General features: G+C 46.9%; 10 protein-coding genes across 10 annotated transcripts; 7 read left to right on the top strand and 3 right to left on the bottom strand.

The window, feature by feature from the left end:
• Window positions 1-349: 349 nt before the first annotated feature.
• Window positions 350-1,666, bottom strand: EDB91DRAFT_1088257 (kinase-like domain-containing protein; the record flags this gene model as incomplete). The annotated part of the gene is made up of 8 exons (XM_041316391.1): window positions 350-574; window positions 622-834; window positions 892-929; window positions 981-1,011; window positions 1,062-1,241; window positions 1,302-1,364; window positions 1,463-1,535; window positions 1,632-1,666. The coding sequence occupies 8 exons, from the start codon at window positions 1,664-1,666 to the stop codon at window positions 350-352; spliced, it is 858 nt and encodes a 285-aa protein (XP_041169527.1).
• Window positions 1,667-2,693: 1,027 nt separating this feature from the next.
• EDB91DRAFT_1340456 (uncharacterized protein) lies at window positions 2,694-3,933 on the bottom strand (the record flags this gene model as incomplete). The annotated part of the gene is made up of 7 exons (XM_041325712.1): window positions 2,694-2,946; window positions 3,035-3,110; window positions 3,255-3,265; window positions 3,430-3,603; window positions 3,660-3,722; window positions 3,763-3,782; window positions 3,930-3,933. The coding sequence occupies 7 exons, from the start codon at window positions 3,931-3,933 to the stop codon at window positions 2,764-2,766; spliced, it is 531 nt and encodes a 176-aa protein (XP_041169526.1). The 3' UTR covers window positions 2,694-2,763.
• A 4,797-nt stretch (window positions 3,934-8,730) lies between these two features.
• EDB91DRAFT_1256240 (uncharacterized protein) lies at window positions 8,731-11,218 on the top strand (the record flags this gene model as incomplete). Its single annotated transcript, XM_041324127.1, has 5 exons — window positions 8,731-8,841; window positions 8,903-9,065; window positions 9,116-9,312; window positions 9,365-9,509; window positions 9,558-11,218. The coding sequence occupies 5 exons, from the start codon at window positions 8,731-8,733 to the stop codon at window positions 11,216-11,218; spliced, it is 2,277 nt and encodes a 758-aa protein (XP_041169525.1).
• Window positions 11,219-38,027: 26,809 nt separating this feature from the next.
• On the top strand, window positions 38,028-39,129 carry EDB91DRAFT_1256234 (uncharacterized protein; the record flags this gene model as incomplete). The annotated part of the gene is made up of 8 exons (XM_041324126.1): window positions 38,028-38,156; window positions 38,215-38,383; window positions 38,453-38,469; window positions 38,531-38,606; window positions 38,665-38,688; window positions 38,741-38,815; window positions 38,873-39,051; window positions 39,106-39,129. The coding sequence occupies 8 exons, from the start codon at window positions 38,028-38,030 to the stop codon at window positions 39,127-39,129; spliced, it is 693 nt and encodes a 230-aa protein (XP_041169524.1).
• Window positions 39,130-42,068: 2,939 nt separating this feature from the next.
• Window positions 42,069-42,902, top strand: EDB91DRAFT_1064058 (uncharacterized protein; the record flags this gene model as incomplete). The annotated part of the gene is made up of 1 exon (XM_041314659.1): window positions 42,069-42,902. One exon carries the CDS (start codon window positions 42,069-42,071, stop codon window positions 42,900-42,902), a length of 834 nt encoding a protein of 277 aa, XP_041169523.1.
• Window positions 42,903-43,267: 365 nt separating this feature from the next.
• Window positions 43,268-44,020, top strand: EDB91DRAFT_1064059 (Endonuclease/exonuclease/phosphatase; the record flags this gene model as incomplete). Its single annotated transcript, XM_041314660.1, has 1 exon — window positions 43,268-44,020. One exon carries the CDS (start codon window positions 43,268-43,270, stop codon window positions 44,018-44,020), a length of 753 nt encoding a protein of 250 aa, XP_041169522.1.
• A 2,904-nt stretch (window positions 44,021-46,924) lies between these two features.
• Window positions 46,925-47,206, top strand: EDB91DRAFT_1008627 (uncharacterized protein; the record flags this gene model as incomplete). Its single annotated transcript, XM_041312368.1, has 1 exon — window positions 46,925-47,206. A coding segment is annotated over one exon (282 nt), but the record flags the coding sequence as incomplete, so codon positions are not given.
• Window positions 47,207-50,323: 3,117 nt separating this feature from the next.
• EDB91DRAFT_1256230 (uncharacterized protein) lies at window positions 50,324-52,321 on the top strand (the record flags this gene model as incomplete). The annotated part of the gene is made up of 5 exons (XM_041324125.1): window positions 50,324-50,655; window positions 50,708-50,802; window positions 51,608-51,700; window positions 51,751-51,918; window positions 51,969-52,321. 5 exons carry the CDS (start codon window positions 50,324-50,326, stop codon window positions 52,319-52,321), a joined length of 1,041 nt encoding a protein of 346 aa, XP_041169520.1.
• A 4,048-nt stretch (window positions 52,322-56,369) lies between these two features.
• Window positions 56,370-56,932, bottom strand: EDB91DRAFT_1088248 (uncharacterized protein; the record flags this gene model as incomplete). Its single annotated transcript, XM_041316390.1, has 2 exons — window positions 56,370-56,814; window positions 56,865-56,932. 2 exons carry the CDS (start codon window positions 56,930-56,932, stop codon window positions 56,370-56,372), a joined length of 513 nt encoding a protein of 170 aa, XP_041169519.1.
• Window positions 56,933-57,206: 274 nt separating this feature from the next.
• Window positions 57,207-57,926, top strand: EDB91DRAFT_1175167 (uncharacterized protein; the record flags this gene model as incomplete). The annotated part of the gene is made up of 2 exons (XM_041320354.1): window positions 57,207-57,665; window positions 57,715-57,926. Coding segments are annotated over 2 exons (498 nt in total), but the record flags the coding sequence as incomplete, so codon positions are not given.
• Window positions 57,927-58,295: the final 369 nt, after the last annotated feature.

Genomic DNA, 58,295 nt, shown 5'->3' with positions numbered 1-58,295 from the left:
GAGGTGCCCCCAGTGGGTGAGGTTGTGTTATTGTCTGTGATGCCGTCAACATTACAAAGAGTCTGGAATTCTTTCAGGTCCGTGAAGGTGATAAAAGAGAGGAAATATTTATCGTAACGGCGCTCGGCTGCGCCAGTCCCCGACACCCAAGGCTATGGGTAGTGATACATAATATCTGCAGAATTTCTGACCGAACAGCTAGGTTGTAGTTCTATCATGCATATCAGTCTAGCTCGAACACCAAGTTCATCAAGTACCATTTTGAACTTTTGAACAATCTATCACCGGCATACATACTAGTATCATAAGTGAGGCACAATAATGAAATATACATCCTACATTGATTGGGCTATTTCTCCGATAATTTGTCTAGCGTAATCTCATGTAAAAATCCCACAACCTGGTCGGCAGAGGGGCGACGTTCCACATCATTCCAGCATCTGTCGATGACCTCCCACAAACAATCTGCAATACGTGGACTCAAGGGTCTTGTTGGCTTCTTACCCTTGCCTATCAAGTCAGTGACTTGGTCATCGTTCCGTGCATCTGCATAAGGTTGTTGACCTGTCATGACCTGCAAGACTTCAGTCGCAACCCAACGCAATTAAGAATGTGAAAAACCTGAAGCATGAGGCATCCGAAAGAATAAATATCGCTCGCTGGCGTTGGAGAAGTCGACGACTCTTTGTTCTCGAGCGCTTCAAAGAGCTCTGGAGCAGCCCACCGCACGTTAATGCTTCCGACGTATGAAGTACCCGAGAGCTCGGAACGCATGATGAGGATCCCATAGTCTGCTACGCGGGCGTTGCCGTCGGAATCTATTAGAATGTTGTTCTGTCGTTCCAGATCTGATCATTAGAGCTTGACAGCAGGTATAAGTAAACTACGTACGGCGGTAAGGTCACCGTGAACAACGTCCTTCGAGTGGACTACAATGCCGCAACTCAGTGTTTTTGCAACTAATGAAGATTCCAACTTACGGTAGCTGATGGCTGCAGCGACTTGCTGCAACTAAGGGTCCAATGAATACCATGTGCGAGCAGCGTTGAGAAAGAACTCACGATTTCAAACTTATGTTCGATGGTCCACTTTTGTTCACTACATATGGTAATAAGCGAGCCGTCGTGCATCCAAGGGGAAACCATCGCTGGGAGTTGCCCAAAGTCGTCACTGAAACCGAGCAAAGGCAAAATATTCTCGTGTTGCAGTTGCATTCGTGCACGAAAATAGTCCAAGAGTTTCTGCGAAGCCATGAGGTTTGAGCAAGCGTATTAGATGCAAATGGGAAGCCGAGAGCGTACTTGGGTAATTCTGGCCTTGGAATCGTCGTCCGTGACGTCAATCATTATAGGCTTGACTGCTACCTGTCAAGGATTTAGATTGCCCAGCCATACATCATGTACAGCGGCATACTTGCCTCCAAGTCACCATGGTCGGACGTGGTGTAGGTGCATTTCCGCACCTCCCGAAAACTACCGTGTGGTATGAGATTGGACGACTCCTTGGATAAGAGTCCCGTGAGGTTCAGTAGTGGGCTGCATTAGAAGTCAGCATGAGGAAGTGCAGTCGCAGGTTACTGTCATGGAACTTTCCATTGATCAGTAGACGGGTTACTTCTCCACCAAAGTAACCCGACTTTCTCTAAGCAGTAGGACAAAAAAGACATTGAGGTGGAACACTTGTGATTCGTGCTCTTTTAACGAGCGCAGGCCTGCACTGACAGATCGGCGCCATGATGGGGAATTTCACAAATGGAGGGATGTGGCACTGTGGATATGCAGATAATTTCATTGATTCTGCTGATAGGTTAGTAACGGTGTGATGTGACGTCGCGGATGACTTTGATTCAGCACGTAGAACGTGCTACCTGTGTTTCAACCGATTCCGCTGAGAAAATTTCAGCTGAAATGAAATTCATTCTAATTAAGCATCTAGATCTGGGAATGACCTCATTCCGCACTCCTACCAACAGACTTCAATCCCGTCCTAGTATGTACTCGACACCATCATTTGCTGTATCTTGGCACAATACTAGAAAGAGCTACTATCTATCTTGGCAATTTGAATTGCGCAGTTGGGAAGATGTAGTTATATTGACTGCTCATCTTAGTATATAGCTGTCCTAAGTCCTAGTAGGACGGGACCCCGACCCTCAAAGTGTCTACTGTTTAGGAGCGTGGCCTCATCCCGCCAAGGCCCAATATTAATTGGCCCACGGGCCGCATCTCCATAGCCAAATACGAATGTCGGTCTACTTAGTACTATGTTGAGTCTAGCGGTACACTGGATGACTTCCTGCAGCGTCTAGAATGTCATTCTAAATACAAACCTATGTTCTAAAGTTCTGCTGCTGACATGCCGCCGTCAAACGTCAGTGTTTTCCAAGTCCCCTGCCATTTTGACAGCTCACAATTGGACATTGGAATTTAGACACAATTGGTCTGCGGATTAGTAAGTGTTTCTAAATCGTGACGAGCGCTAGATGTGGCAGTGTTTTGCAGTGTCCGCGTCTCTGTTCACTCCATGGCGGAAGGTGGCTATTTTGAGGGGTCGTAGGGCGCTCAAGTAATTTGTGGACTCTTTTTCCCTGCCTTTAGACATACACGTTGACGGAACAGAGGAAGCCTCAGCATGAATCTATGTCATTTTACCCATTAGCAGGAGACGAATTGAGAGCCCAGTGATCAGAAGTCCCCAAGAAGTCGATTGCAAAACTCGTCTGGTACAAAAACAGTCAACACATAGCATATCTATAGCGATACATCAAATGTCAACAATGGGAGATCGCCGTGATATCTCGAGCCAACATTGTTTGATGAAGTCCCGGTGACAGTCTTCAATGGCAGGGATCTCCGGACGCTTAGGATTGATACCCTTGAGTATGGCTACGACAATCTCTGGGTGATCACTGCGAATGTCGCAGTACGGCTGCTGACCCGATAAAATCTAGCACAAATGAGTGAAAGAACACAACAAATATACGCCGTTAACAGACCTGGTATGTGGTGCATCTCAAAGAGTAAATATCACACACTAGTTTCGGTGAGCCAGGCGCATCCTCGGTGTCGGGAACTTCGAAAAGCTCTGGCGCAGCCCATCGCACACCACCCCTGATATAAGAGGTTTCGTTTAAGTCGGAGCATGTAGTCAGTAGGCCATAATTAGACTGCTAGCTGAGTTCTTCCGCCGCTGTCGAGTACGTTGCCCTGAGAGGACGTGAGAAGGTTCACATGTATGCATATCTTTTTACTTACACCTCCGAGATCTGCATGTGTCACCTCGTTAGAGTGGACTAAGCACCACATATATATCAGCATCTTGATGCAATGCAGAAATGATACGATGTACGGTATTGAAGACCAGCAGTTACATCAACAAGCTGTTACGACAGTCATGAGCTGCGGTGCGTTCATATCAGACAGGACTTACCAAACCGAACTTTTGGGCCTCAGAGAGACGGTCATAATGTTTATCGAGACATGTGCTCAAGGATCCGTTGTGCATCCACGGAGAAACAATAGCTGGTACTGGCAGGTGATACCCCACAGGGGAAGAATGGCATTGCGCTGGAGGGGTTTCCCCTTGTGGAAGTCGTCCTTCAACCTCCGGAGATGTTTTCATATCAATATTATTTTGGGATCCGGATCATATCAGCCAACCTTGTTGACGATGTCCTTGAAACGATCATCCGGAATTTCGATCCTTACGCATTTGACCGCGACCTTGAAACGTGATTAGATTACTAGAATTTAGTATACAAACCTCGACATCACTGTCATTTCCTGCGAATCTGCATTTTCATACGTCCCCGAAGCCACCCCGAGCTATGGAATAAATAAATTCTTTGACAACTTTCGCAGTAAGGGTGGTCGAAAGATTAGCCACACATTGGAGCTCTGCCGAGTAAGAGTCTTAGTAAGTTCACTCACTCATTATTATCAATGATGTTTACATCCGGGTGCGTCAAGTCTGATACTTCTGTTTCCGATTGGACTTTCCATGCCCATTTTTAGGGACGCGTTAAAAGATCCAGGTGGAAAGATGCAGCATGATGAAACTAGTAAAAAAGCTGTGCTCATCGGCCATCTCCGTAGGCGCCACAAGTTGCTGACCATGCACAAGTGCTGGAGGACATGGAGGAAATTCAAATGGCCGGTCTGTGTGAGGTTCGCACATACTCCGCGCCAAAGTCTGCCAAAGTGTTTGGATAAAGGGTGGGGGACACGTGTGGGGGTATTTGGTCGCCAGGTTCCGGGCTACCTGTTGTTCTTGGATTCCCAGTCATCGTCAACTTACGGAGGTATTGTTTGGCCTGTCTTTCGTTCTCATAACTATTGTTTCATGCCCAGCGATGGGACTTTACCCTCAAGGCCTCCAGGGAGATGAGAAGGGCATCACCCCGTGTGGATAAAGCAGGTCCGTGACGCTCGAACAGAATTCGACCTTGCGTTGAACAAAGATTAAAAAAACCATGGCCGTTTCAAGTGGATCGCGAGCTTGCGAGCGTTGACACGCGAAACATGGCCTTTGTACGCGGTCACGTGAAGATTCTGCTCTAGCGCGCTTCGATCTAAATTATACACATGCCCGAGCGCACCTAGTCAAAAGGACTCGATTCGAGAATCGACGCCTCATTCCCTCTTCGTCTCTGCGCTCATCCCCATTCGCGCGTCGTTCCCTCATTTTCGTCCACCCACCCGCCTCCCTATTTGATAAATACAGTGTGTTTTGGTCTGAATGCGTGTTTTCCTGACGGACTATTCGGTCTGTACACGTTTCGCCCGAACACGCTCCGAAGGTTTGATTATTTTATCCCCAATCACTCGGTACTCAAGCATCTCTTTGTCGCTACCTTGGGGTCACATGCTTAGTCCACACACCGCCTTCCCGCGCGGGCCTGGCTTCGCCAGACCTTCCCACACACAAAACGAATCTACTTATGTCGTCTTCACTTTGATTCGTTCTCAAAGCTTTCTAACTTTCACAGTTCTTCTTCCCTCTCTTCAGCCGCACTCTGAACTCACTGTATAAGAAATATTAAAGCTCATCCGATAGTATCGCGTCCCTTTAATATTTAATCTCCTCTTCATCTTCTATTAGACAGCGCGTTCATACAAAGGTTCGTTTCCTTCTCTTAATCAAACCACATTTTATTTTTCTCACATCCTCTCTATTTCATGAAGGATCTTAGGCCATCGCACTGTTCGATGCAGATCAATAATACTTACAGCTTGTTCAACATCTACTTAGCGCTCTTCCAAATGCAAACCCTCTTGCATATCGTATCATGCACTTGATCAACTCGCGCATCCGTTGATCGCTTCCTGACGCTGTCAACTCCGCTTCTTTCTCATCTAGATCAGCTGTTCATCCTACATATGCGGAGTTGATGGAGGCATGTTAACATGCATCCAACAATGTTTTTCTGGCTGACTCCAAACACAAAAGGTGCTAGGATTTCCTACTACCTGAAGAAGCTCTCGAATCATACCAATCCATGATGAACACCGTTGATGAAACCACAAGGCCAGCTGCCTCGATCTCAATTGGTCCATTGGTAGGTCCTCAGTCATGTTACCTCATGCTACAATCCTCACCCCCATTTCACTCAGCGTTCGAGCCCGATAACCGTGTTTTTCGTGCATGTACTACTATCTTCCTCATCCTCCCGCTAGCTGACGGTCATCCAGATGTTTATCCCTGACCAGGATAAACATCACTGCATACGAGATAGTACAGAACCTGATTTCTTCCGGGATATGCATGATGCGAGCGCAACAGCATATGCTTCGTTTGTCACTCATATCATTCATTAGTGTCCTGAACTTCCTCATTACGAACTCAGCAACGCACTGGGCACCTCAAAATACTTAAGCTTGCTGTGACGAGGACCCTCGTCCAGCTTCTCCTCTGCCACCACTTCCACCACCTTCATAGCCCAGGTACGCCACCTAGTATTATCCTGACCGTCTTACCGTACCACTTCCATATCCATACTACGCACAGGATGCCTACGCATTGTGCGGCAGTACGATGCCGCGAAAGCATTCGTCACTACTGCGATAGCACTACGCCCAATATTCTGGTGCCGACCCAGGTTCTCCTGAAGTGCCGCAGGAGGCACCAAGGGAGGAAGTATCAGTCAGGGAAAACGAGTTCGACGGTAGCGAAACCAGCGCAGCTCTCCATCAACGGAAACGGCAAATTGCATTCCTCGCAGCGCTTTATTTATTGTTTTTCTGGTGCTGGGTCGATATTCAAATCAGGAGACAGATCGTGTTTGAGTGCTTTTCCGTGATGTAGATGTCGTCTACACTTGGGAATCAGCCCGTAGATCTTCTGGACTTCCGCCCTTATACATTACTCCACCCTGTGGGGCATCCGTCTGGAGATCCATTACGAGATTCGGGCGATAACAAAATACGCATTGCATCTTCCCGGGAGCTGGTAGCACCTCCCTACATCATGGTGGATTCTCGGGCTTGCAGCGTGTCGCTGCGATCTGCAGTTATTTGCGAGATCGCACTGTGTCAACTTTCCGGCGGCAGGGACTTGATCAATCGTGGCTCAGTGGGGCAGAAAGTGGACTCGCAGACCCTCGAGGGTTGTCATGTATGTGATGGGAGTTCGTCGTAAATCATCTGACCTAGTGCAACACGGAGCAGAAGTACGCGCATAAGACAAGGGAGAAGGATTGCCTCTACATTTCGGTGAGTGAGGGCAGTGGTGTAGGAAAATGACCTATACAAGATATTATTCACGCGGCCATCCAGGGTATATGGCCTTCGAGACACTAGTAACACATATCACAATTAAATGCAAGGGGATGTATTTTGGAAGGTGTGGAGATATGCGTCGGACCGGTGTGCAAAGGCACAAGTCGTCATACGGGTGTGATACAGTTGAGGAAGACACATAAGATACCGGTATTCTTACTGCAGCCTTAATGGAGGCAAACCCTCGTACCCTGGGCTTCTATGGAAACATGAGGCAGGCTAATAGAGTGGAGCAGCATAAAACGCACGGAACACACCTCTGCAGTAGCAAGACACCCTCAATCCCTCCCCAAGTCCACCTCGACCGTGTTCAACAACGTCAACATGTCTCAGCTAATTCCAAACACGACACCCCGTCGAGTCTTTAAATATCATACAGCCGGCATATCGGGTGCAGCAGTTTTCCCCGATAAACGACGAATGGTCACAGGCTCGCGGGACAAGACGCTTTGTCTGTGGGACTTGAAGATAGGTGCAGTGTTGAAGAAGATGGAGGGCCATCGCGACAATGTGTGGGGATTGGCGGTATCGCGAGACAGAAAAATCATAGCAAGCAGTGATGACAGCGGAGTGGTCATCGCCTGGCACGGAGAAACTGGGGAACCTCTTACCCAACCCATCAGAGCCCACTCCACTTATATCTACGGGTTGGACTTTTCACCCGATGGCACATTGCTAGCCACTGGTTCACGAGACGGAACGACCAGACTGTGGAGCACGGAAACATGGCGGCTACAAGGAACAATCCAATGCGGGGGTGGCGTCAATTGCGTTCGGCATTCCCCGTCTGGCGAACATCTTGCCATCGCGACAGGCACCAATATCGAAATTTATTATTTAACCACAAAGGAACGCATCGCAATCTTCAAGGGACATACATTAGACAACTACTCACTCGCGTGGACACCCGATGGTACACGCCTTCTCTCAGGGGGAAATAGTCAGGATCCGACCATACGGGAGTGGGATACATCCACTTGGAAGCAGGTCGGTGATCCCTGGACGGGCCACACGAGCCATGTCCACTCCATTGTCATTCATCCTACGGGCACACACATCGCTTCCGCATCTGAAGATAAGCATGTTCGTCTCTGGCAGCTCTCAGATCGACGAACTATCGCCATCCTCCAGCACTCATCCCCGACGTACTGCGTCACTTTCTCCATGGACGGCAGGCATATCCTCAGCGGAGGTGGAGAGAACATGATCTCGCAGTGGGAGACACCCAAGGGCGTGAATTTAGAGGTATGTTTCCGTCCTTGACTCTGACAATGCAATTCGAGCATGTTTCACGTTCACAGATTCTCTCCGTCAACAATACCACTGCCCGCGACGCATGCATCGCGGGGGACTTATCTACCGCTGAAAAATTATTCACTCAAGAGATTGACGCCGATGCAAAAAAACACACCTCGTATGCCAATCGTTCATTTGTCATGGCGCGAAAAAAACGACTGGGACCACGCGCTTGACGACGCAAAAAAGGTGATATAGACTGACCCATCATTGCTCCTTTATGCTAACTTTCATTGTAACATAGTCCGTCACCATCCAGCCCTCCTTGACAGGTTATATCTCTAAGGGAATTGCCCTATGCGGAAAAGGGCAGATCCGGGACGCGAGGACAGCATTTGACGTTGCCTCCATTTTCACGAACGAAGATTCAAAAACCATTCATTTTCCTTTTCTTGGTTAAGGCATGTTACATTTTTCTCGCAGCTTCCTTATTTCATTACGGTTTTCAGGCCATTGCACTATTTGGTGCAAAACCAACATCAGGAGGCAATGCAGCTCGTCCAACAGCTGGCTGCAGCTTGTCCGAATCACGATGTTCTTGCGTATCGTGTCGTAGAGGTGAGTGCCTTGATAAAGCACAGGTTTCGTACAATGAAACCATTTTTCTGATCCACACATCAGGCATATCTATGTGTTCAGCTCGGTATCAAAGCCTTGAATGGCTTTGCGCCACGACGAAGCTGCTGGCCACTTCGCTGCCGCTATCTATTCCGGTGCTTTCTCATCAGGATCGGTCATTCATTTCGTATACTACGACGACTTGGTGGTGGTACGTCGATGTGATGCAACCGAAACGTGCTTTTCATGCTCCACCCACATGCTTTTTGTAGCTGTTCGGGTTGGATTTCGAGCCATTGTGGCAAATTGCAAATCAGAACCGGTGTGATGCCCTCCTCCGGGCTGGTAGACTCCAAGAAGCCTTGAAATCACATCAATACATGATCGATATAAATTATGGAGTTACGAAACCCAGCTGCGCCGATTGGTCCACTGGTAAGTCTTTAGCGATGTCACGCAAGAATCCTCACCCGCATTTTGCTCAGCTTTCACGCAAGAATGCAGCAAGCTATCTCGTGACGCCGGATGTGCAGCCCTCGCCGCACGAGACTACGACAAGGCTATTGAGCTATACTCCATGGTGATCGACCTGAATTCTGCAAGTGGCACCGACTTTGCGAAACGCAGCGAGGCCAAGTCGGGCAAATTGCTATGGGAGGATGCGCTTCTTGATGCGCAAAAGGTGCGATGGCATCTGCCGTTTTGTTACCAATGTTCACTTCGGTGACGCATAGGCCATCGATCTCAAGCCTTCGTCTCACGTTGGGTACGAGGTAAAGCATGCAGCGCTTCATGGAGCCCAGTGCTATGATGAAGCTATCGAGGCCTTCGACATGATGATCTCGAAATTGGACAGTGCTACTGACATGCAAATGCGAAGTAAGCTCTAAGTTACCTGTGCGTCAAGATGCTCAACTCTTTCCTCAGAGCTGCGCAGACAGTATCTCAGTCTCTCCGAAGCCACGAGTGATATTCGAAAGATCATGGGCGATCAACTCAACGCTGCCCCGCTGCGTCTACTCAACACCGCCACTGGACTCTTATGCGACCGAGGAGCACAGTTTGGCGCCTTTGAAACAACAATAGACTACAAGAAGCTTCTATTGTCGACTATGAAGCACCCTGAGCTTGGAACGGAGCACATCACAGACGCGGTGGCGACGTACTTCCGTTGCGTTATGTTATCCCATAGATGGGACGAAAAGGAGCCGCGGTTGCAGGACATCAAGGACCAGGATGTATACAAGTTGAAGGCAGGAAATCTCGTCAAGTTGCAGTCATTCTGCGACATGGCTCGTAAGGCAGAGTATCACTGGGCGTGGGTCGATTCTTGTTGCATCGACCAGCGCGACAACGGCGAAGTCCAAAAATCACTGAACTCTATGTTTGGTTGGTATCGCGACTCAGCGCTCACGGTCGTTTACCTGTCAGAAGCTTTGCCTTCGTCCCAGTCCGGCGCGCTGGCGAAGAGCTCATGGAACACCCGAGGATGGACTGTCCCCGAATTCCTCGCACCTAAAGTCATTCGCTTCTACCAACAGGATTGGACTCCATATCTCAACGACCTCTCCCCCAACCATAAGAAATCCGAGAAGATCATGGGTGAATTGGAGGATGCGACGGGCATAGATGCCCACGCCCTCGTCGCCTTCCAACCTGGGACGAGAGACGCCCGGGAGAAACTCCGATGGGCGTCTACGCGCGTCACCACCGTGCCGGAAGACATCGCGTATTCGCTGTTCGGCATCTTCGGCGTCCAACTTCCTGTCCTTTATGGAGAGAACAAGCAAAATGCGCTCGGGCGGCTCCTACAGGTAATCGTAACTCAGTCGGGCGACATTACTGCCCTCGACTGGGTCGGACAACCATCCACATTCAACAGTTGTCTACCAGCCAACATTATTTCGTACGACGCTCCACCATACATTATACCACCTCTATCCGAAGATGAGATTCAGTCATCGGTCTCCTCACTACGAGGTGCTGTGACTTTAGAGTCGGCTTCGAGGCTGTATCAGACACTTAACCACCTGAGCGGTCCCCGTTTCGAGCACCGCCGGTTACATCTTCCTTGCATTGTATTCCCTGTCACAGATGTCAAGCGGCGCTCTGGAAGTGGTCGAGAACAGGAGACATCTACGTATGCAGTCAAGGCAAACGGGCTTCATGACCTCCATATCACCACGACTCACAAGTGGACCCAGTTCTGGGGGGCAAGATCTATTCGACAGACATTCCTGCTTGTCCGTCCATGGGACCGCCGTCTCCTCGACCAGCTTGACTCTGCAGAGGAAGTTGACTTTGTGGATGATGCGGAGAGCTCGGGAGATCGGTCCGAGCCCGAGTATCCATTGGACGCCTCACTCCCCATTTCTCCTGGAGAAGAAGAGCTGGATGATTCGAAATCTCACTCGCGAGCCTTGCGATTGATGGTTAGCCTTGGGCAGCCCTTCGCCGCATTTTTGCTCGTACAACTGCGCAAGGGAGAATATAAAAGGATCGCATCGGATCATGATATCATTGCACAGGTCAATGACGTGGCTTCTTTCAACAACATAATGGACGTCAGGACCGTAGAGATATTGTAGCTGTATGTGTTTTTTTTTTCAACGCAGCTCTCGTTTGTCCCGTGACGATATACATGCATACACAGATACTCCATGATTCCTTCAAAGCAGACGTACGTTGGATACCTATTCATTTCATGACGCACTAGTATTTATCTGCCTTACACCATTGGTGCCCTTTCATCTTCCCCACAACTTCGCATTCGCTTGACACTCGCCTTCACCAATTTGCGCCTCCTTTGAATCTACTAGTATGAGCACACGAACCAATATCACATTCAACTATCACGACTCGAACACCGAATAACATGTCCATGACCTCCCTAATATCTCAAGTAACGACTACGATTGCGTGAGTCGTCGTTTATCGTGTTTTCTCCTGTTCGAGACCACACACGTCGCAGACGCACGGTTTCGACCATTCAAATAGGATGAACGTTTATTCAGTCCGTCGTCCACGCTACCATTAACATCAGGCGCCATCGTCCGATGCTTCTATGAGATTGTATGTGAATTATCTAAGGGCGTCTTGGAGTTCGCCGTGGTCGACGGAACCGCAAGGGTCTTTGTCGAAGTGGCGGAATACGTTCTGGCAGTCCCGTGTTTTGATATATCTTAGTATGGCCGTCATCAGCTACGAGGCCTTGTGTACGCACCTTAATATATTTCCAGAGTCCACAGAACAACTCTCCTTTAGATGGATCGAAAGAACATAATCGGATGAGGGGAAAGTACTTCGTTACTGCTCCGGTCAACATTCTATCGCAATCGACGAACAACCGACCAAAGGAATACTGTGATAGAAACAGAGACGACCGATAAACACGCTCATCAAAGCTTTAAGTAAACGCTAAGATAACATCAGCATCTCCATTTCTTTCAAAATCTACAATGCAATACTCACAAGTCCAATCCCCGTTAATAACTCATCTAGCTAGAATAGACGCACCAAAGTGATCGAACTCAGTAGCAATAGTCCCCCCGATCTGCCCGTATCAACAGCAGCGAACCACGACCGCAGCCTGTCGTATGTCCATCAGCGAAAAACGCACACTGATGCTGATCATGAGCCGTGCTAACTGGGGATCAGCGCAGGCGGAGGACTTCCTGGCACACCTGGGCTAAACTCACCAGGATAACCTCTTCACTGTAAATAAAGTATGCTACCGAGGCTCGACTGGTGATCGCCAAGAGATGATTGTACGCACCCCTGCACATCCCTCGTTTGCAGAGCGTTCTCAAAAGTTCAACGGTGGTTGGAGGACAAACACTGTTTGATCGGAGTCCACTTATCAGTGGCCTATGATTCAAGGAAATGAGCGGTGTACAACAGCAAAATACAGAACTAGTCCCGAAGCTTGTCCCGTGAACAGCATCCAAGCCGATCTGCTTTGTTATCTTGACACCCTGCGCAATGCTAACGAAAAAAGGGATTCCATAACTCACAAATAAGAACGACGAAAGACGAAGAGATTCGAGAAAAAAGGAAACGATATACGAAAAATGGCGCATATGAATGTCACTGTGGTTGCGATGAGCTTGGCATTTCACGGATACGGCAGGAGGAGGAAATGATTATAGGTGATCAATTGAACACACGCATATGTACACTGAACAGCGAGCAAGCTAGGTAGGTTAGACCGTTAGCGAGTGATATAGTGGCGGTCATATGTCATAGGAATCTGATGATGAGCGTGGTGCGTTGTTAGTCAGTTTGCGTGGATAGTGTGTATGTGAGAGCATGCGGGCTTGCAATGTCCATACGAAACGCTGGGCTCGGGAGTACGTTTGCACAACTCCAATCCACCGGACTTAGGTGTAAATCGACTGGCAAGTCTGAGGCATCTGAATCGAGAAGGCGTCTTGCAAGCACTGCGCAGCTATCCGCAGGTTGACTCCAGAAGTGGACGGGACTCTGCGTGGACGGGGGTCATGGAGTAAGTCTCATCTGTTGGGTGTCCAGCAGCCGGGTGGGTGTGCTGGGATTTGCAGATGCGGGCAGGTGAGATATAATACCATTAAAGATGTGTTTGCGTGTGGGTGTGCTGTGTGACCGGGTGTGAGAGTGGTGGTAGCGCTGGAGGAAGTACTGGTGAAACGTTGGGGTGATGCGGAAAATCATGGGGAAGGAGGAGTCACTTCGTGTTTAGCACCTAGACTCGTAACCAGTATGCCCAGCGGCGACTCAGAAATCAAACATGATATATCCTTGTTGACCGGTATCAGTCGATTATCGGACATAAGTAATTGCTCGTGACCAACTTGCTCCAACTTGTGTTTGTTTGCTCGTGCGTTGAGGTTGTTTGGATTCAAGGCTTTTGCCAAACAACTTCCTGACAGCACAATCATGCATGTCTCCACAAGGCCAACAGTGCTGGTCGCCGGCTCAAGGACACGCCACGAGCACACCATACATTCGGAATAGATAGAGGCTTGCGAAGCTCAGCATTGTTATGTCTTTGCTGCATGTCGTTTCTACTGACTTTCAATTTATGTGCGATTCTCTTCCTCAGACTTCCTGATTCTATCGAGAATGTTCGCAAATGGGGGTAAAATTTTCTACAGTGAAGTCGAGGTAAGTTTCAAGTTCTTCGTTCGCATTCCTTCTTCTGATGTGGTATTTGGAATTGCTTTGACATTACAGTGATTGTGCAACGAACTTTGGTGACTGACACTTCGCGGCGCCAGTCTTTCGCGAATGCTGAGTGGGTCGCCAGTGAGATTGAAAGCTGTGCTGTAAGACTCCAAGAAAAAGAGAGCCCTTTGCAGGTGCGTGATACTAGTATTTTGAGGTGTCTCATTGACGAGTTCAAAGTGCGCCTTAGACACTCCTCGCTTGCCTACATGTAACTCCTCCCACGCGGGCCGCCACACCACAAAGATACGTTTTGTTATAGTACCGAATCACGACCGCGTCATTTTTGCCTCGTCCTCATATTACATACTTAGTGAAATGCATGTTGTGTCTCGCGACTGGAACCTTGCCCGGGAGAACGACAAGGAACACTGAACGGATCGGGCGAAGGTAACAGGACGAAGCTGTGGATTCTTTGAGCGTTGTACTAATGAGTATGTGATGGTAGGTAGGAGACCCGAGTCTGCCCTTTGTAGTACAAGGATCGAGGAATATAAGGGGATGAATCACGTGAAGTGCGATAATGTAAGCGTATGGTAAGCAATCGGCTTACACCCTTCCTTTCTCTGAAACATTTCATGCGGTCTGAAATCTAATCTTCTTCAGTCATGCGAATGCGCGTGATGCGGCTTTTGTTCTTCAGTCCATTGGCGCTTGTTGTGGCTTGTTTTCATCAGACGGTGTTTGAGATGCTGTATGTTGTGAGTCTTCTTCGATGGACGTCGTGTTTGCAGGAGATAAGTCGTGGGACTGGTGATATTCTTTCAGCACGTTGGTGTTTTCCAGCTCTCTGCCCGGCACCCAGACGTCGGCTTCGGGACCGTAACCGCGCCATCGTACGAGATATTGGCGTCCTCGTCCGCGCGTTCTGCGGTCTAAGAGCTTCTCTATTTCCCACTCCTCTGTTCCGTTCTGCGTGACAACTGGTCCAGGACGTTGGAGTTCTCGCGAAGGATAGAGTTCAGCTTTGTTGGGTACATGGCGCTTGAGTTCGGAGACATGGAATGTGGGATAAACGTTAGTGTGTTCTGGTAAGTCTAGAGTATATGTGGACGACTCAGGGTTTGCAGACACTATGCTGTAGGGTCCATTGAAACGTGGCATGAACTTGCCTACACGTTTGTTGTCACCATTTAGATATTCGCGTTGCCTGTGAGCGGTCGAAAGATACACGAGATCGTTGACTTTGAAGTTAGGTTCGTCCCCACGATGTGCGTTTGCGGCATTTGCTTGTGCAACTCGAGACGCGAGCAGTGCGTCGTGTGCATCTGCAACATCGGTTTTCAAGGATACGATGATCTCAAGCGCATTTGTGATGTCGTTTGGGAAGTCTTCGTGCACGAGGTCGATGTTTTGTGGTGTTAGTGGGGGTAGAAGTCGTGGAATTCGGCCCATGTGTAGGTGGAAAGGCGCGTAACCCGTTGATGCATTTTTTGTCGACATGATGTTGAATCTGACGCGAGGCAGGGCATTTACCCATCCGGTTTGATGGCGGTCGACGAAATATCTGAGTGCCTGATCCACGGTCTTGTTTGTGCGCTCGCTCGATCCGTCCGTCTGTGGGTGATAGGCTGTGGACATCTTTAGTTTTACACCGGTTATTCTGTGCAATGCCTTCCAAAATTTGCTGGTGAAAACTTTATCACGGTCTGACACGATACTTAAAGGTAGTCCATTTTCGCAGTACCACCGGTCGAAGAATAGATTCACCACCTCCTTCGCGTTCATGTTCATTCGACACGGTACTAAGCGGATATCGGCGCCAAGTCTGTCCGTGATCGTCATGATCCCATCGAAACCTTGTTCTGATGGTAGTGGGCCTATGAAGTCGATAGCGACCGAGTCGCCTCGGTGATCTGGGATCGGTAGGGGATGAAGTGGACCGGCGGTTTTTGTGGTTCGACTCTTGTTTCTCGCGCAGTCGGTGCATGCAGGTATGTAGCTTTCTTCAAGATCTCGTTGCATATTGGGCCAATAATACGAATCCCGTATGTTGGCGTAGGATTTACCGGCCCCGAAATGCCCTAGTTCGTCGTGCGCAAGTCAAAAGATGGTTTCGCGTAGATGGGTGACACGTGGCACGATGAGACGGTCATTGAGGTATAGTAGACCATCTTGTTGTCGTAAACCTGGAAGTGAGTCTACTAATTTCGTTAGCTTTACGCACCATGGATCTGTTTGGTATCCAGACTTGATGTCGTCGACGAGTGAGGAGTCTGTGGTGATTGACAACATGAGAGCGATAGGCGCTATGTTCTTTTGGGGATGTGCGGGCATGTTTATTGTTTGTCTCACGTAGGTTGGTACTACGTCTTCGTCAGGTGGCAGTCTCGAAAGGGCGTCCGCTACGGAGTTATCTTCGCCTCGGATATATTGAATATCGAAGTCATATTGACCGAAAAACTCCTGCCAGTGAGCTTGTTGACGCGACAACTCCTTTTGGGTGAGGAAGTTTTCGAGTGTTCTGTGGTCGGTGTACACCGTGAATGGTGTCCCGAGCAGCTCGATTCGCCATTTTTTAAGTGCGCGTACGATAGCCAACAACTCCTTCTCATGGACCGGGTAGTTAAGCTGAGCCTCTCGTAGTTGCATGGAATCGAATGCGACGGGGCGTGCCATTTGTGGCGTGGGCCCGATGCTCAGCATTGCGCCCACACGCCAGTCGCTGGCATCGCAGGTAACGAATATCTTGTTTGTTCCGAGATTATCGTGATCTATAGTGGTCAGACAGTCTCTACTGACGACTAGTTGCTTGACTGCGTCGAACACCATTTGGTGTTCGTCGTTCCAACCGGGCCATTCGTGTTCCGCGATTTTCGTTGTCAGCAGCGTTAAGAGGCGAGTGTGATCCGCAAGACTGGGTAAGAATTGATCCAGATATCGTACGAGTCCCAGGAACGACCTTACGTCGCCGGTAGACTTAGGTATGGGCCAGTCCAGGATTCGTTTTGCTTTAGATGTGTCGGCCTCGATCCCAGTGGCTGAAATACGGTGGCCGAGGAAATCGATTTCTGTACAAAACAATGAAGTCTTCTTCGGTGAGCAAAAAAGGCAGGCACTGCGTAGTGCGTCCAAGACCAACTTGACGTTTTTCGCATGTTCGGCGACAGTTTGCGACCAGATGATTATGTCATCCAGATATGCATGGCATATTTTTCCGATCAGACCACGTAAGGCGATGAACATCCGACGTTGATGCGTGGCGGGAGCATTTCTGCCACCTTGTGGCATGACAGTCCACTTGTGCAAGCCTTTAGGTGTGTCGATCGCCATATATTTGATTTCGTTGGGGTGAATTCGAGTCTGAAAGAAAGAGTTTGTCATGTCAATCTTTCTGAATATCTTACCTTTTGCGCAGTCACGCAAAATCTCGTCTATTCGTGGTAAGGGATGATTGTCCAGTACGGTATTTGCATTTAACGCGCGGTAGTCGTTTACCCATTGTGGTAAGGCAGTGGGGTCCTTTTTAGGGATCAGAAACGCGGGAGATACAAACAAGCTAGAGGATGGACGTAATTGACCAGCAGCGATGTGCTGATTGAGGAGCGTGTCCCACGCTTCTTGATATTTCCGAGGCGTGTTGTAACGTCGACACTGTATAATCGTGTTAGGATCTTTCAAGGTAATGCGATGAACAATATCTGTGGGTAATTGGTCAATGTGCGGGATGTCTTCGGGGAAGCGATCCTCGTATTTCCGACGCATCTCCTTATCGAGACGTTCGAGGTGTTCTTTATTGGCCTCGATGAAGGCAAGCGTGTCGATACGTTTACATAGAAGTCCAACAATATTTGGTGATTCGCATACGGTGTCCATGTCGACGCGTTTGTCGATAAGAACAGATTTGAGCTCTTTAACGACATCTTTGCGGAGACGACGTATGTCATTGTATGTCGGGATTTGTACCGTCACTCGTGGTTTGTATTCTGGAGGGTTCAAAAGATCGTAGTTCGAGTCCTTGGCAATACAGGTGCGATGATTGTGATCTATAACGAGACAATTGTGATAAGAAGGGACCTCCGAGGAGGAGAGGAACAGCGAGATTCGGTGTGACAATCGCCCGTATCGTGCGTGAAGTCCAATCATTATTAACTGACGAGGGAGACAAAAGAACATATTCGGAGAATGAAAAAGGGGAAGAAGAATTGTCCATGAACGCAGAATTTGCTTCTATCTTTCTATGCAGTCTACGTCTTCGCAAGCCGAGTCGTTCGACGACATTGCTGTCAATCAGAACTAAATGTGACCCGTGGTCAATCAAAGCCTCAATACATTCAGGAGAATCGGAGGAAGGGCCCATCAAGTGACAGGGCCACATAAGGTGGGCGGTTTCGAAAGGGGCTACACACATATTATCCTCGGAATCAGATCCGTCGTCGAGAACAGATGACGACATCACGGCTGCGACTGGTCTGATAGCGGCTATAGCTTTAGTCTTGGGTTTTGCTGTGTTGGCGTCCGACTCCGTTAGCGTCTTATAGGAAGATGCTTCAGGCGCGCCGTCGGGGCAATCCTTTGACTGATGCGAGACGTAGAATCTACAGCACTTAAAACATCCTCTATGTTTCATTAATAAGGTGCATTCGATCTCCGTTAGCGGTCCTAGACGAGGTGACGAAGTGTTGTATGATTTCGAGGATGAGGATATGGTTTTAACGGTGGAAGTCATGTTACGTTTAGACGATCTGTGTATCTCCTCAGCAATCTTCTTGTGAGAAGCTAAGTCCTCGAGACGTTCGTCGTCGAGGTGCTTAACCTCCTCAATCCAATTCTTCAGAGTGAGATCGTCAGCGAGTTTAGCTCTGAGTACCGGAACGGTGAGTTCATCGCAGAGATTAGCCTCGAGTTGGCTTCGTAACTTGTCGTCAGAGAGGTGCGTTGGGTTTCCGTAAAGTAGCGCGTTTAGGCTTTGGATGTCTAAGGCCCATTCGTAGAACGAACAGCTGCCTTGTTGAGAGCCTAAGACCTTCTTGCGTAGCTTCGTGGCCCAGTGACTATCGAGCCAAGCACTCCTGAGAGCGATCATGTAGTCTGCGAACGTTCCTGTGTCGAGTACCGCTCGTTGGGTCAAATACCAGGTGCGTAACTGTGGATCTGTCATCCCAGACGCTATCATTTTGACCTGATCAGCGGCATCGATTGACTTGTGTAGGAAGTACGTTTCGCAGGCGTTTTCCCAATCGCAGGCGACTTGTGGTGTGATTTCGCCTGTTGTGAGTCTGGGTGGTTTGTTGGGAGTGGATTGCTCAACGATAGCGGACTTAGTCATTTTGCGGGAGCGTGAGGGGGGTATATGCGTCGAATTTGTTTCTGAATCCGACGAGGAATCAGAATATATTTTGTGTGAGACGGCACGTGTATTAGATGTGGTGTCTGAAGGTATTGGTGTCAGGGGAGATAAGGATGGTTCAGGGGAGGGGTGTTGTCTATGGTTCCTTGCACGCTGTCGCGTGGTCAGGGACGTCGAGACGGTAGGTTTTCTTCTTTCGGAAGGCAGTTTGACGGGTCAGGGAACGGGCGGGTAGCCCGGCGGGTTGAGAAATAGTCGTTTAGATAATCCAAACAAGTTTCGTTTCTGTTAAAAAAAAAGTGGAACCTTGCCCGGGAGAACGACAAGGAACACTGAACGGATCGGGCGAAGGTAACAGGACGAAGCTGTGGATTCTTTGAGCGTTGTACTAATGAGTATGTGATGGTAGGTAGGAGACCCGAGTCTGCCCTTTGTAGTACAAGGATCGAGGAATATAAGGGGATGAATCATGTGAAGTGCGATAATGTAAGCATATGGTAAGCAATCGGCTTACAGCGACCTTGTTTTATGATGACCTCATCAATGACGTTCATGCACGATTTATGTCGCGATCACCTTTGAAAATGCCCTGCAGGGGCCACCTTGTGCAATTTTATAATCCGGGTTGTTTTCACGTGTCTCATCATGGCCTTGTAGCAAGCTCTCAACACGGAACAAAGTCCTAATCGTATTTTATGTGCAGTCGATGCCTAGCGGGGTTTATCCATGGCACCATGGGTAACAGCCCTTCAATCTTTGTGGCGTACTCCGTAAGAGCACCTGGAGTACATGTGGAAATATCAAAATTCACATTCAGCCCCACCTGGGTGCGTTAGCTCTGTCTTCTCACCCGGAGTTGATCCCTGAACTAAGGCACGTCCGCGTTTATGTTCTTCCAGAGTGGACAGGTAAAAGCCCGCTTAACGAGCCATGGGTTGTATTCAAGGCCGATTTTTCGCTCAAGCCTACGGGAGAGCTGGAGGTTGATTGACATGGTAGGCAATTGATTCGGAGAGAATATAGCCGTTTGAGGAACAATGTAAAAGGAAATTCAGCTTGCTTTGAATGTGTTGGCTGAGGTGTTTGGATGTATGGTGAGTTCACGATACTCTTCAAACGAATTCCCTGTGGTCGTTTCGCACTGTATATCATCTGCGACTTGTAAACTTGCGGTATTTCGCTTTTATTCAATATTGTCTCCAACAGGGTTTCATGCTTAATGCTCGTTGTTCTCTTTCCACACAAAGCCAACCCCGTCTAAAGACACCATACCCATTTGCACAGACCACCTACGTATTGTACGGCAATACGATACCGCAGCTGAACGCGTCCTAGAAGCAACACTAGGTCGCATATCCAAAGTTATTCAACAACGGTGATAGCGCTTCTCGTTATTACCCGCAATACTGTGGTGCTGACCCAGGCTCTCCCAACATGCCGCACGAGGAAGACAAAGAAGAAGTATCGGTCAGGGAAAACGTCGGGGAGGCCTGTGGTAGCAAAACAAGCACTGTTCTCCATTTACCCGATTTTTCTCGGTCATTACAGTATATTAGATGTATCATTATGACAGTATAGACTGAAACGTATAGAAGACATAGTTAACGACTGCATGAGAACAAAGCGCCAAAAACGTACTGATACTCATTTCTCTGCCAGAAATTGAAAGATGAGGTTTTTTTCAACCTATGGCACCACTACTGACGTAGCGGGAATGTTCCAAGTCACATTGTGTTTCACTTGAACTGCCTACTACTATGTCGTCCAAAAATATGTTCGAGTTACGTGACGAGTCTGTGACATCTGCGCCCGTCCTGATCACCAACTTCAAGTTAATCATAGCACCAAGGAAGAAGCCTACACCTTCTGCAGCTTCAGGTTCAGACTCATCTGCTCACTGGACCATCAAAGATACCTCCTGCCTCATCGAATATGTCATACTTCATCGTGCTGAAGGTGGAGATGGGGTCAATTTCAAACAGGCAACATTGACAGTCAGCGTTCTTCTGCAGATAGACAACATGCAATGTGGGTACAATCCATCGCTCCAAGCACCTGTGAAAAGTATGGGAAGAGTTTGGAATTATCTGATATTTCCATTGGTATAGGCACATCCTCCAGTGGAAGAAATACAAATTTATTGTAGAATGGCGCTGAAGACAATGCAAGTAGGATCCGTCTCTGTCCATGCATCTTCCTCCATGTTCCTCTTCGTTCAACAAAATGAACTCGCACTCACGGTCAACCAAGATCTGGACTCATTTGACAGGATTCTCACTACGTCCAACAGCAACAACCCCCTTCTACCTAAATACAACATCCTTCCGCTCCGCAGTCGACGGCCAAGCTTTTCACCCTGTATCCCCCGCACCGCCATAACATACAACATACGTCCAACATGCCATTTACCCAGTGCTTCCTTGTCGCACAATCTTTTAGCCTCAACAGGACGATAAATTCACCGGGATCATCACCAACGACATCATCCGCTTTCGCCGCATCGAGACGAGCAGAATTAATTCTGAACACTGGCCGCAGAGGCCCATTCTTGGTGATCAATTACTGCAGCTCGATATCGGCTTTCGGCATGAATACGAACCCAAGTTCGCTTATTTGCATTTCAACCCAGACACCCTTCATATGCAGGATGCATTGCCCACCAACGCGAGCTCCAAATCCACCAAAGGCATCCCAAGCCGGAACGTCTCGCCAGGAAGCTACCAGGCACGTCAAACCTTCGTCGTAGCATCAACAAACCATAACCACCCACGATATCAGATTCCACTATCAACCTCCTTGCTTATACTCATTGATGATGTTCCATATATGCAGCACGCAAACACTAGAAGCGGGATGGCCTGGTGAAGGCCCCGGTTTTGCAACGGGTAGTGTTGGTGCGGGTTTCTGATCTCTCGAGCAGATGCGCATTTCAGCGAAGATTGTGCCCCGAACTGCCTAGCTGGTAGATGAGCGCTGAGCTCCAAACGCATCTGCACCATTTGTCTTTGTCTTGGGGGGTTTGTGCGATGCGGAGCGCGTTGATCCAGGACCACATGTCCCTCGACCTGTGACGAACAAGTCTATGGTGTCTCAAAAGGAGCCTGGGAGTGATATGTCCAGAACCCGAGGTGCGTTGTGTTGTTCTGATTTACTTCTGTCACTGGTCCGTATTCTGAATTTTCCCCTGTACCTCCTAGAGATCACTGAGCTACGAACAGGCATGATGAACCTCCCAATCGTCCCCACTTATCCACCACACCTCCTCAGTCCTCACATTTCTCCCCATTCTCGGTTTCACAGCTAGATCCATTTTCCAAGGCGCTATCCATATCCGTCTACATTCCTTCGACTCTCCTCTCCTCCAATGAAGCTATTCTCTTTCGAATGCTTACTTTGGGGGCGTCGTCGAGGAGCTGCTTGTCGAGCAGTAGGTTGTGACTAGGTTTCCTTGGGCGGAGATCTTCATGGGCGGCGGGTATGGTTACATCTCGTGGTCTGGGATTTGTGGATATCCAGCCGATGATATTGGGAATGGGACAGATCTCCCTGGACCTTGGGCTTGACAGGGGAGGTCACGCAGCATTCCGATTCCGAGAGAGAGAGAGAGAATTTCTATATTTATATACCGCAACAAACAAGGTAAACTGTTAAGACGCGGTGCCCTGTTAGGGCTGTACTGGGGGATGTTGTAACAGGGTAAGGGGTGTAAGTATAGTACGAATAGCCAAGCGGTCCGCGTTTGAGAAGTTTCGGTGCGCGTATAAGTTCGTCCGGTGTCCAGGCTTTCCGATTCCTCGAGGCAGGTGCCACTGACCGGAATTTGTATCTTGAAACAGAAACAAGGAACGTGGTGACTTATGAAGATTCGTCAGACTTCAGTGCCAGTATGGCTATGAGTGTATCAGTTTCAGCGTGCAGTCTATGATCGTACCCGCCTGACACTGTCATTAGAGTTTCTAGGTTCAAGCTTACAACGAGACTACAAAACTGCATTGCAAGTATTTCATTCATATGCTATGTATTCAAGTACTTGTTTGAGATACACTCTATTCCAAGATATACATTGCTCGAGCGGCAGTGAAATTTGTTCAGAAGCATGCGCATTGATCAACTCGGCAAGAAACCACTAGTAAGTCACGCGTCGTGCTATCAACCATACTGTACCGATGCGAAAGCAGAAACACGACTCACTGTAGTTCACTGTCGCGACATGCCACTCAGTCTTTCACGCATATCCAGACAAACTACCATGCCGGTGAGTCACGGTTAAATCCAGGACGCGAACTACTCGTGCTCACGTCGCCATTTTCAGTCACACCGCCTGACCGCATGCATTTTTCTCCTAAGCAGCAGGCAGCCTGGTTGCAAGTGGGGTGACAACTATTACTGGTGTCAGCGTCGCTGCGACTGTCAATGGGGTTGGCAGATATTGATGCTGTCAAAACAGCAACAACCGGGAGGACGAAGTAGAAACGCATCGTTTGTAAGGATGTGATATCGGATCAGATAATTCTGAAGGGAACGGTAGGAAGACGGCTTGCTTTTATGTGCTGAATATTGTTATGGCAGAACTTCATGGCGATGTAGGAAGAACCTATCTTACAGAAAACGTAATTGATTCTTCCTCATATCTTCCTAAGATCTTGTGAACTTTGTTCAAGCACGGTTATACGGACAGTCCGACCATAACGTAGTTCGTGAACTATTAGTACTAACCACCAAACCCCCTTATTACCTCCGATAGGGTCAGTAAGAGTCCGATTCGAGATCACTGCATGCACTGACAAACATGTTGTCACTCTATGACAAAGCGAGGCACGAGCATAGTCTTAGAGTTTGGTCTTTGGACGAGCGGAAGAAGCCGTCGGCTCTTGTTTCCGCTCCTCCACTAGCAAAGTCGTCGACGGGTTCGTCGACGAGCTCTTTTCTTTTCTTTTCTTTCAAACTCTGCACTCTCGTTTCATCACTGCCCCGTGAAAAAACGGACCATGCTATGCGTACTCCAGTAATGTACGCAATTTCAGTAATCAGTATAGGCAAGTGAAATGATCAATTCATGTAATGAAATTTATAGGAACCTTCTATGCATAATCCTACAAACTTAGAGCACAGCTCTACTGAATACCATTATTTCTGCTTTGTTATCTTGGCATTAAAAATATTGAACATAACAGGTGCAGAAAACAAGTTTGTCCAATTTATGTTGTGAATGGATCATTGCAGTCTTTTTGATGCCTAATATGTCATGGAATACAAGGGAACCTTCTTTGTATAAAGCTACAGATTCAGAGCGCCATTCTGCCGGACACCATTATTTCCACCTCATTTTCTTGATATTATATGTGTTCCACTTTGCATTGGGAATAAGTCACCCAAGTCTTTCCAATGTCAACTTATGAAAGAATATAGAGGAATCTTCTTTGTATAAATCTACAAATTCAGAGCGTAATTTGGTATGACACCACTAGTTTTGTCATATTATCTCATTATTAGAATACTGAACGTATTTGGGGTGGGGTAAAACATGTCAATTTATCTGGTAGATGGACCACCATAGTTTTTCTGGCAGAATAGCTCAGTCTTTAAGTAACCTGTCCATTCAAGCATAAATTTGGTCTATCTAAGAGGTATTGCCAGGTTTGAATAGATGTGTGCAACTCAAACCATGAACATAAAATCAGTCGGGTCAGACAAACAGAAACATTGAGGATAGGATTGAGCATAACAAGAAGCTTGGTATGTTTGGAGGGCTTTGCCAGGTTCAAACAGATGTGTAAAACTTGTTCTATTGGACAGGCTTTGCCAGCTTTGAATGGATGGATGTAAGTCAATCATCTGGACAACTTCAGTCAGGAAAGTCAAGTAGAACCATTTGGGATATGATTGAGTGCATCAAAAAAATTGGTTCATTTGGAGCAATTTTACAGGTTTGAATGGAAGCACAAAACTTTTTCTATTGGAGGGGCTTTGTGAGGCATCACAAAAATATATATTCTGCGATGAGTATAATAAATAATATATGAGTATATATGGTGTAAATTACTTGATATTCTGGTGCCTAGTGCACTAAGGAGAGCCTCCCTTGTGTACTTGTCTCTGCAAACTCATCTGAGCAACTGAGAACCTCCCAAGCTGTGTTGTAGTGAGGGAAACCATACAAACTTTTCCAAACACTTTCCTGCAAGTGATGTGGAATGTTAGAGTATGATACATGACAATGATGAAGAATTTTACCTATTCCACCATTTGAGCAACTCAGTGATGCAGGCCTGAGCATCAGTTCCTGGTACAACCTCAAAAAAGTCTATAATGTTGTTGTAGAAATCATAGTAGTTGAAATCTCCATCAACACTTCACCAGGAGTTCACACTGGAAAGAGCAAATTGAAGCTATATGTCATATACCAGATCTGACCGCTCTGACATATTGATATTCACTCCGCCTGACCCTATACCTCTTCCGCCCTGTCCCCTTATCTGCTCCACCTTTCTCTGCTTGATCCAGTCAGCCTCCGCATCCGCTCCTGCACTTCTGCTCAACTGCCTCATTGGTCACCTTCTGTATAGCTTCCATCAAACTGGAACCTCTTTCCCATTCAGTACATAACCCTTACTTCCTGGATCACCAGCAATTCCTATAACCGCTCGATTACTGATTGTCACGAATTCCTAACACGAATCATTTTTCATTCCTCGGTTTTCCTTCGGCTATATCCCATAACCGAACCGGTCACGTGACACCGCCACCTTTCACACTATCACATCATCACCATGTCACAACTTCACCTCTTCACATTTCACCAGTCACATCTCCGATTGGATCCCCTAAACCCAGGGCTAGAACCATACGTTTTCCTATCACTTAATCTCCGTCTCTGACATCATTGCTTATACATCACGACGTCATACTACGTCATGCGCAGTATCGTACGATTCTTTCTCATTGGCTAATTATTTACAGACTCAGATAACTCCGACTCAATGTTATGTATATAGGTAGGGTAGTTAACGTAGTTCCTCTTTAGACTTAACCTCTTCGTTCCTACCTTGTGTAGACAGAGACGTTCACTCTCAATCTTACTCTTGCTCTTATCTTGACGAGTCCTAGTGGTTGTGTGAAAACCTTTACCATTCGGTGAACGTTGATCATAACACTGATCCATCATATACATATTGATATCCACTCTGACTTATGTTTCTGACTTATGTTTCTCTGTAGTTGTCATATACCGGATCCGGGTACCCCCAGTACCACCTATAAGCATCCCCACCCCTGGTCTGACCCCCTGTTTCCCCGTCTGCTCCATTCCTCCTTCCCTGACAATGCACGAAGTGCATCTCAGCAGGATTAGCCCTGCTACCTCTGCCCAACCCCGTTCCGCTTTTCTGACACTACTCCTATGTCCCCTGATCCCATACCCCTTCCATTCGACCCTATCTGGGGTTCCGCTCCTCCGCCCTATCGGTCCACCCAATCCTACTCCTACTCCCTCCGCTTTTCTGACCCACGGGGGTCCTTCAGTTCCGCTCGTATTCCCCCACCCAACTGTTAGTCTGTCCGACCGCCTCACCGGTCTACTCCTAGACTAGGAACCACTCAACTGGTCCTATCCCTGTTTAGTACCATAGTTCCGCTTTTCAGATCACCGGTAATCCCTATACCCTAGCGATTCTGATCCGTCGCATACATACTGTTCCCCGAGCCTTATTCTCATATGTCTCGGTCATCCTATTGTAATCCTGTACACTCAGCACATAGCCTTCTGCTATGCTATGCTCATCACTTAGAGTATATAAACATATGTACATTTGTCTGTAGATACTCAGTCTGAATATTACCTTTTCTAAGTCCTGCTCTTCTGTTCTTTGACTTGGGCCTGATCCTAGTCAACTCCTGTTTAAGCCGGCCTAGGGGATTGACTCCCTAGGTCGGCCATCCTCCGATCCTCCGACCCTCCGTTCCCCCGTTCCCCCATTCCCCTGTTTCCCCCGTTCCCCCGTTCCTCCGTCCCTCTGCTCCTCCGACTTCCCGTGCATCAGAACTAGACCCCGGACTCTCACATCCATCCCCTCCATTCTGCTCTGCTTCGGACTTGGTCCAAGCAGTTCCTTCCGCTCCACTTCTACTGTTGGTTCTGACCACAGTAGTCTCCTGCTTCCCTCCTGTTGGGCGGAACAACCCCCGCCTGACTCTCCCGTGCTCACCTAGTAGTCCGTCAGTCCTCCTTCGGAGGACCCCCATTCCGACGTCCTGTCGGAACTCATAGAACTCATGTTGGACTACATTCTGAAATTAGGGGCATGTACTCGGGTAAGGGGCGCAGCACATGAGCTGAAGCCAAGCCCCTCAGACTCCACTTTACCCCTGAGCACAGTCTTAACAGTAGTAATACTTACCAATTGTATACTCAGCACATAACCTTATGCTATGGACTACTGATCACTGCCTCCTCACATAGAAGTATATAAACATATCATGTGCATAGCTAGTTTCCTTAGTCTTAATATTACTTGTCTTCCCTCAGTTTCTACTGGTGGGAATTCTCCATAGGACTTTGCTCACTCCGGACACAAGTCCCGCCTTGTCATCACCTCTGCTCCTCTGCTTCCCCACTCCGACTTAGAGCCACACTCTAAGTTAAACTCCTTTGCTTCCCTCTGCATCATAAAACCAACCCCCTAGTCCCCTCTGCTCCGATCTACTTCCCCTGCTCCATCTGTTCTACTCCTAGTTGGTCTGCCACTAGCAAGCACCTTATCTCCTGAACCTCAAAGTGGACCGAAGCAGTCCACTCGTCCTATCGTCGGACAACGTCGGACCCACTCCAAATTTGGGGCACATACTCGGCTAAGGGCACAGCGCAAGAGCTGAAGCCAAGCCCTGACCCCTCTGCTTCTCTGTCTGAGCATGGTACCTAACACTATATCCACAATTATTTTCAAAAGGGAAACACCACAAAAAAGATTGTTGACAGGCCTGACAAGTTGTATATGCAATGGCATGTGGGGTCACCATTTTCATGCCAATGATATTAGCTATGCGACTATGGTTAGCTGTGTCATTCTCTCAGGACTGATGTCATTCATGTGATGTAATGACATCAGCACCATTGCCATTGCCATCAATTTCTTTGGAAGAGGATGGAGATGTAAAGACATGTTTAAATTCCTTCAAAAATGAGAGAAACAATACCCTTAACATAGCACAACATACTTTGAGCAGTAGACTTGAGTGAAAGAGACTGTCATATACCTGATCCGACCGCTCCAATATTGATATCTGCTCCACTTTCCGACCCCCTCCGCTCTATCCATCCTCCGCTCCGTCCAATCACAAGCCCACATTCCGCCCCTATGCTTTCACTCGACTGCTCAAACCGGTCCCCTTCCATAACCTCTCCATTCAACTGGACCTCTTTCCCCTTTTAGATATATACTTTCCCCTTCAGTACATAGACCCTTACTTCCAGATCACCGGTAATTCCTATTACCGCCCGATCACTGATCTGACGCGTACATTGATATCCACTCCAACTTATGTCTTCACCTGTGTAAAGTACTTACAAACTATATCCTTGGTACATAGCTTTACAACATAGTTATCCTGATCACTGCCTCATACATAGAAGTATATAACATATCATGTACTTAGATATTTTCCTCAGTCTTAATATTACTTGTCTTCTCGCAGTTACCTCTTGTGAGAATTCTCAGTAGGACCTTGCCTCCTCTGGACACAAGTCTCAACTTGTTGTCACCTCCGACCCTCCGGTCCTCCAACCCTCCGCTCCGACTGAGAGCCATGCTCTAAGTGCTCCCCTTAATTCTCCGCCCCTACCAATATTCCCCTTATCCCTTTCCCTATCCTCTGCATTATCCTCCGCCTTCTCCGCTCCGCTCCTAGTCGGCTCGCCACTAGTAGCTCGTACTCCCCGACCCTCAAAGTGGACTGAAGCGGTCCACTCGTCCTATCGTCGGACAACGTCGAACCCACTCCAAATTTGGGGCACATACTCGGCTAAGGGCGCAGCGCAAGAGCTGAAGCCAAGCCCCAACCCCTCTGCCTCCTGAGCTGGCACGGTACCTAACAGAGACCTTTCTCAATGTTGGCTGAATCAAATGAGTAGTCTTTGTGTCATATACCAGATCTGACTGCTCTGACAATATTGATATCCGCTCCACCCGACCCTATACCCTTTCTGCTTTCCCCCCATTTCTGCTCTGCATGTCTCTGCTCAATCCAGTTGGTCTCTGCATCTGCTCCTGTGCTCCTGCTTGACCGCCTCGTTGGTTACCTTCTGTATAGGTTCCATTCAACTGGAACCCCTTTCCCCTTTGGAACATAGCTCTTACTTCCCAGATCACTGGTATTTCCTATAACTGCTCAATTACTGATCCATCACGTACATATTGATATCCACTCTGACTTATGTTTTCCCCTGTAGTAATACTTACAAATTGAATACTTAGCACATAGCCTTATGCTATGGATTACTGATAACTGCCTCTTTACCCTCCTACACAGCCCACTCCACTGCCATCACTCCTGAAGCCAAACAGGAGGCCTCCACTGAGGCAAAAAAAATAGGCCATGATCCTCCCATGCACAGGAGTTCCACCTCAATGCTGCCACTCTCTTGAATCCAACTTCTCTTAGACCTTTTATTTCTCTTTCCAACTACTCCAACATTTCTGCTTTTCCCACTCTCTTAGATTGCAGTTCTTCTCATTGTTTTATAGAAACTAGTTTTATTAGAAAACATAAAATCTCTACATACACCATTCCTCCACTTCCACTTCATTTGTTTGCTGGTACTTCTAATGCTACTATTACCAAAGCAGTAGATTTACTTATCTGCTTCCCCTCCAGCAAGGTCACATTTGACATGTTCTACATAACTCCTTTGGATTCATCTTGTTTTATCATTTTAGGATATAGCTGGCTCACCCAACACAATCTGTTGATTGACTGGGTTTTGGGCAGCATACAGTTCCGACTGACATCTCATGGAATGCTATTCCCCCTGACGTCACCTCCTCCAGTTAAGGTAGCTCTGCCACCTCTGACCTCACCTTCTCCCCCTCTGCCTGATAATACCCCTCCTAACATTTCCCTGATAAATGCAGTCACCTTTTGTCAGGCCTGCAAATTAGAAGGATCAGTACAGTTCAGCATTTACCTCCACCCCACCAGTGTTGGCCTCTGCTCTGCTACTCTATTGTTGGAGCCAGTCAATTTGGCTGGCATCCCCTCTGACTATCACAAGTTTGCAGATATTTTTGATAAAGGCAAGGCCAGCGAACTTCCTCCACATTGTCCCTATGATCTCAAGATTGATTTGGAGGACATAGCCACCCTGCCTATCGGCACCATCTATTCCCTCTCCCCAGTCGTGTTAGGTACCGTGCTGACTCAGGAAGCAGAGGGGTCGGGGCTTGGCTTCAGCTCTTGTGCTGCGCCCTTAGCCGAGTATGTGCCCCAAATTTGGAGCAGGTCCAATGTTGTCCGACGGTAGGACAATTGGACCGCTTTGGTCTGCTCTGGGGGTTGGGGAGTAAAAGCTACTAGCGGTGGGCTGACTAGGAGCGGAGTGGAGAAGGCGGGGAGTGATGCAGAGAGGGGATAGGAGCAGGGGAATGTTGGTAGGGGCGGGAAAGGCAGAGGATAATGCAGAGGGGCGAAGGAGGATATTTGGTAGGGGTGGAGTAATAAGGGGAAGACTTAGAGCATGGCTCTAAGTCAGAGTGGAGGGTTGGAGGGTCAGAGGTGACAACAAGTTGAGACTTGTGTCCAGAGGAGGCAAGGTCTTACTGAGAATTCTCACAAGATATAACTGCGAGAAGACAAGTAATATTAAGACTGAGGAAAAATATCCAAGTACATGATATGTTATATACTACTATGTATGAGGCAGTGATCAGGGTAACTGTGTAGTAAAGCTATGTACCAAGGATATAGTTTGTAAGTATTTTACATAGGCGAAGACATAAGTTGGGGCGGATATCAATATGTACACGTCGGGTCAGTGATTGAGCGGCAATAGGAATTACCGGTCATCCAGAAGTAAGGGTCTATGTACCAATGGGGAAGGTATATATCTAAAAGGGGAAAGAGATCCAGTTGAATAGAGAGGTTATGGAAGGGGACCGGTTGAGCGGTTGAGCAGAAGTGTAGGGCGGAATGCGGACTTGTGATTAGACAGAGCAGAGGATGGATGGGGCGGAAGGGTCGGAAAGCGGAGCGGATATTAGTATTGGAGCAGTCAGATCAGGTATATGACAATATACCACAGTAGTTAGACCATGTATTCTCTAACTTGATCTTCACTTGTGATATACAACTCTAGTATCTGCTTTGATCCTTCAGTCAGTCATTCTGGATGAACAGCCTTCATTCAGTCTTCCATCGTCTCAGTGCTCCATGAAGTGGACACGAGATCAACCCTATCAAGTGCATTGTTGGAAAGCCGGGCTTTCCCATAACACCTCAGGGGCGAGTGCGTCAACATTCAAGACTGCAGAGACAGTGAGATACAGCCCCATGTATAAGACATGTTACGTACACCAATTGGAAGCCTGGTTCATCTCATACAGCAATTAGCAGCAGGTGGAACAATTTTCAGTTGGTCTGTGATGGCAAGATAAGAGCAATGTGCGCTCTTTGTGCAGATGACCACTAGCCCTCACAGGCAAGTCCGGAATCACATGTGAGACCCAAATTACAGGTGCTGGTCTTCTTGTACACTGATAGCCGTGGGAATAAGAGATGTAGGTCAAGATTGGGACTATGGAACTCAAACCCTAGGAGCTGCATCAGTGGGTAAAGGTCATTGTATGAAAGGCAAGTTAGATGATGGACAGTGATGCGAGTGCGATGATGGCAGGATAGATGTTGGTAGTGTGGATAGCCCATTCTGTCGAGGGCATCAGATATATTGATCGAGCGATGATGTGGCTGACTGGATGGCATGATAGATATCAGTCAACAGACAAATTCACTACATGTGGTAGTTACCAGTAGTTAACAATTGATCAATTGCATGGAAGATGTCGAGCCTTGTTCAATGGTATATTCTGGACTAGCCAAGTAGTAGATTCAATGAATGGCCTGAAATCAATGGTAAGAGAAAGCGAAGATATGCACCATGCCCTTGTAGCCTATGATGCTGGGCCGGACATGTGGTCAGCCTCTCCTATCCTTGTGCACATGTCTGTTGAGTTCAGTTGGAGAGTGATCTTCCTTGGCCCTTCATCTTGTATTCATAGCAGAAGGCTCATCATGGTCAAAAGTGGCACTCACTTTGGCAGGTCTCATTTCCATGTCAGCTTTAGTGTCAGTCACTAGCATGATTTGTCCTTCTTGCAGTCTGCAGTGGATGTAAGTATTGTGTTCAATTGCTTCAAAGCAGTGGACTTCATGAACAAGGTCTGATGGAAGTGGTTTATTCAGCTGGTTCAGAGTCATGGGTTCAGAGATACACAGACCCTCATGCAAATGAGCTCATAAAGCTGCGACATAAGCACCAAAACCACCTTCATGTAAGTTGACTAGCACACTCAGCAAAGTCTTACCCTGTGCTGAGTGACCCATCACAGCAAATGCAGGCTGTATTAGTAACTGAAGTCGAGTAATGCATATCTTGTGCTCAATGCCTTGATCATCTTTCAACAAAGTAGTGAACCTCTAACTCACAGGCACAATAGGGAAACACCCTGCAGGAAAATCTGTCAATCTGACTCTGGATCCAGGAAAGTGAACAATCATGCATTTAACATGAGTCAGGCCCAAAGGACATTTAGTGGAGAATATATGTCAAACCAATCCTTGAGACCCATTGGTGATACCCAGGTCAGTTGAGATATTGTGAACACGTAAAATGACTGGCATTCCTACATACAGTGGGATACAGCCAGGCAATGAACGAGAAACCTTAGCTGAGCTGAAGTCCAACTGAATCAACTGAAGTCAGTGTCAGTGACTTGTGGGAACATTTATCCAATGCATTTGCAAAAATGATGTTCTGTGTAGGACATGAATCCTCAGCCTTTCTAGCATTCAATACCTCTCAAACTGCATTGCTGGCAATGATGGCAGCTGCATCATGATTTCCAGATGCAGTGTTAGAGACCGTGCTCAAATGGAGAAGCAGAGGGGTTGGGACTTGGCTTCAGCTCTTGCACTGCACCCTTAGCTGAGTACGTGCCCTGAATTTGGAGCAGATCCAATGATGTCTGATGATAGGACAGGTGGTCCGCTTTGGTCCGCTTGGTGGGTTGGGAAGTAAGTGCTGCTAGCGGTAATCCAACTAGGAGTGGAGTGGAGAAGGTGGAGGAAGTTTATTGGGATGGAGGGGAGTAAGGGGATTGATTGGTGGAGTCGGAGAGGTAAGAGTGAATACTTAGAGCGCGGCTCTAAGTTGGAGCGGAGGGTAGGAGGTGACGACAAGGTAAACTTGTGTCTGGAGAGGGAGCAAAGTCCTATGGAGAATTCCCACTAGTAGAGACAGCGGGAAGACAAGTGATATTAAGACTGGGGAGTAGCTAAGTACAGGATATGTTTTTATATACTTCTATGTAGGAGGCAGTGACTAGTAGTCCTTGGTATGAGGCTATGTACTAAGTATACAATTTGTAAGTAGACACAGGTGAAAAACATAAGTCAGGGTGGATATCAATATGTACGCGTCAGATCAGTTAGTCGAGCAGTTATTGGAAGTACCGGTGATCCAGGGAGTAAGTACTATGTGCAAATGGGGAAAGTATATACCTAAATGGGGAAAGGAGTTTTACAGTAGAATGGATGATGCATAAGGTAACCAATGAGGCAGTCGAGCAGAGCTGTAGGAGCCGATGCGGGAGCTGACTGGGTCAAGCGGAGGGTGGATGGAGCAGAGGTGGTAGGAAAGCAGGGAAAGTATGAAGTCAGGTGGAGCAGATATCAATAAGCGGAGTGGTTGGATCAGGTATATGACACACAGCCATGTCCACTCCATTGACATGATTAGCGGACTTAATCACACAGGAATTGAACAGCTCAAGATCTTTGAATGTGCACTGTCTAGTGCAAAGGCAAGTCACAGCATCACCATATTCAGTGTCCATTTTCATTTGCTGTTGCTCCTGGAGGCTTACAACTGTTTTAATAGTTTTCCATGCCATCCTTCCTAATCATTTTTTTAATCTCATCATCTGTTTGCCCTGCATACCATGAAATTGGCATATACAATGCACTAACATCATTGTGACAAATGGAGGGTTTGACTTGTTTTACACCTTGATTGAAAACACTCTGCTGTACAAGTGGGTTGATAGGACCACCAAACCACACTATGCATTTGAAAGCTCTGCCCAGTGGTTCACAAGATTCAAGTTTCAGGATCTGTTTATTACCATCACCGAGGCCAAGATCAACAGCTTGTTCAAAATCGTTTTGTGTTCCCCCACCACTGCAGATATGTTGTTTATGACAGCAGGAGGTTTTGGTATGCTGTATCCTGAATGGACATTGAACAACATTGCAGTTGTCAATTGGACGATCCTTCGAGGAAATCAAGATTACAACAAGATTGGATGCATACGTCACAACGGATTTGTGTGCCATGATGATACTAGCTTCATGTTGGGAGCATGTGGGCAGCTCTGTCCTATGCAGTGGTGTTATATTTCGGACTTTGGGGAACAGTCCCTGGTCATGGACTGGGATGCACACTTTTCCTTAAGATCTATGATCAGGACATCCCACATGATATGGCATCTTGTGGAGCATTGTCACAATGGCTCTTGTCCATATAACCCCACCAACAATACTCAAGTAGCAATTCTCCCACCCATACCTATCCCATGTGACCTAGCAACTATTCAGGTTCAGGAGGCACACATAGATAACCATACACCTGTGTGTTTTACTCAAAAATTGTTCCACGTTCATGCACTAACATTGGCTTGACACAGCACTATGCAGACAGATGACAGGTGTTATTATATGCAACACTTGCTACAGCTCCACACGTTGTTTCTGTCCCCCTGCATGATGGGGTGACACAACTCACAAACATATCCCAACTGGAAACATCACATTGGCCTGATTATCTCAAGCAAGACAAGTTTATTGCCCTCACTGGCTGCTTGTGGAAAACTTTCAACATGTTGCCTGGAGCTTCCGACACACCCTGGGAGCATGGCTACACCATCATCCGTGAGGATCCATGAATGTATCCTCCACCAAATGCTTTGATTTGTGACATAGCTTGCATTCCAGATGTACGTGATAATGTCACCGGCAATGTTTTGGTCATCAAGCATAAGAAGGGGAACAAGCACAATATTGTCAACATGACCAAGGAAGACACAAACATTGTTGACTTGCTCATCAGAAGGTTAGTTTTGGTTTTGCAAGATTCACTGCAGAAACAACTTTTTAGTTGGACACTAACCTAAGTGGGATTTCTCGGAGATCCCAATGTAAAATGTACCCTGTTGCTAAGTGGACACAAACACAACTTGCAGAATTTTGGGGATATTTGATGTTCAAAACAGAGGTACGGATTTGTAGCAGCAGCCCTAAACAGACCCTATTCAGAGGACTGTCATCACAACTAACCAGACCACCTTTGACTTTGCAAGACAGCGTCTTTCCTCACTCAAAACCACGTCTGTTTTTACCAGTGTGTTGTTTCCCAACCCTTTCCCAACCCTAGGCTCCTTGGTGCCAAAAAGTATGTCTTGCACCCTTTTTTTCTAAGTCCATCAGATGCAAACTCAACTTCATCCCAAGGCCTCCCCTTCCTCCCTTCTTTCGCCCACATAGCTCGCCTCTTCCATCACCCTCACTTTGCATGTGTATATATGCACCTGTTCCGTGCCTGTTTGCTGGTGTGATCTAAGTGTGTATCTTGCCACACTTGGTTTAATGCTGGCATGACACCACAGAAGCTGCTCTATAATTCAGTGAGTCAAATGTCTGATGTTTTCGAAAATATCCAATAGGTCTTACAATCACTCCAAGCTCTCCATGTGTACTCTGCTGCCCTCGACTGCATCCACAACAACCTGCCATTTTCCTGTACGAGGAGGGGGTAGTACGAGTGGCACTGCAAATGGTTTGTGTCACTGCTGCTGCCTTTGAGTTTCTTGACCTAACTGGCTGCCAGGATCACTGTGCCTTCATGTCACATATGGTTCGTTTTGCTGGTGCTGGTGCTGTTGCCTTTGACTTTCTTGAGCTAACTGGTTATTAGGATCAGGTAACCCAGCCCCACTGGGGTGTCTTTGTGCACTCTGGGGCAAGCCATACATTGCTGTAGGAGGGGAGGGGAACAGTTAGAAGAGCGGGAAGGATGATCCCATTTTTCTGGGATGTATGGCGGATCCATAGAGGTATGTAATCATGCTCTAAATAGATGGGATTTCGCTATTTTAGACATTCCAACCTGACATGATACACTCACTAATCATACACAAACCTGACCAGGGAATAAGACCTCCATAGCCTAAGAAGAGTCTGTACTATGTTCAAATCCATACTCTGGTTTGGGTATGCAATCTCATGCTTTGTGTACTTTGACAAGTACATTTTGATTATATATCTGTACTACACTTTGCATCTGTATATAGGCCCTAACCCTACCCTTTCTGCATGCAGTGTATTTCCTCGTTTCCCCAGTGACTGATACTTGCTGACTCTGACACAGTGCCATTCATACATCAAATTTGTGAACTTGAGGGGTAAGTCGACAATCACTCATTATGTCGTGGCACCTGATCAGATTTCTATTTGGTCTCAGATCAGTGACACTCTGGATTAACTTAAGTTAGGAAATTCATTATCTTGTGTTGGTAGATCATAGACTCAAGTGACTTCTTTGGTCACTCAATTGAACATCTTTTTAACATGCCATTCATTGTACACGATAGGCCATAGTATCAGGCTGATTGTCAATGATGATAATATCAGACTCTGAACCTGTTATGTGTGAGGACTGCTGTCTCCATGGCCTGTCAACTTCAACTTGAAATTGTTTTCTTGATAGCGAGCAATAGATGTTTCAATTTGCAGATTCAGTCACTTCTCTAGTACTTGGATTTATTATTCTGACTTGAATCTGTCGAGACAGCCCCTGTTTCAGGTGTCTTCAAACCTAACATCCATGAACAAAGATATCTTTGGCCAATCAGGTAGAGGCATGCAAAATTATGCAAAGACCGATGATTGCACTGGACAGGGGTCATTTTAACACATGCCTTGGTCACTGATCAGGATGTAGTGGTTCAATGCATGATGTTTGACTAATCTATTCAGGAATCTGAGAGAATCAAGAAGCAGAGGATGGTTTATGTGATGGTTTCAGGCCTTTGTTAAAATTTGTCTTGCAATGTGCCATTATGTGTATCAGGCAGGTGAGAAAAGCATGTGCGCTTGATGATGTTTCATGCAATATGACATCTAGTAAGCCTGCCAACAAGACTTTGGCAGTGCAAAATGGTGTCACTTCAGACTTCACCAGTGCACTTTGCTGTCACATTTTGCATTGAATCCTTGATCATATCCAGGTACAACATATAGTTTCAGGAATGACACAAGGCCCAACAAGCTCTGAAGGTATCGTACAATTGAACATTTAAATAGTGTATCTGGCTGGATCTGATTGTTCTTGTGCAGAAATCCTTGTCATGGCAGATATGCAATCTTCCCAGTCCCCTTCGCCACAAACCACACATTAGTCTTCACCGTTGAGTTGGCCGCCATCACATAAAGGTAGCCCAGTCAATGAAAGTGCTAAGCTGACAACCTTCCTGCTATATATCTCATTACTTGCGAGTGTAAAATCCACAGGCGCCCTGATGGAAGAAGCTGTTGGGGAGAGGAACATCCCAGTCAAAAACAATCCTTGTCCTTTATCAGTACTAATGGGCAACAAGGCTGAGTACTGGGTAAATGGCAGTGGCAACCTCCTGCATCTCAAGTTCCCTGCAAGGTTAGACTTCCACAGCAAGTACAGCCACTTGGGACCCTACTTCAGCCTTCCAGACTCAGGTGTAAGTGTTTATCAAATATATTTTACCAGCAGGTCTGCTCACAGAAACTTGATGAAAGCTGGACTTGACGACCTTGAAAAGGGCCAGAGGTCACTTTGAGCTGCATTTTCTGTCACCTGATGGTGAGGAAAGCACACAATACCCCCAAGAAGCACTTGACATGTCACACAGGGTCCTTCAGACATTATCTACACTGACAACTGAAGTGGAAGATGTCCGGAATGCCTGTAAGTCACTTTAGATGCAACTCAAATTGGGTGGCTCATAATACTGATGTCATGCAAGTGGTGCCCCAGTCAGAGTGACCTGGCATGTCAGCATTCTTCCATGCATGTTCAGCGAATGAACAAGATAAATTTGTATTGCTTGTGCAGTCCAAGCCTCTGTTCAAAGACCTTCCCAATGACAATCAAGGGGCTGTCCCTTGTGTTTCTCGCAGCAACATAGGAAGTGTGTATTGGTTTGCATGAATCCATCTGTATATCAACAAGTAGATTTGCCCACACAGGGTTCAAAGAGTTGCTTAGTCTAAGTGTGTTGTTGTTCGATCCGCTGTGCATATCTGTTAATAAATTTCCACACAGGCAAAGCAAAGAAGTTAGCGCAATCAAAAGAGGAGAAGTCAAGCTCGAGCAACAATGGACATAACACTGCATCAGGTGCGATGATTCAACTTGGCTGCACCATACACACAGTACTGACAGCTATATATTCAGAAGTCGTGCGTATACATGACCTGTATGACCCAGACAGTCGCTACTCCAGTTTGGGAAGCCTGCACAATACCAAGGTTGAGTGTCCTGACATCCAGGACAGTCAGGGTGCCCTCATTCACCCTCGGGACTACAGGACAAAGTTGCAGCAAGCGCACTTTGTTGAGGTTGAGGTATATCTTGTAAGTCTGACTGTACGTGGGGATTGCAATCAGATGCTCATTTGCCCTTCACAGGTGGAGAATTCCTGCCAAAACTAAAATCAACCAGATGATAAGTGACTGGGAGAAATTTGGTTCGTGCAATTACCAAATTATCATGTGGTGAATGCAACTGCTGCCATGCACAGTGTACTTGAAGCCTGCTGTTTTGGACCCAAAGGGGAAGCAAAAGGCATCAGAGGAGGCCAAAGGGTAATCAGCCAAGAAGAGATCCACCGTTGTCAGTGACAACATGGATATCAACTTCTGAAAGGTCATTGAGCGGTGTTTATACATATGAGTTTGGAGCGTGACAACATGGGAAATTCACATTGATGTATGTTGCACAGAAAAACATCTTCTGTTACAGGGACCCTCAAACCCCTATCGTCTCCACCAAACATTGCTGTCACAACCGTGTCACAACATGTGACAGATGACATCACTGGCATGTGACTAAACTGCAGAGCACAGCATGACAGCTGTTGGATCATGACAGCTCTAGACTGGACCTAGACCGGGATCAATAGAAGCCGTGCGCTTCTCCCTTATTTCCTCTACCAATACACTGGTAACGACTATCACTTATCGCCTTATCACTTATCATGACAGATAGCGTTATCTGACTTGGACACCTACCGCCGTGCCAGTACTATACCCTGGACCCTTACCATTGAACCAGTACTCTTATCTCTGAGTCCTTATGACTCACATAGACGCTTACCTAGTTGGGACACTTTCTGGCTACCTAAGCCTACCCTGAACTCATAGGATGATACCTATATATACCACTGTAGTTAGACCACATATTTCTCTAACTTGATCTTCACTTGTGATATACGACTCTAGCTTCTTCTTTGATCCTTCAGTCAGTCATTCTAGATGGACAGCCTCCATTTAGTCTTCCAACATCTCAGTGCTCCATGAAGCAGACATGGGATCGACCCTATCAAGTGCACTGTTGGAAAGCCGGGCTTTCCTGTAACATCTTCAACATGATGCTGGTTTGAGCAATGGCACCTTCAACACAGGGCAGGATTTGATTGTGACAATGTATTCACACCTTCAACATGGTGTGCAAGCACTTCAACTTGCGTTGATCAGCAGGAAATGGATCTTCCAGGGACAGTCCGTGAATGACCAAAGACCCACATTCAAATTTGAGGATACTGAGAATATAATGTGAGTCTGAAAGGTTGGACAGCAGCTCAAACAGAAAATAAGTGAGGCATACATCACTTACAAGACAGGAGCCCAAGGCCTGCAAACATGAAGTGCGTGCACGAATGTGGACAACCAAGCCATTGCACATCTTGGATCAGGATCAACTATTGAGCATGGGACAGCCATTCAATGGCAGCCTGCAAATGGCATCTGACAAAGTATCAACAGAAAGCTTGCACAACCGTCGCACAAGCACTTCAGTTGAAAGTGACATCCATGGAATCTGAGAAAGAGGGGGAGACAGAACTGCATAAGACACGGGCAGAGGATGCCGCAATGCATCAGCCACATGAGCACTGAAAATATTCACAAAGTGCACAGAAAGGAGAGGTAACAGGGAGTGCCCACATGGCAAGGGTAACTCAATGTCTGACAGTTGATCAACAGCAGAACCAGGCAATAAAGCACTGAATGCAGACCAGGCAGTCTGAAAGGATCATAGGATCTGCTGCACATGTTTGGCCTTGGACACACACTTGACTTTGGACCCAAGCAGCAAGCTACACTGGGCAAGGATGGGGACAGAAAGGGAAGAGAGGATAAGTGATAACATATCATCAGCATAGGAAAGCCAAGATGGAAACTGATCCAACCAAAATGCAACAGAGGATGCTACACTGTGTGTAGAAGCGGATGCCAGCTTGCACAAGACATTGCAGTGACAATAAATGGGACTCTTGAACTCAGTAGGAGACATAAAAACAGAGGAATTGCTTTGATGAATGATCACAGATACACCATCAAAGGCAACACAGCCGGTAAATGGCAAGGAACAAGCAGGGCAAGAATCACAATGGCTTTGAAGAGATGACAAGAGCCAGGAACACAATGATTGAGGAGTTTCATGCCAAATCACAGGCAGATCGCTTCTTGGACCTACACCAAGTGGCACCCCTACCAGGACCCCGGAAACCAATTTTCAACATCGCGCTTGATAACGTGCTCAACGCCCAATGGCATCAACCAAGCTCCCCAAATCTCTTCCAACAACCTAATATCTTTGAAAAATCCCCATGGCACCAGGCGGTTCTGCCAGTCCAACCATCCTGGTGACTGTGGAAGCCCGGGCGGCATGCAAAACCACTGCAAGCAAACCACTACTGTCCGTCAGCAAGTCTATAGCAAAACACATCTCAGGGTCAGGCATCAGAACGGACATAACCAACACGACCACAGCAAAGAAGATCCTTACCACTCACGGACTGGTTCTACCTACAGTGGGCACCGTACTCAAACAACTTGCTGTGTCTATCTTTGAGCTCAGTATCTCCACTAACCTAGGCACCACCTACACAGAGATACTAAGGGCATTTGCTATCATTCTTCACGACGCAGAACAATCAATGGACATGACCAACATCATCAATAGAATAGAGAACCTCATTGGAGGCCTGCTCACCACCCTAGAAGAAAAGGCGGAAGAACTTGCAGAAGTCACAGAAAAACACAAGAACGCACTGGAAAATGCAGTATTAGAGGTGCATAGCAATCTAAACGACTCAGCTGCAGGAATAGATAAAGTCACGGAACATGCAATGCACATCATTAACCAACAAGTGCACAATGACACAGTGCAAATCAGGTCTGATGGACCGAAAACATATGCCACAGTGACCAGAATGGGAATCCCCACCCCACTGACCAAAATTCTATCACACAGTGAAGGACAGTCTAGACAAATACTACTGGACAGAAGATCTCTCCTCATGGACGACACCCTCAAAGACTTAACCGAAGCACAACTGGTATCAAAGGCAACAATGGCTCTTGAATTGATGAGAAAGGACAATGTCGCAGCTCCACAAGAGCTAGTCTTCCTCTCAGCTTGCCGCCTGCCCCACGGAGGGATCTTATACGAGTTAGAGTCGCCTGCCTCCGCCCTGTGGTTCAACACCCCAGCCAACCGCAGCAATTTCCTAGAGCGCTTTGGCATCAACATCATCATCAAGGAAAGATCATTCCACGTACTGGTCGAGAACGTCCCGATCTTGTTTACCCCAAACAACCCTGCGGCTACAGTGGACATCAAAAAGAAGGTGGGACTCAAACCGGGTAGCATCGTGAAAGTGAGGTACATCAAGCCAATAGCGAGGCGCAACCCAGGACAGCGGACAGCCCATACAATCTTCACTTTCAACAGCAGAGAAGACGCCAACCAAGCTATCAAATTCGGTCTCTCAGTAGCAAGTAAGAAAGTATATGGCAGGAAGCTCATACCAGAACCGACCAGATGTCTCAAGTGCCATTCTTTTGACAGCAACCATGTAGTGGCAGAATTCCCCAAGGAACAGGACACTTGCGGAACGTGCGGAGCACAACACTGGACTGCAGAGTGCAGAGTGGACGACCCCAAATTCTTCTACTGTTCGAACTGTGACATCCACGGGCACACATCCTGGAGCAGGGAATGGCCAACGTTCATTCGAAAGTGGGAAGCACACAAGAGAAGAAATGAAGAATCTAAATACCGATTTTTCCCAACGGATGATCCACTCACCCGGGAAACAACAACGGACAGCTCAAACAACTGGCACGACCCCAACGTCCGCAACAACAACTCCCCGCCCCCAACACTCGTCAACCAATGCCATCCTCCCCCCCCATCGTGAAGTGGGACTCAAAGATGGCAAACTGTCAACCAAAAACACCAACCCCAGCAACACTGCCAATCCACCTGCTTCCCAAACAACATCCAAATTGGCACCCAGACACGTCTGACGGACACCTGGAACCCAGGCCTACCACAACAAGATGCCGACCTACAGCGGAGCGGAACCCAACCCCAACCTAGCACCGAGACCAATGCCAACTCTCCTCACAGTTCGACACCATCACCAACCATGCACAACTCGGAAGGTCCTATCGACACCTCAGGCTGGGACTAATGCCAGTACAACCTATTGAACCCCCAGAGAGGACAGATTTCAAAATATGGCAACAGAACCTATGCAAATCCACGAACGCCTAGGAACACATGTTGAAAAACCTGAATCCTGAAACCTACGACTTAGCATGCATTCAAGAACCTTACCTTAACCCTGTAAACCTCGCTAACGCTTCTAATCTCAGACGTCACTGGGATATATTATACCCATCAAATCATCACGCCAACCCAGAGCGCTCTCAAACCATAATACTAATCAACAAACGCATCTCCAAAAACATGTGGCATATTGTTCCCATTAACTCACCGAACATAATGGCCATAGATCTGACTGGAGTGTTCAGCAAGGTACATGTCTATAATGTATATAACCCATGTGACCATAACAACACACTACATTACCTTGAGCGACACATGCGTTCTGAGCAGAACGCCCGTCGCAGTAACCCCCAACCACTTGCTCAAGGCGAGCATGGTGCGGCTACCGAAAACATAATTTGGATGGGAGATTTCAACCATCATCATCCCATGTGGGAACCAATATCGAACAACCATCTATTCACCGCGGCAAATCTTGATGCTGCGGGTGTATTAATTAACTTACTTGCTCTGTATGACCTAGTCCAGGTCCTCCCCCCTGGCTTAACTACACTAGAGGCCTCCAACACCAAGAACCTAACACGCCCTGACAACGTGTTCTTCACAGCTGGACTGGAACAAGTGTTCACAGCGTGCAAAGTGGAGTATCAGCTAAGGCCTGTAGTCACTGATCACTTTCCAATCATCAGCTCCCTGGATCTCCAACCGGAGCGCATCCCAACCAATCCTCGACTGAACTACTAGGACATCAACTGGGATGTGTTAAATGAAGGTCTCTTGGAAAAGCTAAACACTATCCCCCCACCAATGAAGATCACTACACGAGAACAGTTCGAAGCAGCCTTCACAAACCTCACGCAAGTAATCTCCCAGGTAGTCAAACAGCATGTCCCGCACTCCAAACCCTCCCTGTATGCAAAAAGATGGTGGTCAAAAAACTTAGAGTTGGAACGCACAGCTGTCCACAAACTAGGCCGTAAATCCAGGGCCAAGTTAGCTCACCGCAATGACCCCATCCATGAGGAGTACTGAGTAGCATGGAACAAGTTTTCCAAAAGTATCAAAAAGGCAAAAGGAGACCACTGGAAGGACTGGCTTGAATCCTTAAAGCCATTGGGAGTTTGGAATTTTCACAACTACACAGCCAGTAACCCAGCTAATTAATTTCACACCAGGATTACGACCCTCAAACACCCAAATAATGTACAACAAAACCCAGCCCCTCAAGACAATGCAAGAAAAAGCGAACTTCTTTACGACACATTCTTCCGGCCACCTCCAGAAAATGAATACGTCGACCCTAACTATAATTACCCTCCTCCCATATGCAAATTTGAACTCATCACAAACCAGCAGATCTTTCGGGCGATTGCGAAACTCTCCCCACACAAAGCTCCAGGACCAAACGGGATCAGCAACTGCATCTTCACGCACTGCACAGAACTTTTAGTACCTTTCATGGCTCCAATATTCCGAGCAACGTTCACATTAGGAATATACCCAGACAAATGGAAAAGGTCGTCAACAATTGTTCTGTGCAAACCAGGAAGACCAGACTACAGTCTCCCAAAGGCATATCGCCCAATAACACTGCTAGACACCATGGCTAAAATTCTCTCATCCTGTGTCACTGACGACTTGATCTACATAGCAGAACAGAACAACCTCTTGGCATCAATGCACTTTGGGGGACGACCGGGATGCTCCACAATGGACTCCCTACACCTGCTCACAAAGTTCGTAATGGACGCATGGGCATCCAAAGAAGGTTTTGTTTCTCTACTGTTCCTTGACGTTAAAGCCACCTTTCCTAGTGTAGTGGTCAATAAGCTCTTGCACAACTTGAGGAAAGCAGGAGTACCAGTAGAGTATATCAAGTGGTACCGGAGATGTCTCCACAACCGCTCGACCTTTCTATTATTTGACGACTATCAATCTGATCTTTTCAATGTAGCCGACGGCTTCGATCAGGGATGCCCCCTGTCTCCAGTGGCATTCATTTTCTACAACTCCGATGTTTTATGTGTGGCTGACCCTGATCCACGCAAGGGTGAGCTCAGTCTAGGATTCATTGACGATATCGCCCTGGCTGCTAGGGGTACATCATATGAAGAATCTAACGCAAAGCTTACCCACATGATGGAGAAACCAGGAGGCGCTCTGGAATGGAGCAGGGAACAGAACACTGAGTTTGAATTGGATAAGACAGCGCTAATCTGCCTCTCAAGGAAACGCATAACAAGTACAACAAACCCCCATAAGCCAGAGCTGACACCAAGAATACCAATTGTGATATGTGACCACACGATTCATCCGTCACGCTTGCACAAATTCCTTGGCGTCATCATTGACAAGAACCTCAATTTCAAGGAACACACGTCTTACACTCTGGCGAAGGGAACAAAATACGTGATGTCATGCAATTGAATGATCCGCCTGACCAAAGGCATACAAAGTTGTCTGATGAAGAGTCTATACGAGGGGGTCGTCATACCAAAAATGTTATACGCTGCTGACGTCTGGTGTTCAGGACTTATCTCAAAAGGAAGAGGAAAATTACTCAATGGAAAAGGAGCACGTGGCTTCACATCACAGATGGCAAGAGTTCAGAGGATGGCAACTCTACTGATGACCGGGGGAATGAGATCCACAGCCTCTGATCTCCTAGACGCACACGCTAACATACTGCCGTTTCAACAGACACTCCAAAAGATATGCTTCAAAGCCACCCTCAGAATGGCAACCCTTCCCAACACTCACCCCCTGGCCAAAGGAATCAGTGCCACCTACAATTTCTGTGTGAATAGACAATTCGGGGGCCATAAATGCCACCCGTCGCTGCTACACAAACTAATGAACGAGTTCAAGATAGACCCATGCAGGATGGAAACCATTCTACCAACTCATCACTATCCCAAATGGGAGGCGGATGTCAACATTCAGATTGCACACAAGAAGGAAGAGGCAGAGAGGGAAGATAAGGAAGCAGATGAGGAGTTAAGAGCATACTCAGATGGATCGGTGATAGATGGGGGAGTAGGAGCGGCAGCAGTGTTGATGAGAGGCGAGGAGGTGTGGAAGGAGAGATATTTTCACCTGGGGAGTGACAAGGAGCACACGGTGTATGAGGGAGAGATAGTGGGAATGATCCTGGCAGTGGAGTTACTTTGCGAGGCTGGGGGGGAAGGAACAATGGCCTTGGGGGTGGACAACCAGGCAGCCATTCGTGCGGCAAAAGCTTTCAGCTCTCAACCCGGCCACTATCTCATAGACACATTCCATGACGACCTTTGCTCGTTACTACCACACGATGATGGAAGAAAACTCATGCTATGATGGACCCCTGGTCATATGGGTATCCCAGGGAACAAAGCAGCAGACAAGCTAGCAAAAAGAGCAGCACAGGGAGAAGGCTCGGAGAACCATACACTCCCAAAATCACTGAGAGTAAGAGGACAATAAGCAAAGATCCTACCCATCAGCAAGTCTGCAACACAACAGAAACTCTACGCAATGATCAAACATGAGGCGAACAAGACCATGCACAAATCCCCCCGTTATGCATCACTGCAAGTCATTGACAAATCCGCACCGTCCAAACACTTCACCAGCATCATCGAAAGTTTCCTGCACCGTCACAGCTCACTCCTGTTTCAACTTAGAACTGGACACGCACCTCTCAACAAACACCTCTTCCGAATCTCCAGATCCCCAACGGCAACCTGCCAACAGTGCCACAAAGGCACAGAATCAGTCCATCACTTCCTCCTCACGTGTCCTGCCTACACTCGTCACCAAAACGTCCTGAGATTGGAGCTTGGTACGCACGCACACCATCTCAAACACTTGATCAACGATGTCAAATGCCTAAAGTCCATTTTCAAATGTATCACACACACCCGCAGGTTTGAAACAGTGTTTGGGGATGTCTCCCTACCAAAAGATGACGAAAAAGAGAAGTGACGGGAACCAAGGAGTCGAGAGGAAAACCTGCCAAATTGTATCCTTATCTTATCACCTTCAGCTGGTGTTAACTGTCCCCGCCCCAGCCAGGACCAATGATCGAGATCCATCATCCGCATCACATATGTAATCCCACTACAGTTCATACAGTACATATTGTCTACCATAGGGCGCTGCCCCAACGGACAATAAACAAGGATTCAAAAAAAACAAAATCACAGGCAACAACAGTGGAATATGCATACACTTTGATTCGAGAGCATGGTCTCCTTCATCAGCCTCCAAATGCTTCAATCCGTCAAATTGGCAGTATCACAAAGAATATAAATGATGTGCTAGGGAACGTGCTAGTGATCAAGCATAAGCATGGGAACAAGGGCTTCATCTTGAACTGCACTGATGAAGACATCAAAGAGGCAACTAACATCATCAAAAGGTAATGCATTCTATATACTACCATGCACCCAACTAACTGATGTTCAGCACCCTTGGGGTATCCGAATAGAGCTCACAGGCCAGTTCAGGTCCAGAATTAAGAGTTGATGCGAGGCACAGCACTGTATGAAAGGTTAAAAGTGTGATGGTGAAATTGCAAATAAGGTGCACCCTTGTATAAGAGCATTGACGATGGTGATATCATCAACAGCCATGTTGATAATATTATGCTTGTTGCCTCTGGGGTGTTTGACGACTAAGATGTTGCCTGTAACATCATCAACTGCATCTTCAATGAATGCCAGCTCCCAGATCAGCATGTTTGGAAGCAAATACACATCAGGAGTGTCACAAAAGAAAGTGTAACCATACTCTGGCACAACACTGCAAGAGCCGTGAATAACATTGTGAGTCTTACGGAACTTGGAAGTGAATACAATGAAGCGGTTGGTAGCAAGTTGATCCACCCAATGTGAAACTTCAAGTTGAGAGATGTGACAAAATTGGGCGACACCATCAAGGAAGCTTGGTGGTTGTCCAACGATAGAATAGCTTGTCTTGGATAAAGGATTGGAATACATCTAGAGTGCCTTGGGCAATGACAAAATTGATGTTGTTGGTAGTGGTGTCCTTGCCAGTGAACATCCTCATTGCACAGGAACCAGTGATAACAGCATGGGTCACATGCATCACATGAGCAAGTGCTTGAACATGATGGTGGACAAGGGGCTGGACGATACATGAGAAACGGGCATATAAGACAGTGGAACCAACTGACTGTGTATGTGTACTGGTGGCGCACCAAGCGAGAATGTCAGGGAGAAAGTCAAGATATCTGAATACTTCACGCATGAGAGTGGCTTCATGTAAAACTGAGACGTCCCTTTAAGACAACTCGGCCAGAGAATAAATAATGGTACTCACAAGAATTGACAGGAAGATACATATCAAGTACAAAATTGTCAACTTGAATGGAAGGGACGGGGACCACCATTGGGAAACCAGGGAACAATGGTCAACAGAAGGTACTCAGACTGCATTGTTAAAGGTGGGCTTTGCCATTAACTTGTGATAAAGTATTCAGTCTTCTGGGTCTGACAATCAGTAGTGATCGGCACATATGTCAAGCAACCATACTGCACATGAATTGAAACTGAAATAAGAGCTGAAATCGGGGAGACAAATCACAGATCGGGAAGTGTTCAACGATCAAAGTTAGCAACAGATGGCTCGCAACTCAATGTACTGCATGCTAAACAAATCTGAGAAAAAAGCAGACAGCAGGAGAAACAAATCATGGATTTAAGCGTATACACAAATTGGAAGAGTATTGAATATCCAGAGCACAACTTGAAGCATGTACAAACAGACCATTGTCAATTGAACAATGCACATGGTCTTTCAGCTGTGAGAACAAGTTTCCTCAGATGGAAAAATATTGCCCGCAGGTGGGGGCACTTTTTGTGTATTTAGGTAATTTGATCCCACATTCTCAAGTGATTGGCATTCAGCAGTAGGATGCCAAGTGGCGAAAAAGATAGCAGCATTCGCCACTTTAGCTGGCACAAGCAGCTTATAGAAAGAACAAAGGGAAATGAGGCTGATGTGGTGTTATGGTTGTCTGTGACACCTTTCATTTTCCTTTTCACCTTTCACATCTTCACCTCTTCACATTGACACCATGTCACAGTGTCACCATTTCCTGATATCACCCTATCTAGGGTTACTCTCCGACTTCACCTTATCACAGGTGCACACCCCTATTCATTGATCTGAGATCAATCTCGATCTATCCTTGGCAAGTTCTCGGATATTACTTACATGCTGATACCTAGTGTATTCTCACAGACCCTTAACATGCATACATCATGTGTATTCCCATGGACACTTATCTATACTTATATGGACATATTACCTACTTACCCTAGACCCTGGACCCTGACTTACTATTGTATATAAGCAGGTCATAGTCTTGATGATTCCTCATCTTGACCTACACTGGAATTACCCAGATACATCCTCTGACTACTAGTTAGACACTAGTGAATCCACCTTGATTCCTTTGACTTCTCTAGAGTGCCACCTCTAGTAGATTGATTGCCTTGAAACCTCCTCTGATTACCATCAGCATAACATGTGGGGCTTGAGATAGAAGAAATTTTTGAAAGGAGAACTGACAGTGAATGCAAACATGATCTCATATGTGGGAAGAAATTCCCAAAACAATTGAAAAAAATCAACAAATTAACAAATGTCCTCCCCCAAATGTGACCCAGCCTGTCTTATAAAGATAAGTATATGAGCTTGAGCTTTGGCCATACAGCTGCAAACTAAGAATTGATAGAATAAATGATAATGATGACTTGCCATAATTAAAATCAGGGAGTTGAGGAATTGGTGTGCACACACCATTACCAATCTTGTATCAATAGTGGTACTCAAAATAAGTTTCAAAACTTTTTGGAAACTTGGGTAGAGCACAGCTAAACCCTTCCAACACCAGCTAAAGGCATCAAAAAATCGGCCTCAATGGACTATGATTCAAGGTCAGGCCAGCATGGTGTAGCAGAGTTTTAAAACATGCCTGCTTGCCAATGTGTTTGTCATTCTGCATGACTTAGAGCCAATGCTCAAGTGCACTCAAGGAGAATGTATCCTCAAGAATCCACCCCCGAAGGACAACCCAATGCCCCTCCAGAAGCCCCTGGACCCAGGATGTCGATTCAATGGCAAAGCCAAAATGCCCTCACTGATGTCTTGGTGAACTACCTAACCACTCACCCCTCTGATTATAGGATCTTGTTCTATTCCAATGGGAAGAAAAAGATGTCTCCCATTGATGATGGCCCCTCTGGCAGGGACAAAGGCAATATCCATGGCATCATTGCCCACCTCATTTTTGCTGATCACATTAAGTATGGCCCTGCATACCATCACAACCAGAAGAAATTTTGTGATTCAGTCACCAACTGCATCTCAGGGTAAGCACACTCATTTTTTTTGTTCACACATACACTAATTAAATACATCTAGACTCAGAACAAGATACAAGAAGAACAAGAGCCAATTTACCGCCACAGGCGCTGGCATTGTGCCACTTGATGGGGCATCTGCACAAAATCTACTAGGTGAGTGTTAAGACCATGCTCAGGGGTAAGGCAGAGTCTGAGGGGCTTGGCTTCAGCTCATATGCTGTGCCCCTTACCTGAGTACATGCCCCTAATTTCAGATTGTAGTCCGACTTGAGTTCTACAAGCTCCAACAGGACATCAGAGTGGAGGTCCTCCGAAGAAGGACCAATGGACTACTAGATAAGCGTGGGAACATCGGGCAGAGATTGGTCCGCCCTACAGGGGAGAGTCGGAGGACTACTGCAGTCGGAGCTAACAGTAGGAATGGAGCAGGGGAGACTGCTTGGACGAAGTCCGAAGCAGAATGGAAACACAGAGGATAGAGGTATGAGAGGATTGGCCACAAGTTCAACGCGTGGGAAAGGCGGCGGAGGCGTGGGAAGTCGGACGAGCGGAGAAGGTGGCTGACCTAGGGAGTCAATCCCCTAGGCCAGCAAACAGGAGTTGACTTGGGTTGAGCCTAAGTCAAAGGACAAAAGAGCAGGGCTTAGAAAAGGTAATATTCAGACTAAAGATCTACAGACAGATGTACATATGTTTATATACTCTAAGTAAGTAGCATGGCATAGCAGACGGCTATGTGCTGAGTGTACAGAATTACTAGAAAGATGACTGAGGCATACAAGAAGGGAGTAGGAGTAGGATCAGGTGGACCAATGGAGCAGAGGAGCGGAGCTCCAGATAGGGTCGGAGGGTAGGGGTATGGTGTTGGAGGAAATAGGGGTAGTGTCAGAGGAGCGGAGCGGAGTCAGGCGGAGGTAGCAGGGCTAGTCCTGCTGAGATGCACTTCGTGCATTGTCAGAGAAGGATGGAGCGGACAGGGAAACAGGGGGTCGGACCAATAGTAGGGATGTCTATGAATGGTGTTGGGAGTGGCTGAATTGGGTATATGACAGTGAGTCTGTCATCCCTGGTTTTTAGTTATCGGCTGATTTATTTGTGTAGAAAAAGTTTGTGTGGACCTTCCATGGTACTCAGATCTGGATGTGATCTGGCACAGCAATCCCTCCATGGCAGAGAAGATGCACTCATCTAAGCCAGGCATTGATCATGCAGGTGCCCTGTATTCACTTGTTCAACCACATGGTGGGGCTGGTCTCTCCACACACTTTGGTGCCACCACTGGGGCTGGTTCCTCCATGTCCTTTAGCACCCCTGCTCAGTCATTACTCCCCCATATCCCCCCAACACTCAGCCCTCCCCCAATGCATATCCACTGCCCAGCACACACTTGCCCCCCAGTGCTTATCTACCCCTCAACGCACATCTGCCCCCCACCACATATCCTCCAACTGCATATCCTCCCAATGCATACTGCCCCTATACTGGCAATCCCCTAATTGATCCACAGCTTCTCCAACCTCCTACTCCCTCTGGTACCTCTCCTGTTCACCTTCCCAGCATTAATAATTCCCCTGACATCACTATTCATGATGATTTTGGACCTGCCAATGATAATGACTTGCATCCAGAGAGTGCTGGTGTCATATACCTGATCCGACCGCTCCAATATTGATATCCACTCCGCTTTCCAACCCCTCCACCCCATTCATCCTCCGCTCCGTCCTATCACAAGTCCACATTCCACCCTATGCTTCCACTCGACCACTCAACCAGTCCCCTTCCATAACCTCTCCATTCAACTGGAGCTCTTTCCCCTTTAGATATATGCCTTCCCTATTGGTACGTAGACCCTTACTTCTGGATGACTGGTAATTCCTATTACCACTTGATCGCTGATCTGACGCGTACATATTGATATCCGCCCCGACTTATGTCTTCGCCTATGTAAAATACTTACAAACTATATCCTTGGTACATAGCCTTACTGCATAGTTATCCTGATCACTGCCTCATACATAGTAGTATATAACATATCATGTACTTAGATATTTTTCCTCAGTCTTAATATTACTTGTCTTCTTACAGTCATATCTTGTAAGAATTCTCAGTAGAACCTTGCCTCCTCTGGACACAAGTCTCAACTTGTTGTCACCTCCAACCCTCCAACCCTCCGCTCTGACTTAGAGCCGTGCTCTAAGTCTTCCCCTTATTACTCCGCCCCTACCAAATATCCCCCTTCGCCCCTCTGCATTATCCTCCATCTTTCCCGCCCCTACCAACATTCCCCTGCTCCTATCCCCTCTCCACATCACTCCCCGCCTTCTCTGCTCCGCTCCTAGTCAGCCCACCGCTAGTAGCTTTCACTCCCCAACCCCCAGAGCGGACCAAAGCGGACCAATTGTCCTACCGTCGGACAACATCGGACCCGCTCCAAATTTGGGGCATGTACTCGGCTAAGGGCACAGCGCAAGAGCTGAAGCCAAGCCCCGACCCCTCTGCTTCCTGAGTCGGCACGGTATCTAACAGCTGGCCCATTTTCTGCCCCCCCCCCCCCCTCAACAGTAACAACATGATGGATGATGCAGGCACCCCTGAGAGCTCTCCCCAAGCCACGGGGAAGAAACACCAGCTCCCAACATCCCTATCCCCTCCTCCTGACCCCCCCCCCCCACCCATTTGAAGTGCCTGTTATGGCTGTGCTTATCTTACTTCCTTTTCCCTTGATCCACGCTTACTATGCATGTCTCTTATCATGCTATATTTAGTTTGGTATTACTCAGACACCTCATTGCTTATGCATGTGCTTACTGATACATACCTATTATTACGTCACACCCTGTATCCTGTATACTATATAAACCCTGGCTAGGTGACGCTGATTCTTCAGCTTAACCTACACTGGTTTTCCTCTGAACACTCTGACTTGATTCTAAGTTACCTCTTTGGTACTTAGTCTTTATTGAACTTGGGCGTTCTTTAGACAGTTGTCTAGAACGTATTGACAGACCTTTGGTCTTATTGATTATTGTTTGCCTGCATTATACTTCGGCGTAACAGTGCCCTTGAAGTTGCCAGCGTCATTTTACAACAGTCGCACAGCATTTGGCACACAGAGGCCATCCAGCCGTGGGGGGCAACACAGACAGTCATTGGAAATTTCCCACAGCATCTCAACATGCTTGTCAACGACTCACAACACTACCCCCTTGTCAGACTTGCCTACCCCACAGACCTCCCTGCCAAACAGTGTGGGGGGCTCAAAGAGAAGAAGGCAAAGTCAGATATTCTGCAGGAGGTAGACCACGTTTGGGATGAGATTGAGAGCATGCATTCTGACACAATGTCATGCCATGATAGCAAGCATCAACGCTTTCTCACAAAGCTTGATGTGAAGAGTGAGCATAATTACAACTCAAAGAAATATGAATGGCTTCACAGCTCCTGCGAGCACAAGGCCTCCCAAGCCACTGTCTCCCATCAATGTCTGCAGGAAAAACAAGATGCCGAGATTTGCCTTTGCGAGACGGATATTTGAGTGCACCAAGCACATTCATTGGAGCTCGATAAGGAGGCCAAGACCATCTGGCTCAGAATCCAGTTCCACCAGATGACGCAGGGCAACAGGACCCCTGCATCAGATGGAACTGCGTGATTCATCTGTCATCGTTGTCATTGCCATCATACTTCATTTGTTATTGCTGTTGCATGTTGTCGCTATCTTTTTTTTATTTGTTCTTACCATCATATGTTTCTTTTGTTGTTGTTGCTATGTTTTCATTTGTCGTCATTGTATTGTTATGTCATTATGCTGACGTCATTGCCGTTGTATCATGTCATGTTGCTCCGTCCAGTGCAAAATTCATTAAGCTAGCTACAAATACATATGTTTTGTCCTTAGAGCATTGAAATCATAGAAATCTACCAAGTGTTTTGAAGTCTGCTATGTTATGCCGCCTGTGCTGCAGCCATTGGACACTGAGTTTCTTGATGCCTTTAGCTGGTGTTGGAAGGTTTTGCCATGCTCTACTAGATAGTCCCACCAGTCCATGTGTCCCAAGAGTTTGTGCATTGACTCTAGCACATGCAATTCTGCATGGAATCCTTATGTATGTTGCATTTAGGTTTCCCCCAACATAATGCACAGTGCCATGTTTTTTGTTTGAAGTAGATCTCATCCCATGGCCAACTTATTGGTGCTGGAGGCTAGTTTTGTGCATACAAGGCTCACTCTAAAGGTCAGATCACCACATAAAATTCTGGAATGCAGTATGACGGTTATACACAATGAGAGAATACTAAAACAAATTTCTCTGGGGCCACATGCTTGTCAGGATCATCTGCAATAAAAGAAATATGCCCCAGACGTGACAATCTATCCAAAGTGTTACAATGAGACTGTGTAAATCGAAACTCCACAATGCCAAATTGAAGTCCTCACAACACACTAGTACGTACGAACAGTTGCGGACACTGCGGAGTGTGAAAAGGCATTGCAGCAGACAGGTGACATGGTGTGACAAAGTGTGTGAACTCTAGGGAAAATGTACTTTTCTGCGCGGTAACTCTCTGCCAGACTCAACATGTCAAGTCTCAAAAGAAAAACTAGCAGATGTTGTACTTTCAATGTCAGGCTATCAAACTGTCAAAGAATTATTTTTTTATGTTTGTGTGTTGTGGAGTAATAGATGTTACCCCAAAAATGCACGAACTCTAGTGGACATCTAGTATGGAATAAATAAATTCTTCGACAACTTTTGCAGTAAGGGTGGTCAAAAGATTAGCTACACATTGGAGTTCTGCCAAGTAAGAGACTTAGTATGTTCACTCACTCATTATTATTGATGTTTACATCCGGGTGCGTCAAGTCTGATACTTCTGTTTCCGATTGGACTTTCCATGCCCATTTTTAGGTGACGCATTAAAAGATCCAGGTGGAAAGATGTAGCATGATGAAACTAGTAAAAAAGCTGTGTTCATCGGCCATCTCCATAGGCACCACAAGTTGCTGACCATGCACAAGTGCTGGAGGACATGGAGGAAATTCAAATGGCCAGTCTGTGTCATCAGCAAAACTCCCCAATGTATATATAGTCATATATACACATGTAACTACTGTAACACACTGTAATGACTGTGACGAGTATCTATAACTGACCCTAGAATACATACCAATACGATGAATCGATTTTTATCATATGGTCAGAGGAACATTACAGACCACATTGTATGCTCGCTGGCATGATCCAGAGAGCTCTAAGATTATATTATCTTATATTGAGTTATAACATTGAATCACGCTGATATCCCATAATAACCATCTATCATTGAGATACTTGACTACATGCGGTACAGTGGAATGTAATGTAGTCTATTAGTGGTAACTGCATGTACCAATCGTCTGGACATGAGCACTAAGTTGGAAATCGTAAGAAAAAGCATGAGTGATGTCATTGAAGACTGCAAGTGAAAGCGAGACGTGTCCATGAGAGCATGAGAGCATGAGAACCGTAGAGTAGTATCAAGTCCGTGAGGGTAATGCGAATGGAGCCAGAAAAAAAAAGATCATGATGCAGTAGTGTGATTCTAAACACAAGCAAGCGAATGCTATGAGTATCGAGCAGACTACAAAGACTGATGCGACTCACCTATTTCCTCGACTTGTGCTTAGTCAGAGCCTTCCTGGGTTTCTTAACAACAGTTTGTTGTGTGCACTTTGCTGGCTAAATGGTCTCTGGCTCTTCTTCTGTCAGAGGGTTGTCGTCATTGAAAATTGTTGCAATGGATGGTGCGGAGGCTTGCTCACGCTTGTGTGAGTTGACAAGAGGGAAGTGTGCAGGTAAGACATCATCCGCCTCTTGAGGAGACGAGGGAGGGAGTGGTGAGGGCTGCTTGTCCTTGTGAGGATTAGCTGGTGCTTGGGCTACTGGAGAATCTGGAGCAGTGGGAGTGGGCGGTCTATCAGGAGTAGGAGGTAAGGACTTGCATTGCAACTCTTGTTGCTTGTTGACTGCCGAAGACTGCGCAGATGTTGCGTCAGAGGTTCTGGAAGCCCTCACAGCACGCGTGGCAAGTTGTCGTTCCATGGCAATCATGTCATCCTCGTCTGAACACTCAGTGTTCGTGGAATGAGTAGGTTTGGCACTGTTTTCATTGCCAAACAATTTCCTGGATACATGAACATGTTAGATAATAGAATAAAGTAGTGAATTACTTACTCATTGTAATATGCTAGAAGGGAATCGACCCACTGCCCGTCTTTCCTCCCCCAAATTAGGTTTATCATCCTAGTGTAGAAGTCAGGATAATGAAAGAGGGTGTCCTTATCTTTCTATTTGTCGAGTGAACTGATCGCAAAATGAGCCTGTAAAGAACATCAGGAAAATGTGGTAAGGCTATATAGCCACCCATAGCGCTATAGACTGCTATACAGACTCCATAGCCCTATAGCTCATATAGCCAAGTGCCCAATTGTGCAGGCTTACTACACCAGTGTATAGTGCTATATAGCTCTATTAAAGTTGCTATAGCTGGGTGGAACATACCACAACTATTGTAGCTATTATAGGAGCACATCGGAAGCCATCAGCGAGTACACAATCATCCCAGAAATACCTTTACGGCCAGCTTTTCAAGTCATCCAGCGGTTCAAGAACTTGCCGGATTTCTTGGTCTTTCCGGTGTTCCTGGCATTGCAACCCCAGGATGACTCCACACGCGCATTCCAAGAAGATCGCCATATACCAGAGATAGAGGTTATCTATGCTATGACGGCATTTGCAATTTTTGCAAAAGAAGCCCGGGAACGAAGTCGATCAGCCTCTGATGCTCTGAAGTATGCATGTCAAAATTGGGCCTTCCATCTCTCGCGAGCTCCTACTCCACGGGATGGCAAGCCCGACGTTTTATTCAAGTTCTTCTGGGATCATCACTTGCTCGCCTGGCTCGAAAGGCAGTGGTGCTTGAAAGGCTTGTGGTCTTGCCTCCTTGTTTTATCTGAAGGGCAGAAACTTGCAAAAGTGTGTGTTCTCCGATTTTCGTGATTCGGCATCTGACTTGCACATATAGGAATGCCTCCTCCAAGCTCCGGGGTCGTCTCAGTCATGAGTCTGAAGCTGTCGATCTTGTGCATCCTGTTACGCTGTCTTGTTATCGCGCATTGATCATCTTTATTTTCTTTTACATTGCTCCAGTGTTTTTAGCTCTCATACAAAGTATTTTTTTCTCCGCTTCCAGCAGATCCTCCGTATCCAAGTCATCGATGAACGAGAGAGATAAATGTGTTGGGTTTCTCATCCCCTCCGACTATAAATTGAACAGTACATCAGGACTACTTGTATGTGCGGGCACTGTGCTCGAGTCTGCAGTGTGGCCAGTGGGTGTATACAGCTCACGATACACCACGACTACGAGTATACGACAGGTCAAAGCTAATGGCAGAAATGGATTGTGGAAGGTAAAATGTGCACTAGATTGTCAGCACACAAACTCCTTGCGCGCTGGTTCTTAAACTGTTGTTTGATGCCCGCATAGCCTTCCTGGTCGACTTGATGTAGATAATATGAGCTACCTCTGTTGTCATCTGGCACCTACGGAATTCACATGAGATAAAATATTGTGAAGCAGATAGGCATCCTCACTCACGTTGC

Source organism: Suillus paluster (assembly GCF_016628075.1).
Source record: "Suillus paluster strain FC165 chromosome Unknown EDB91scaffold_179, whole genome shotgun sequence".
In the NCBI taxonomy this organism is placed as follows: Eukaryota; Fungi; Basidiomycota; class Agaricomycetes; order Boletales; family Suillaceae; genus Suillus; species Suillus paluster.
This window is presented reverse-complemented; position numbering and strand designations above follow the sequence as displayed.